Genomic DNA, 69,078 nt, shown 5'->3' on the forward strand with positions numbered 1-69,078 from the left:
CTTTCCCTCTTCAGGTCTACTAATATTTATGGATCCATGATCAATTTCTACATTCTCTTTCTCTAACCAAATTTGTTCTTTTCACTCAAGATGGCCTCTGATTGGGGCATACTCTTTCATTTCATGTTAGTCACTTAAAATAAATGGTCAGAACTACCTGGAGGTACCAAGTGATAGTCTGCAACCAAGCCTGGACTAGGTCAACCATAGATACTTGTCATTTACGACATTTCTCCCTATTGTCACACACACGACTGAATTTCCAGGGTGATAATCCAGCACCCTGTTTTGTTCAATGTGAAAGGGCAGTGAAAAGGTCAACCCTATACTTAACAAATTCAATTGCAAGTTACTTATCCAACTTCAGAAAATACATGCAAAAGCTAAGATTCACTAATCACAAATAATGTTTTGTATCTTGAACCCTTAACAGCCAACCAAGAGTTCACAGATTTCACAGGTTCACAATGCTTTCGGTAGTCATTAGTTCAAGCTAAATGAGTTCTCATAAACTCAAATATATCCAGTCTTTTAGGGATGATATAACTAAGTGCTATGACTTGAGTCACATTGTCATATAGACTTTCCTCACAATGTAGATGTCATGAGTTCCACACAAAGCCCTTGGTTGATTGCTAGACTTCAGCATGTTTTCATACAATCCTGGTGCCATCCATAAGAAACTCTCCTCCTGCGACACAATTGTGCATGAACACTAGATCATCAAAGATCTCTGTAGCCCATAGGGCACTGTCTCCTACCTGGCTGCTCACAAGAGATTACTACTCTCTTAAACTTCACAGTTTTCTTCCACTTACGGACTTTGCATTAAATTTGTACAATTTGGGGCTTTCTTTGTGATTACACAAAATCTTCCAAAACTTATAATCTAACACAATCTAAGTTGCTTACAACATATACTAACACTTACAATCTAATAAACGACAAATTGCTTACAACCCACATTATCAGTTGCCATTTTAAGGCTATCCAGCACATAAGCAATATCACAAGACTACAGGCTAAGGTTTCAACTAATGTTCATCCACATTTTTGTGCAGCCTGCATGCTAAACATATTTACAAGAAGATACATGGGGTCTTAAAACCATCCTTATGCCAGGAGCCTGGGAAGACTTACTGCCTGAGCTTCTGATGCGAATCTGTCTCTGTTCAGCTCTACTCTCTACCATATTACCTTGCTTTTGCTCTTCCACTAATCATGTCCTTTTATGATTTACATCTTCCAATCATCTCTCTATTCCTGACAATCATCATAACAGTTGTGGTGTTGGGATGGTAAAACTGCTAACTTGGTAGTTTGACCACCATGTCATTTGTTAATTTGTTATTATTCATTACTGTAAACACTGACATATGTGTGACATAGTGTGTCCCAATCCTACTGCATCATAATCCTATTGTGTCTTAGTGTTATTAACACAGCACTCTTACAGTGGCACGTGGATGTATAACATGCATTGTGGCATTGTGTCAGTTTTATCAACCCATCATATTGTATTATTGGAAACAACATCCAATCGACCTGTCAATAAATCATCAATATCAATTCATGAATGTAAGACTTAATACATTTATTGGAAGGAAAATAAATGTGATACCCACAAGAAGCCAACTTCATTTGAAATCGTCCAAAAAAGCCAACAAGTTATCAATGCATTTTCTAATCTTGGTGGCTTGAATTTCCATCCAGCCTATTAGATCACGATAAACTCACAAATTCTCAAGGGTCTGATGTACCCTAGTATTTATCCCCATGCACTGACATTTCTCCAGAGTATATGTAGCAGATAATGATTACAAATGTCAACACATGCTACTGATTATGATTATACAGAAAAAATATCCCATTTCAGAACATTGTCATATCTACCCCATGCTGAGCAAATGGAATGAGGTTGATATATCTCTACTTTTCTCCTGTTTTCAGTTGATACTTGAAATCCCATGCTTTTTCTTAGAGAAAAGTATTCTAAAAACAAAAGCATTTTTAAGCTAACATAATACTGTTGTAGCATTACAAGAAACAAGTGGCTTTGTGAATCTGTAAAAGTACTGTACAGTGTACTTGCAATTATTTCATCAAAACAGAAAATCTCCTAAAAACAAGTTCTCCAACTGGGAATAAGTTCCAGTATCTCTGAAGCTAAGTCTAATTCTAATCTGTAATTTTCCTTTTTGCATTCATCTAAATCTTGCATGACTTTCACCATATTCCTTGAAAACATTAGCAGTTTTTCTGATATTACTAACAAGTCTTAATTCATTTTGTTGTATTTTTGACTTCATCAAAAATACATACATCTTTACTGTAATGACAGCAACATTCAAGTTTCAGCTGCTCACTCTGATGAACATATTCTTGATCATGGATTACATCAGAATTTACATTTTACCTTACACTCTTCTGGATAGTACTGACATTATGCAATAATAAGAAATATCATGCTCAAAATGGGAGGTATGTTTTCACTTAGATGTATATATGTTTGTATATTAGATATGGTTTCATACTTAAGGGGCAAACAAGAATAATCTGGCCTTGAGGCACCAGAACAACATACCAGCGTCTGATGCCTTCAATGTATTCTTTGGCCTTGAAATTCTTGATACGCCACTGTCTATCTCCCTAACTATTTTCAAAGTCTCCCTAGTAGAATTGTCAAGTGAGTTGTTGCCTATCCAGGCAATCCCTTTATTTCTAATGCCATATTTCTGTGTACCCTCTACTACAGGAGGGCATTGAAATATAAACTCTCTAAATGGTAGTGATGTAAAGAAATCCCTCAAGATAATATTTGCTGATGATACCTAGGCCTGAATCTGTAAACTCTTCACCCTTGAAACTCCTCTTCATAATCATCAATGCCACAAATGCATCAGCATTAAATGGTGAATACAATAAAACATGTAAATTACTTTACTTTCACTGTTTATTTTAGTATAAAAATACAGTATCTACAAGTACTTTACATTGATATTTTCGTTCTTTAGTGTCTGTCTAGTTCATATATATGTACAGAAAACGTTCTGAATTTTCAATTATGAAAAACATCTAAAAATATTTTTCTATGTATTTTGTTCTATGGCCGCATTCCCCTGTTTCCGCTCAGATCACAAGGTAATAAATCTGCGCAACAAGGTACTGCCCAACACACTGTTTCCAGGAAATTATCCCAAGCATTGGACAAGGATTAAATGTTTTGTGTTTAAGTGTAAAAATTTAAGAAATAATGCATGGAAGAAAACAGTCACTGTATACTAGCTGCCTCCCTATCTCAATGTAGTCCAACCAAAACTCTACTGCTATTTTTGTATTTACTTATGGATGTTATATGTATTTTCCACATTTCTTTTTCACTAAGGAAGGTCACCTCTGGTGAATTGCACAGTTTAAGAGTTAAGATTGAGGTGGGAGGGTGGTTTTTAGTACTTACCAAGTCTTTACAGTGCATATGCATTTTGTCAATGGTGTGTTTGTGTGAGATTGTTGCAGAAGTGTAATGCAATGGTGATTTGAGTAGATATCTAATACTGCTGCAAAGAAATGGCTGCCAGACATGTTGAGGTAAGACTGTATCATGTGTTTTTGTTTTCCTGTCAGTGGGTTAAATGTTTATGGTTGCTTGGCAGGCAGTGATTTTTCTAAGAGCTTTTTTTTGTGTGGTTTGCAGATTTGTTATATTTGCTTTATGTGAAAGGGTGGATAACCAGACAGATGAACTTCAGTTAAGGGCGGAGTTGATGAATTTTTGGATAAGTAGTATCTCTTTTCTTGTCTGAAGTTGTGGTGTCAGTGGACTCTACCTGCATGAGGTTGGACCATGAGAGAGAAGTTAAACACAGTTGGGAGGCTGTATCACCATCAGCAGATGGGAAACAATACAATGCCATTAAAAACATTCTTGCACCAAAGGAGCCCACCTTACCCTGCCCCCATTTGAAGTGAGGTCAAAGCTAAAGGAGACCCATAGAAGGGATCCTAGAGTTACATAATAATAATACATACATATTACTACTACTACTACTGCAACTACTACTACTACTAATAGTAATAATAATAATAATAATAATAATAATAATAATAATAATAATAATAGTAATAATAATAATAATAATAATAATAATAATAATAATAATACTATTTAGTCAAATACATATTTTTTGTTTGTGCAACAATTAAATTTACAATAATTCGTCCCTGAATGCATGGTTAATTATCTTATAATTCAATATCCAAGTCACAATAAAAGTACATCCACTGGAATTGAAGGTGAAGAGGTACAGCCACAGTACACCAGATGTTTTAAGTACAGCGGATGTAACCCAATATTCACAGCCACTGTTGATTTGCATCTCCTCTGTTGTCAATGTCCCTGGGCTGACATTAATTAGCCTGGAGAGCATTAAGCAAACAGGTCAAATACTCCTATCAGCTTACCCAATACACAGACAGTAAAAGCTTGAAGTGTTTTACTTTCAAATGATTCAACTATGATAAAAAATACTTTCTGCTCAGTCCTTGGAAAATACTTATCATACATACATAAGAGAAGCACAAATAGATAAATCTACGAATATGAAGTAAAATATAACCAAGATATTTGTAAGAAGTTCTACTAATACAGCAGAATATGCTAACTGATAAATGTTTTTTCACTAAATAGAGAAATCTATGCTCTGTCTATCATGCAGTACAGAGTAAAGAGGTTAATCCTGACAGAGTACAGGGGTAAAGAAAAGAATGTTGCCGTGAAATTAAAAATATGTGGATAGGCTACTTGAAAGGAGTTCACTCAAAGACTGAATGAATTCTTGGTACGACAAAGTACATGAGACATGGGATAAGTTAAAAATTCTTGCTGGCAGGGCAGCTAGTGAAGTAAATGAAATGAAAGAAAAAAACAGAAAAATGGTTGTGATTGGAAAATGTTCTTATCAAGGACTGAGCAAGCCTAGGATACTGCATCACAGCCTGCAATCCATACCATATTACCTAACAGCAGTAGTTAGCCATTAAAATATCAAGTCCACAGAAACTAATCTTGTTGCCTGACCTTACTATCACGTGGCAGAACTTGAAGTTCATGCTGCTCAGTTGAAGAGAGTAGAACTTACTTTCAACAAGCAAATCAATCGTGCAAATGGAACAGAAAAACCCTCAGTTTATCTTCCCTAATTTCTGAAAAAACAGGAATCTTCGGAACCTAAGAACAAGATAAAAGGTAATATGACTGACAGTCTAATAACAAGGTACAGAGGCATGAGGGCTTCTCACTTGTCATTCTAGAGAGAGGAGCAAGTATGCAGTCTGTTGAGGATGAGAGGGCTTGGGAAGTGAGTCAGTAGTTGTTTGCTAATGATACAGTGCTGGTGGCTGATTCGGGTGAGAAACTGCAGAGGTTGGTGGCTGAGTTTGGTAAAATGTGTAAAAGGAGAAAGTTAAGAGTAAATGTGAATAAGAGAAAGGTTATTAGGTTCAGCAGGGTTGAGGGGCAAGTTAAATGGGAGTAAAGTTTGAATGGAAAAATAACTGGAGGAAGTGAAGTGTTTTAGAGATCTTGGAGCGGACTTAGCAGCGGATGAAACCATGGAAGCAGAAGTGAGTCACAAGGTGGAGGAGGGGGCAAAGGTTCTGGGAGAGTTGAAAAATGTGTGGAAGGTGACAACATTATCTCGGAGAGCAAAAATGGGTATATTTGAAGGAATAGTGGTTCCAACAATGCTAAGGTTGCAAGGCATGGGCTATAGATAGGGTTGTGTGGAGGAGGGTGGATGTATTCGAAATGAAATGTTTGAGGACAATATATGGTGTGGTGGTGGTTTGAGCAAGTAAGTAATGAAAGGGTAATAGGGATATGTGGTAATAAAAAGGGGGTGTTTTGAAATGGTCTGGACACATTGAGAGAATGGGTGAGGAAAGATTGAAAAATAGGATAAATATGTCAGAGGTGGAGGGAAGAGGGAGAAGCGGGAGACCAAATTGGAGGTGGAAGGATGGAGTAAAAAACATTTTGAGCGATCAGGGCCTGAACATACAGGAGGGTGAAAGGAGTGCAAGGATCAGAGTGAATTGGAACGATGTGATATATTGGGATCGACGTGCTGTCAATGGATTGAACCAGGGCATGTGAAGCGTCTTGGGTAAACCATGAAAAGGTCTGTGGGGCCTGGATATGGAAAGGGAGCTGTGGTTTCGATGCATTACACGACAGCTAGAGACTGAGAGTGACCGAATGTGGCCTTTTTGTCTTTTCCTAACATATACATACACACACATCTACATATTCATACTTGCTGCCTTCATCCATTCCTATCGCAACCCCGCCACACGTGAAATAGTATCCCATCCCTCCAGGAAAAGGCAAAAAGGCCACATTCATTCACACTCAGTCTCTAGCTGTCATGTGTAATGCATCGAAACAACAACCCACTTCCCACATCCAGGCCCAACAGACTTTTTCATGGTTTACTGAAGACGCTTCACATGCCCACGTTCAATCCAGTGACAGCATGTTGACCCACTATACCAGGTTGTTCCAATTCACTCTATTCTTTTACTGCCTTTCACCCTCCTGAATGTTCAGGTGCCTATCACTCAAAATCTTTTTCACTACATCCTTCCATCTCTAATTTGATCTCCCACTTCTTCTCCCCTCCACATTTAACACATATATACTCTTTGTCAATCTTTCCTCACTCATTCTCTGCGTGTGTCCAAACCATTTCAAAACACCCTCTTCCGCTCTCTCATCCACACTCTTTTTATTACCATACATCTCTCTTACCATTTCATTACTAACTTGATCAAACCACCTTACACCACATATTGTCCTCAAACATCTCACTTCTAACACATCCACCCTCCTCCGCACAACCCTAACTATAGCCTATGCCTTGCAACCATACAACATTGTTAGAACGACTATTCCTTCAAAAATACTCATTTTTGCTCTCTGAGATAACGTTCTCGCCTTCCACACATTCTTCAATGCTCCCAGAACCTTTGCCCCCTTCCCTACCCTGTGACTCACTTCCGCTTCCATGGCTCCATCCTCTGCAAAGTCCACTCCCAAATATCTAAAACACTTCACTTCCTCCAGTTTTTCTCCATTCAAATTCAAACTTACCTCCCAATTGACTTGTCCCCTAACCCTACTGTACCTAATAACCTTGCTCTTATTTACATTTACTATCAACTTTCTTCTTTCACATACTCTACCAAACTCAGTCACCAACTTCTGCAGTTTCTCACCTGAATCTGGCACCAGTGCTGTATCATCAGCGAACAACAACTGACTCACTTCCCAAGCTCTCTCATCCACAACAGACTACATACTTGCTCCTCTCTCTAAACCTCTTGCATTCACCTCCCTAATCACCCCATCCATATACAAATTAAACAACCATGGAGACATCACGCACCCTTGCCACAAACCAACATTCACTGGGAACCAATCACTTTCCTCTCTTCCTATTTGTACACATTCCTTACATCCTTGGTAAAAACTTTTCACAGCTTCTAGCAACTTACCTCCCAAACCATATACTCTTAAAACCTTCCACAGAGCATCTCAATCAACCCTATCATACGCCTTCTCCATATCCATAAATGCTACATACAAATAAATCTGTTTTTGTAAGTATTTCACAAATACATTCTTCAAAGCAAACACCTGATCCACACATCCTCTACCACTTCTGAAACCACACTGCTCTTCCCCAATCTGATGCTCTGTACATGCCTTTACCTTCTCAATCAATACCCTTACATCTAATTTCCCAGGAATACTCAACAAACTTATGCCTCTGTAATTTGAACACTCACCTTTATCCCCTTTGCCTTTGTACAATGGCACTATGCATGCATTCTGCCAATCCTCTGGCACTTCACCATGATCCATGAATACACTGAATATCCTTACCAACCAATCAACAACACAATCACCCCATTTTTTTAATAAATTCCACAGCAATACCATCCAATCCCGCTGCCCTGCCAGCTTCCATCTTCCGCAAAGCTTTCACTACCTTTCTCTATTTACCAAACCATTCTCCCTTACCCTCTTATTTTGCACACCACCACGACCAAAACACCCTATATCTGCCACTCTATCATCAAACATATTCAACAAACCTTCAAAATGCTCACTCCATCTCCTTCTCACTTCATTACTACTTGTTATTACCTCCCCATTTGCCCCCTTCACCAATGTTCCCATTTGTTCTCTTGTCTTACCCACTTTATTTAACTCCTTTGAAAACATCTTTTTATTTTCCCTAAAATCTAATGATACTATCTCACCCCAACTCTCATTTGCTCTCTTTTTCAACTCTTGCACCTTTCTCTTGACTTCCTGCCACATCCTTATATACATTTCCCAGTCATTTGCACTACTTCCCTGCATGTATCGTCCAAACGCCTCTCTTTTCTCTTTCACTAACAATCTTACTTCTTCATCCCACCACTCACCACCCTTTCTAATCTGCCCACCTCCCACCTTTCTCATGCCACATGCATCTTTTGCGTAAGCCATCACTGCTTCCCAAATATATTCCATTCCTCCCACACTCCCCTTACGTCATTTGCTCCCGACTTGTGCCATTCTGCACTCAATCTCTCCTGGTACTTCCTGACACAAGTCTCCTTTCCAACCTCACTTACTCTAGCCACTCTCTTCTCCCCAACATCTCTCTTCTGAAAACCTCTACAAATCTTCACCTTTACCTCCAGAAGGTAGTGAACAGATATCCCTCGAGCTGCCCCTCCCAGCACATTAACATCCAAAAGTCTTTCTTTTACACACCTAGCAATTAACACGTAATCCAATAATGCCCTCTGGCCATCTCTCCTACTTACATAAGTATACTTATGTACATTTCTCTTTTCAAACCAGGTATTCCAAATCACCAGTCCTTTTTCAGCACAAATCCACAAGCTCTTCACCATTTCCATTTACAAAACTGAACACCCTATGTACACCAATTATACCCTATTTGGCTGCTCATCAAAGATAAGGATTACTATCTGAAAACGATGCTAATAGCAGACTAATGAAAACTTTAGCTGCTTTGATAAAACATTGGCTTTTGTTTTTTTCACAAGAGACAACCATTAGCCACACATCTTCCACAATTTTTTCTGCTAATAAGGATAACTGAAGTAATGACTTGTCTGAAAAAAAGAATGCATCAAAGATGTCTGTGTAACTACACAAACAGACCAAAAGTATTGTCAGTCTCTGGTGATAATTGGCAGACCTAAATTACAGCATAATTTAAAAAATTGTACCTAAGAGAAATGTAAAACTTTACCATCCACCCATGGTAGATCTACAGTATTATCAATTGTTTAATATTCTATTCTTTTCTGGTGTTTCTTCATCTGGGGCACTGTACATATTTCTACAAACACTTAATTCTGCCAAAATGTCCAAGATTTTAGTCTATTTTGGTTTCTTGCAAGTCTTTTTTTTACTTTCCACTGCCATTTTTGATCAAGCACAGGTGAAAGTGGAGCAATGAAAAGGAATGCATCCTGTGTGAGAGTGGTAGTTTAACTAAAGCCAATTCCATCATTTTCAATAATCAATTTTTGTTCTAATATGTTATACAATGTTGCCTGTAACAAAAATTATGATTAATGAGCTTGAGAAAGTGTATGTTAGAAATCAATTCTTTGGAGTCTTTGGTCAAGTCAGTGACTGCACTTTTCTTAAGCTTACCTTATGATCTCTTGCTCTCTAATTTGTAATTATTTTTTTGTGGGTAGAAAACATATCCCTAAAAAACACACAATAAAGTGTTCCTCAAAAATCTTATGTAACATAATGGGTCCTTGTGACTAGCTTTCATTTCCTGAGATGCCTGGGATTAAGATAAGGCTTCTAAATCATGCTTCATGCCAATGCACACTTTAAAAAATCTCTCTCAAATTTCAAACCTCATTCTATTGATACATTTCAATATCTATATTATTGAACCACAATATCAATTCAGAAGACTACAAAAGATTTCATCAAACAGCAACAGACCACTGAGTCCTTTTGACGCTGTTGGAAACTCACAGATTAGTGTGATAGAAGTTAAAAGGCATACAGATAATTCAAAAGAAATAAACTGCAAATTGTTATTGTGACTATGGAGGCACAAATAATGTAAGTTGTAGACTTGAAGTCAAGTCTATTCTTAAACATATCTATAGTACTCTAACTGGCAATTCATTCCATATGTTAACATTCCCGTTGACAAAAAGTACTTCACCATATAAGCATATTCTCTTCACAGTTATAAAAGAGGCTTGGCTGTCATAGAATTGGGGCTGGGTACCAAAGCAAAGTCTAGAGGTGTGTCAAGTTTCTGTTAAGGACTTATTGAAGATTCTTTGCCATTGCAGCAATTCTGTAAGTGCATATTCCTGTTAAAAGGAAATATCTTCACCAATGGTGGCAAGGCTCATACCAGCAAAGTAACACTTTACTAACTAGTACATGAAACTTTCTATTCTGACACAAAAATCATAGTTGGGCATGAAACCCATGTTACAGATTAAGGTAAAGATTTGTGCTTTGTTGACAAATTATGATATTACCTTGACTGTGAGACCGCTCAGATATTTCTTTATCAGAATAAATTAAAAAAAAACAATCTTTTGTACCATATTCTCTCTATACATACATCACATGTAAATACACCCTTGTAATGGGAGCAGGCATCAGCAAAAAACAGACCTACAAATAAAAACATTCTAAGTATCCTTCAACAATGCCATATTCTCTTGGAACCTCATCCTTAGCCATCATATCCTCCTTCAATGTTTCATGAAAATTACATCACAATTCCTTTAAAATAATCTCCACTGGGCTTAACTCAGAAACTTTTCTTTCAAATTTTCTCCAAAATGTTTCTTCAGCCTTTCTTTCTTCATAACAGAAAAGTGCATTAACAATGACTATGCTTACTTGTATTTCCAAGCAAAATTTTTGTAACTATAAATCCACAGCTTCAATGCCGGTAATCAAACATCCTTTCATACCATCCATATTTAATCAAAAGCCTAGATTCTTCTCTTCTGACTTACCTTCAAGATGCATCTCACACTTCCCTTCATTCCACAAGTAATCTGGTTACCTTGCAGCTTTTTTCCATGAACTTGCACTTGACATTTCATAGTTACCCTGCCTAAAATTAGGTACCATTTACATAAACTGGTTTGTACCTTTCATATCATGAAAGGTACAAAATACATGCTGACAACTGCTTTACAGTGGCATCTGTCAAACTCAAATAATCTGAACATTAAGGATTACTCTAAGTGTTTACTGCTGTTGGTTATTGAAATGAACAAGAAATAAGAATGACTTTTCTTAGGAGAACATTGCCAAAGCTGAGCTTATACTGTATATGTAAGAAACTGCTTAAATGAAGACAGATTGCCACATTTACCCTAAAGAGGCATTCACAAAAACTGGGAAGGTTTACATCTTATTTTATTTTACATTAAAAAAATCAGTACTAATCTTATACCTAGTTTGTCATCAAACAGCATTTCAGCTCTCGAAGAGGAGGTAATCCTTAAGTGTTCGTGGAAGGGGTAGAGCACTCACTCCATGCTGAGCGATATGCTTGAGAATGATGTCCCGACAAGCACCCTTCAGGGATTTAACTGAAAGTTAATCCTTTATTAAAGTGTGATACCCTAAAATGAGGAATAAACATATCTGCATATCTCACAAAATGCAAAATTAGACATGTTTCACCATATTTCAATCTCTTGTTTGCATACCTCCTCCATACAGCTGGACTATTCTCACTTGTTTTGTTGTACCGTAAACGTCAACAACAGCATACAGTTCTGCCTCTTTATAGGGCAGCTTTTTGGTAAATGCCCCCTGGTCTTCACCATTTATAATGTAATGCATTTCAGCTACATCTCCCTGAGAAAAGTGAGCTATCTTCAGAAACATCATTTCTTCAAATGAATAATAAATGGAAGACTCTTAAAGAATGAGAAAGCAGGGGCTAGACATGAAGTGGCGAGTAAGATGGCAAAGAGTGGAGGTGCAGCTGTTGTTGCATTTATGTGTAAAAACTGTGTATGTAAGCATGGAAAAGTGATCAAGTGCGTCATTACTGGATGAAAACAGAAACTGTTCCAAAGTATAAAGAGAAATGGAGTAAAATTAACAATAAATTTATGGAGGAATAAACCCTCTAAGCAAAGTTGCAAAGTGTTTGGTGAATCAAGAAGTGGATAATGCTTTAGAAAAAACTGTAACTAATGAGTCTCACAAGAACATGTACTGCTTACCTGGCTTTCTATAACATTCATTTGAAAATATAAGCATAATTTGTATAATTAGCAAAAGAAAAAATAATCTACCATACTTGCTAAAGAGCACAAAATTTCTTTTACAACACTTAAATTTTGAAAGAATTCTGCCTTAAAACTAAATTCTAGCTATTCAATAACTTTTCACTAGGCACCCAAAGTGATTCTTACAATGTTTCCTTACACACCTCCATCCTCATGCATTAAACATCTCCAATGAATTTTTTTTTTTTTTCTTTTTTTTTATACTTTGTCGCTGTCTCCCGCGTTTGCGAGGTAGCGCAAGGAAACAGACGAAAGAAATGGCCCAACCCCCCCCCCCATACACATGTATATACAAACGTCCACACACGCAAATATATATACCTACACAGCTTTCCATGTTTTACCCCAGACGCTTCACATGCCTTGATTCAATCCACTGACAGCACATCAACCCCGGTATACCACATCACTCCAATTCACTCTATTCCTTGCCCTCCTTTCACCCTCCTGCATGTTCAGGCCCCGATCACACAAAATCTTTTTCACTCCATCTTTCCACCTCCAATTTGGTCTCCCTCTTCTCCTCGTTCCCTCCACCTCCGACACATATATCCTCTTGGTCAATCTTTCCTCACTCATTCTCTCCATGTGCCCAAACCACTTCAAAACACCCTCTTCTGCTCTCTCAACCACGCTCTTTTTATTTCCACACATCTCTCTTACCCTTACGTTACTCACTCGATCAAACCACCTCACACCACACATTGTCCTCAAACATCTCATTTCCAGCACATCCATCCTCCTGCGCACAACTCTATCCATAGCCCATGCCTCGCAACCATACAACATTGTTGGAACCACTATTCCTTCAAGCATACCCATTTTTGCTTTCCGAGATAATGTTCTCGACTTCCACACATATATATACATATATATATATATATATATATATATATATATATATATATATATATATATATATATATATATATATATATACATATATATATATATATATATGGTAAATTATATGGAAGGGTATTGATTGAGAGGGTGAAGGCATGTACAGAGCATCAGACTGGGGAAGAGCAGTGTGGATCAGGTGTTTGCTTTGAAGAATGTATATGAGAAATACTTAGAAAAGCAAATGGATTTGTATGTAGCATTTATGGATCAGGAGAAGGCATATGATAGAGATGATAGAGATGCTCTGTGGAAGGTATTAAGAATATATGGTGTGGGGGGGAAGTTGTTAGAAGCAGTGAAAAGTTTTTATCGAGGATGTAAGGCATGTGTACCTGTAGGAAGAGAGGAAAGTGATTGGTTCTCAGTGAATGTAGGTTTGCGGCAGGGGTGTGTGATGCCTCCATGGTTGTCTAATTTGTTTATGGATGGGGTTGTTAGGGAGGTGAATGCAAGAGTCCTGGAAAGAGGGGCAAGTATGAAGTCTGTTGGGGATGAGAGAGCTTGGGAAGTGAGTCAGTTGTTGTTCGCTGATGATACAGCGCTGGTGGATGATTCATGTGAGAAACTGCAGAAGCTGGTGACTGAGTTTGGTAAAGTGTGTGAAAGAAGAAAGTTAAGAGTAAATGTGAATAAGAGCAGTACAGTAGGTACAGTAGGTACAGTAGGTACAGTAGGTACAGTAGGGTTCAGGGTCAAGTCAACTGGGAGGTAAGTTTGAATGGAGAAAAACTGGAGGAAGTAAAGTGTTTTAGATATCTGGGAGTGGATCTGGCAGCGGATGGAACCATGGAAGCGGAAGTGGATCATAGGGTGGGGGAGGGGGCGAAAATTCTGGGAGCCTTGAAGAATGTGTGGAAGTTGAGAACATTATCTCGGAAAGCAAAAATGGGTATGTTTGAAGGAATAGTGGTTCCAACAATGTTGTATGGTTGCGAGGCGTGGGCTATGGATAGAGTTGTGCGCAGGAGGATGGATGTGCTGGAAATGAGATGTTTGAGGACAATGTGTGGTGTGAGGTGGTTTGATTGAGTGAGTAACGTAAGGGTAAGAGAGATGTGTGGAAATAAAAAGAGCGTGGTTGAGAGAGCAGAAGAGGGTGTTTTGAAGTGGTTTGGGCACATGGAGAGAATGAGTGAGGAAAGATTGACCAAGAGGATATATGTGTCGGAGGTGGAGGGAACGAGGAGAAGAGGGAGACCAAATTGGAGGTGGAAAGATGGAGTGAAAAAGATTTTGTGTGATCGGGGCCTGAACATGCAGGAGGGTGAAAGGAGGGCAAGGAATAGAGTGAATTGGAGCGATGTGGTATACCGGGGTTGACGTGCTGTCAGTGGATTGAATCAAGGCATGTGAAGCGTCTGGGGTAAACCATGGAAAGCTGTGTAGGTATGTATATTTGCGTGTGTGGACGTATGTATATACATGTGTATGGGGGGGGTTGGGCCATTTCTTTCGTCTGTTTCCTTGCGCTACCTCGCAAACGCGGGAGACGGCAACAAAGTATAATAAAAAAATATATATATATATTATCCCTGGGGATAGGGGAGAAAGAATACTTCCCACGTATTCCCTGCGTGTTGTAGAAGGCGACTAAAAGGGGAGGGAGCGGGTGGCTGGAAATCCTCCCCTCTCGTTTTTTTTTTTTAATTTTCCAAAAGAGGGAACAGAGAAGGGGGCCAGGTGGGGATTTTCCCTCTAAGTCCCTGTCCTGTGTTCTTAACGCTACCTCGCAAACGCGGGAAATGGCGAATAGTGTGAAAAAAAAAAAATATATACATATATATATATATATATATATATATATATATATATATATATATATATATATATATATTTTAATAAATTCCACTGCAATACCATCCAAACCTGCTGCCTTGCCGGCTTTCATCTTCCACAAAGCTTTCACTACCTCTTCTCTGTTTACCAAATCATTTTCCCTAACCCTCTCACTTTGCACACCACCTCGACCAAAACACCCTATATCTGCCACTCTATCATCAAACATATTCAACAAACCTTCAAAATACTCACTCCATCTCCTTCTCACATCACCACTACTTATCACCTCCCCATTTGCGCCCTTCACTGAAGTTCCCATTTGCTCCCTTGTCTTACGCACTTTATTTACCTACTTCCAGAACATCTTTTTATTCTCCCTAAAATTTCTTAATACTCTCTCACCCCAACTCTCATTTGCCCTTTTTTTCACCTCTTGCATTGTTGACTGGTTGGTAAGGTTATTTAATGTATGTATGACTCATGGTGAGGTGCCTGAGGATTGGCGGAATGCGTGCATAGTGCCATTGTACAAAGGCAAAGGGGATAAGAGTGAGTGCTCAAATTACAGAGGTATAAGTTTGTTGAGTATTCCTGGTAAATTATATGGGAGGGTATTGATTGAGAGGGTAAAAGCATGTACAGAGCATCAGATTGGGGAAGAGCAGTGTGGTTTCAGAAGTGGTAGAGGATGTGTGGATCAGGTGTTTGCTTTGAAGAATGTATGTGAGAAATACTTAGAAAAGCAAATGGATTTGTATGTAGCATTTATGGATCTGGAGAAGGCATATGATAGAGTTGATAGAGATGCTCTGTGGAAGGTATTAAGAATATATGGTGTGGGAGGAAAGTTGTTAATAGCAGTGAAAAGTTTTTATCGAGGATGTAAGGCATGTGTACGTGTAGGAAGAGAGGAAAGTGATTGGTTCTCAGTGAATGTAGGTTTGCGGCAGGGGTGTGTGATGTCTCCATGGTTGTTTAATTTGTTTATGAATGGGGTTGTTAGGGAGGTAAATGCAAGAGTTTTGGAAAGAGGGGCAAGTATGAAGTCTGTTGGGGAAGAGAGAGCTTGGGAAGTGAGTCAGTTGTTGTTCGCTGATGATACAGCGCTGGTGGATGATTCATGTGAGAAACTGCAGAAGCTGGTGACTGAGTTTGGTAAAGTGTGTGGAAGAAGAAAGTTAAGAGTAAATGTGAATAAGAGCAAGGTTATTAGGTACAGTAGGGTTGAGGGTCAAGTCAATTGGGAGGTGAGTTTGAATGGAGAAAAACTGGAGGAAGTGAAGTGTTTTAGATATCTGGGAGTGGATCTGGCAGCGGATGGAACCATGGAAGCGGAAGTGGATCATAGGGTGGGGGAGGGGGCGAAAATTCTGGGGGCCTTGAAGAATGTGTGGAAGTCGAGAACATTATCTCGGAAAGCAAAAATGGGTATGTTTGAAGGAATAGTGGTTCCAACAATGTTGTATGGTTGCGAGGCGTGGGCTATGGATAGAGTTGTGCGCAGGAGGATGGATGTGCTGGAAATGAGATGTTTGAGGACAATGTGTGGTGTGAGGTGGTTTGATCGAGTGAGTAACGTAAGGGTAAGAGAGATGTGTGGAAATAAAAAGAGTGTGGTTGAGAGAGCAGAAGAGGGTGTTTTGAAGTGGTTTGGGCACATGGAGAGGATGAGTGAGGAAAGATTGACCAAGAGGATATATGTGTCGGAGGTGGAGGGAACAAGGAGAAGAGGGAGACCAAATTGGAGGTGGAAAGATGGAGTGAAAAAGATTTTGTGTGATCGGGGCCTGAACATGCAGGAGGGTGAAAGGAGGGCAAGGAATAGAGAGAATTGGAGCGATGTGGTATACCGGGGTTGACGTGCTGTCAGTGGACTGAATCAAGGCATGTGAAGCGTCTGGGGTAAGCCATGGAAAGCTGTGTAGGTATGTATATTTGCGTGTGTGGACGTATGTATATACATGTGTATGGGGGGGGTTGGGCCATTTCTTTCGTCTGTTTCCTTGCGCTACCTCGCAAACGCGGGAGACAGCGACAAAGTATAATAGAAAAAAAAATAAATATATATATATATATATATATTTCCTCTTTTCCTACACGTACACATGCCTTACATCCTCGATAAAAACTTTTCACTGCTTCTAACAACTTTCCTCCCACACCATATATTCTTAATACCTTCCACAGAGCATCTCTATCAACTCTATCATATGCCTTCTCCAGATCCATAAATGCTACATACAAATCCATTTGCTTTTCTAAGTATTTCTCACATACATTCTTCAAAGCAAACACCTGATCCACACATCCTCTACCACTTCTGAAACCACACTGCTCTTCCCCAATCTGATGCTTTGTACATGCCTTCACCCTCTCAATCAATACCCTCCCATATAATTTGCCAGGAATACTCAACAAACTTATACCTCTGTAATTTGAGCACTCACTCTTATCCCCTTTGCCTTTGTACAATGGCACTATGCACGCATTCCGCCAATTCTCAGGCACCTCACCATGAGTCATACATACATTAAATAACCTTACCAACCAGTCAACAATACAGTCACCCCCTTTTTTAATAAATTCCACTGCAATACCATCCAAACCTGCTGCCTTGCCGGCTTTCATCTTCCGCAAAGCTTTCACTACCTCTTCTCTGTTTACCAAATCATTTTCCCTAACCCTCTCACTTTGCACACCACCTCGACCAAAACCCCCTATATCTGCCACTCTATCATCAAACACATTCAACAAACCTTCAAAATACTCACTCCATCTCCTTCTCACATCACCACTACTTGTTATCACCTCCCCATTTGCGCCCTTCACTGAAGTTCCCATTTGCTCCCTTGTCTTACGCACTTTATTTACCTCCTTCCAGAACATCTTTTTATTCTCCCTAAAATTTAATGATACTCTCTCACCCCAACTCTCATTTGCCCTTTTTTTCACCTCTTGCACCTTTCTCTTGACCTCCTGTCTCTTTCTTTTATACATCTCCCACTCAATTGCATTTTTTCCCTGCAAAAATCGTCCAAATGCCTCTCTCTTCTTTTTCACTAATACTCTTACTTCTTTATCCCACCACTCACTACCCTTTCTAATCAACCCACCTCCCACTCTTCTCATGCCACAAGCATCTTTTGCGCAATCCATCATTGATTCCCTAAATACATCCCATTCCTCCCCCACTCCCCTTACTTCCATTGTTCTCACCTTTTTCCATTCTGTACTCAGTCTCTCCTGGTACTTCCTCACACAGGTCTCCTTCCCAAGCTCACTTACTCTCACCACCCTCTTCACCCCAACATTCACTCTTCTTTTCTGAAAACCGATACAAATCTTCACCTTAGCCTCCACAAGATAGGAAGAGAGGAAAGTGATTGGTTCTCAGTGAATGTAGGTTTGCGGCAGGGGTGTGTGATGTCTCCATGGTTGTTTAATTTGTTTATGGATGGGGTTGTTAGGGAGGTGAATGCAAGAGTTTTGGAATGAGGGGCAAGTATGAAGTCTGTTGGGGATGAGAGAGCTTGGGAAGTGAGTCAGTTGTTGTTCGCTGATGATACAGCGCTGGTGGCTGATTCATGTGAGAAACTGCAGAAGCTGGTGACTGAGTTTGGTAAAGTGTGTGAAAGAAGAAAGTTAAGAGTAAATGTGAATAAGAGCAAGGTTATTAGGTACAGTAGGGTTGAGGGTCAAGTCAATTGGGAGGTGAGTTTGAATGGAGAAAAACTGGAGGAAGTGAAGTGTTTTAGATATCTGGGAGTGGATCTAGCAGTGGATGGAACCATGGAAGCAGAAGTGGAGCATAGGGTGGGGGCGGGGGCGAAAATTCTGGGAGCCTTGAAGAATGTGTGGAAGTCGAGAACATTATCTCGCAAAGCAAAAATGGGTATGTTTGAAGGAATAGTGGTTCCAACAATGTTGTATGGTTGCGAGGCGTGGGCTATGGATAGAGTTGTGCGCAGGAGGATGGATGTGCTGGAAATGAGATGTTTGAGGACAATATGTGGTGTGAGGTGGTTTGATCGAGTAAGTAACGCAAGGGTAAGAGAGAGGTGTGGAAATAAAAAGAGCGTGGTTGAGAGAGCAGAAGAGGGTGTTTTGAAGTGGTTTGGGTACATGGAGAGAATGAGAGAGGAAAGATTGACCAAGAGGATATATGTGTCGGAGGTGGAGGGAACGAGGAGAAGAGGGAGACCAAATTGGAGGTGGAAAGATGGAGTGAAAAAGATTTTGTGTGATCGGGGCCTGAACATGCAGGAGGGTGAAAGGAGGGCAAGGAATAGAGTGAATTGGAGCGATGTGGTATACCGGGGTTGACGTGCTGTCAGTGGATTGAATCAAGGCATGTGAAGCGTCTGGGGTAAACCATGGAAAGCTGTGTAGGTATGTATATTTGCGTGTGTGGACGTATGTATATACATGTGTATGGGGGGGGTTGGGCCATTTCTTTCGTCTGTTTCCTTGCGCTACCTCGCAAACGCGGGAGACAGCGACAAAGTATAATAATAAATAATAATATACATATTTTTTTTTTTTTTTTTTTTTTATACTTTGTCGCTGTCTCCCGCGTTTGCGAGGTAGCGCAAGGAAACAGACGAAAGAAATGGCCCAACCCCCCCCCCCATACACATGTACATACACACGTCCACACACGCAAATATTCATACCTACACAGCTTTCCATGGTTTACCCCAGACGCTTCACATGCCTTGATTCAATCCACTGACAGCACGTCAACCCCTGTATACCACATCGCTCCAATTCACTCTATTCCTTGCCCTCCTTTCACCCTCCTGCATGTTCAGGCCCCGATCACACAAAATCCTTTTCACTCCATCTTTCCACCTCCAATTTGGTCTCCCTCTTCTCCTCGTTCCCTCCACCTCCGACACATATATCCTCTTGGTCAATCTTTCCTCACTCATTCTCTCCATGTGCCCAAACCACTTCAAAACACCCTCTTCTGCTCTCTCAACCACGCTCTTTTTATTTCCACACATCTCTCTTACCCTTACGTTACTTACTCGATCAAACCACCTCACACCACACATTGTCCTCAAACATCTCATTTCCAGCACATCCATCCTCCTACGCACAACTCTATCCATAGCCCACGCCTCGCAACCATACAACATTGTTGGAACTACTATTCCTTCAAACATACCCATTTTTGCTTTCCGGGATAATGTTCTCGACTTCCACACATTTTTCAAGGCTCCCAAAATTTTCGCCCCCTCCCCCACCCTATGATCCACTTCCGCTTCCATGGTTCCATCCGCTGACAGATCCACTCCCAGATATCTAAAACACTTCACTTCCTCCAGCCTCTCACCATTCAAACTCACCTCCCAATTGACTTGACCCTCAACCCTACTGTACCTAATAACCTTGCTCTTATTGACATTTACTCTTAACTTTCTTCTTCCACACACTTTACCAAACTCCGTCACCAGCTTCTGCAGTTTCTCACATGAATCCGCCACCAGCGCTGTATCATCAGCGAACAACAACTGACTCACTTCCCAAGCTCTCTCATCCCCAACAGACTTCATACTTGCCCCTCTTTCCAAAACTCTTGCATTTACCTCCCTAACAACCCCATCCATAAACAAATTAAACAACCATGGAGACATCACACACCCCTGCCGCAAACCTACATTCACTGAGAACCAATCACTTTCCTCTCTTCCTACACGTACACATGCCTTACATCCTCGATAAAAACTTTTCACTGCTTCTAACAACTTTCCTCCCACACCATATATTCTTAATACCTTCCACAGAGCATCTCTATCAACTCTATCATATGCCTTCTCCAGATCCATAAATGCTACATACAAATCCATTTCCATTTCCATAAATATATATATATACATATATATATATTATATATATATATTATATATATATATATATATATATATATATATATATATATATATATATATATATATATATGTGTCTGATGACATATATATATATATATATATGTGTCTGATGACAGAGTGGCAGATATAGGGTGTTTTGGTCGAGGTGGTGTGCAAAGTGAGAGGGTTAGGGAAAATGATTTGGTAAACAGAGAAGAGGTAGTAAAAGCTTTGCGGAAGATGAAAGCCGGCAAGGCAGCAGGATTGGATGGTATTGCAGTGGAATTTATTAAAAAAGGGGGTGACTGTATTGTTGACTGGTTGGTAAGGTTATTTAATGTATGTATGACTCATGGTGAGGTGCCTGAGGATTGGCGGAATGCGTGCATAGTGCCATTGTACAAAGGCAAAGGGGATAAGAGTGAGTGCTCAAATTACAGAGGTATAAGTTTGTTGAGTATTCCTGGTAAATTATATGGGAGGGTATTGATTGAGAGGGTGAAGGCATGTACAGAGCATCAGATTGGGGAAGAGCAGTGCGGTTTCAGAAGTGGTAGAGGATGTGTGGATCAGGTGTTTGCTTTGAAGAATGTATGTGAGAAATACTTAGAAAAGCAAATGGATTTGTATGTAGCATTTATGGATCTGGAGAAGGCATATGATAGAGTTGATAGAGATGCTCTGTGGAAGGTATTAAGAATATATGGTGTGGGAGGCAAGTTGTTAGAAGCAGTGAAAAGTTTTTATCGAGGATGTAAGGCATGTGTACGTGTAGGAAGAGAGGAAAGTGATTGGTTCTCAGTGAATGTAGGTTTGCGGCAGGGGTGTGTGATGTCTCCATGGTTGTTTAATTTGTTTATGGATGGGGTTGTTAGGGAGGTAAATGCAAGAGTCCTGGAAAGAGGGGCAAGTATGAAGTCTGTGGGGGATGAGAGAGCTTGGGAAGTGAGTCAGTTGTTGTTCGCTGATGATACAGCGCTGGTGGCTGATTCATGTGAGAAACTGCAGAAGCTGGTGACTGAGTTTGGTAAAGTGTGTGGAAGAAGAAAGTTAAGAGTAAATGTGAATAAGAGCAAGGTTATTAGGTACAGTAGGGTTGAGGGTCAAGTCAATTGGGAGGTGAGTTTGAATGGAGAAAAACTGGAGGAAGTGAAGTGTTTTAGATATCTGGGAGTGGATCTGTCAGCGGATGGAACCATGGAAGCGGAAGTGGATCATAGGGTGGGGGAGGGGGCGAAAATTTTGGGAGCCTTGAAAAATGTGTGGAAGTCGAGAACATTATCTCGGAAAGCAAAAATGGGTATGTTTGAAGGAATAGTGGTTCCAACAATGCTGTATGGTTGCGAGGCGTGGGCTATGGATAGAGTTGTGCGCAGGAGGATGGATGTGCTGGAAATGAGATGTTTGAGGACAATGTGTGGTGTGAGGTGGTTTGATCGAGTAAGTAACGTAAGGGTAAGAGAGATGTGTGGAAATAAAAAGAGCGTGGTTGAGAGAGCAGAAGAGGGTGTTTTGAAATGGTTTGGGCACATGGAGAGAATGAGTGAGGAAAGATTGACCAAGAGGATATATGTGTCGGAGGTGGAGGGAACGAGGAGAAGAGGGAGACCAAATTGGAGGTGGAAAGATGGAGTGAAAAAGATTTTGTGTGATCGGGGCCTGAACATGCAGGAGGGTGAAAGGAGGGCAAGGAATAGAGTGAATTGGAGCGATGTGGTATACAGGGGTTGACGTGCTGTCAGTGGATTGAACCAAGGCATGTGAAGCGTCTGGGGTAAACCATGGAAAGCGGTGTAGGTATGTATATTTGCGTGTGTGGACGTGTGTATGTACATGTGTATGGGGGGGGGTTGGGCCATTTCTTTCGTCTGTTTCCTTGCGCTACCTCGCAAACGCGGGAGACAGCGACAAAGTATAAAAAAAAAAAAAAAAAAAAAAAAAAAAAAATATATATATATATATATATATATATATATATATGGATTTGTATGTAGCATTTATGGATCTGGAGAAGGCATATGATAGAGTTGATAGAGATGCTCTGTGGAAGGTATTAAGAATATATGGTGTGGGAGGAAAGTTGTTAGAAGCAGTGAAAAGTTTTTATCGAGGATGTAAGGCATGTGTACGTGTAGGAAGAGAGGAAAGTGATTGGTTCTCAGTGAATGTAGGTTTGCGGCAGGGGTGTGTGATGTCTCCATGGTTGTTTAATTTGTTTATGGATGGCGTTGTTAGGGAGGTGAATGCAAGAGTTTTGGAAAGAGGGGCAAGTATGAAGTCTGTTGGGGATGAGAGAGCTTGGGAAGTGAGTCAGTTGTTGTTCGCTGATGATACAGCGCTGGTGGCTGATTCATGTGAGAAACTGCAGAAGCTGGTGACTGAGTTTGGTAAAGTGTGTGAAAGAAGAAAGTTAAGAGTAAATGTGAATAAGAGCAAGGTTATTAGGTACAGTAGGGTTGAGGGTCAAGTCAATTGGGAGGTGAGTTTGAATGGAGAAAAACTGGAGAAAGTGAAGTGTTTTAGATATCTGGGAGTGGATCTGGCAGCGGATGGAACCATGGAAGCAGAAGTGGATCATAGGGTGGGGGAGGGGGCGAAAATTCTGGGAGCCTTGAAGAATGTGTGGAAGTCGAGAACATTATCTCGCAAAGCAAAAATGGGTATGTTTGAAGGAATAGTGGTTCCAACAATGTTGTATGGTTGCGAGGCGTGGGCTATGGATAGAGTTGTGCGCAGGAGGATGGATGTGCTGGAAATGAGATGTTTGAGGACAATATGTGGTGTGAGGTGGTTTGATCGAGTGAGTAACGTAAGGGTAAGAGAGATGTGTGGAAATAAAGAGAGCGTGGTTGAGAGAGCAGAAGAGGGTGTTTTGAAATGTTTCAGGCACATGGAGAGAATGAGTGAGGAAAGATTGACCAAGAGAATATATGTGTCGGAGGTGGAGGGAACGAGGAGAAGAGGGAGACCAAATTGGAGGTGGAAAGATGGAGTGAAAAAGATTTTGTGTGATCGGGGCCTGAACATGCAGGAGGGTGAAAGGAGGGCAAGGAATAGAGTGATTTGGAGCGATGTGGTATACCGGGGTTGACGTGCTGGCAGTGGATTGAATCAAGGCATGTGAAGCGTCTGGGGTAAACCATGGATACCTGTGTAGGTATGTATATTTGCATGTGTGGACGTATGTATATACATGTGTATGGGGGTGGGTTGGGCCATTTCTTTCGTCTGTTTCCTTGCGCTACCTCGCAAACGCTGGAGACAGCGACAAAGCAAAAAAAAAAAAAGAAAATATATATATATATATATATATATATATATATATATATATATATATATATATATATATATATATATATATATATGCTCTGTGGAAGGTATTAAGAATATATGGTGTGGGAGGAAAGTTGTTAGAAGCAGTGAAAAGTTTTTATCGAGGATGTAAGGCATGTGTACATGTAGGAAGAGAGGAAAGTGATTGGTTCTCACTGAATGTAGGTTTGCGGCAGGGGTGTGTGATGTCTCCATGGCTGTTTAATTTGTTTATGGATGGGGTTGTTAGGGAGGTAAATGCAAGAGTTTTGGAAAGAGGGGCAAGTATGAAGTCTGTTGGGGATGAGAGAGCTTGGGAAGTGAGTCAGTTGTTGTTCGCTGATGATACAGCGCTGGTGGCTGATTCATGTGAGAAACTGCAGAAGCTGGTGACTGAGTTTGGTAAAGTGTGTGGAAGAAGAAAGTTAAGAGTAAATGTGAATAAGAGCAAGGTTATTAGGTACAGTAGGGTTGAGGGTCAAGTCAATTGGGAGGTGAGTTTGAATGGAGAAAAACTGGAGGAAGTGAAGTGTTTTAGATATCTGGGAGTGGATCTGGCAGCGGATGGAACCATGGAAGCGGAAGTGGATCATAGGGTGGGGGAGGGGGCGAAAATTCTGGGGGCCTTGAAGAATGTGTGAAAGTCGAGGACATTATCTCGGAAAGCAAAAATGGGTATGTTTGAGGGAATAGTGGTTCCGACAATGTTGTATGGTTGCGAGGCGTGGGCTATGGATAGAGTTGTGCGCAGGAGGATGGATGTGCTGGAAATGAGATGTTTGAGGACAATGTGTGGTGTGAGGTGGTTTGATCGAGTGAGTAACGTAAGGGTAAGAGAGATGTGTGGAAATAAAAAGAGCATGGTTGAGAGAGCAGAAGAGGGTGTTTTGAAGTGGTTTGGGCACATGGAGAGAATGAGTGAGGAAAGATTGACCAAGAGGATATATGTGTCGGAGGTGGAGGGAACGAGGAGAAGAGGGAGACCAAATTGGAGGTGGAAAGATGGAGTGAAAAAGATTTTGTGTGATCGGGGCCTGAACATGCAGGAGGGTGAAAGGAGGGCAAGGAATAGAGTGAATTGGAGCGATGTGGTATACCGGGGTTGACGTGCTGTCAGTGGATTGAATCGGGGCATGTGAAGTGTCTGGGGTAAACCATGGAAAGCTGTGTAGGTATGTATATTTGCGTGTGTGGACGTATGTATATACATGTGTATGGGGGGGTTGGGCCATTTCTTTCGTCTGTTTCCTTGCGCTACCTCGCAAACGCGGGAGACAGCGACAAAGAATAATAAAAAATAAAATAAAAAATAAATATATATATATATATATATTTATTTTACTTTGTCGGTCTACCACATTAGCGAGGTAGCGCAAGGAAACAGACAAAACAATGGCCCAACCCACCCACATACACATCCACACACACAAATATATATACCTGTACATCTCAACGTATATATATATATATATATATATATATATATACATACATATACATATATACACATGCACATACTTCATACTGTCTGCCTTTATTCATTCCCATCGCCACCTAGCCACACATGAAAATAACCACCCCCTCACCCCCAAATGTGCACAAGGTAGAGCTAGGAAAAGACAACAAAGGCCACTTTTGTTCACATTCAGTCTCTAGCTGTCATGTAATAATGCACCGAAACCACAGCTCCCTTTCCACATCCAGGCCCCACAGAACTTTCCATGGTTTACCCCAGACACTTCACATGCCCTGGTTCAATCCCATGATAGCACTTCGACCCCAGTATACCACATCATTTCAATTCACTCTATTCCTTGCAAGCCTTTCACCCTCCTGCATGTTCAGGCCCCGATCACTCAAAATCTTTTTCACTCCATCGTTCCACCTCCAATTTGGTCTCCCACTTCTCATTCCCCCCACCTCCGACACATATATCCTCTTGGTCAATCTTTCCTCACTCATTCTCTCCATGTAACCAAACCATTTCAAAACACCCTCTTCTGCTCTCTCAACCACACTCTTTTTATTACCACACATCTCTCTTACCCTATTATTACTGACTCAATCAAACCACCTCACACCATATATTGTCCTCAAACATCTCATTTCCAGCACATCCACCCTCTTCCGCACAACTCTATCCATAGCCCACGCCTTGCAACCATATAACGTTATTGTAACCACCATTCCTTCAAACATATCTATTTTTGCTTTCCGAGATAATGTTGTCGACTTCCACACATTCTTCAACGCTCCCAGAACTTTCGCCCCCTCCCCCACCCTATGATTCACTTCCGCTTCCATGGTTCCATCCGCTGCCAGATCCACTCCCAGATATCTAAAACACTTCACTTCCTCCAGTTTTTCTCCATTCAAACTTACCTCCCAAATGACTTGTCCCTCAACCCTACTGTACCTAATAACCTTACTCTTATTCACATTCACTCTCAGCTTTCTTCTTTCACACACTTTACCAAACTCAATCACCAGCTTCTGCAGTTTCTCACATGAATCAGCCACCATGCTGTATCATCAGCGAACAACAACTGACTCACTTCCCAAGCTCTCTCATCCACAACAGACTGCATACTTGCCCCTCTTTCCAAAACTCTTGCATTCACATCCCTAACAACCCCATCCATAAACAAATTAAACAACCATGGAGACATCACACACCCCTGCCACAAACCTACATTCACTGAGAATGAATCACTTTCCTCTCTTCCTACTCGTACACATGCCTTACATCCTTGATAAAAACTTTTCACTGCTTCTAACAACTTGCCTCCCACACCATATATTCTTAATACCTTCCACAGAGCATCTCAATCAACTCTATCATATGCCTTCTCCAGATCCATAAATACTACATACAAATCCATTTGCCTTTCTAAGTATTTCTCACATACATTCTTCAAAGCAAACACCTGATCCACACATCCTCGACCACTTCTGTAACCACACTGCTCTTCCCCAATCTGATGCTCTGTACATGCCTTCACCCTCTCAATCAATACCCTCTCATATAATTTCCCAGGAATACTCAACAAACTTATACCTCTGTAATTTGAGCACTCACCTTTATCCCCTTTGCCTTTGTACAATGGTACTATGCATGCATTCCGCCAATCCTCAGGCACCTCACCATGAGTCGTACATACATTAAATATCCTTACCAACCAGTCAACAGCACAGTCACCCCCTTTTTTAATAAATTTCACTGCAATATCATCCAAACCTGCTGCCTTACTAGCTTTCATTTTCCACAAAGCTTTTACTACCTTTTCTCTGTTTACCAAATCATTCTCCCTAACCATCTCACTTCGCACACTACCTTGTCCAAAACCCCCTATATCTGCCACTCTATCATCTAACACATTCAACAAACCTTCAAAATACTCACTCCCTCTCCTTTTCACATCACCACTACTAGTTATCACCTCCCCATTAGCCCCCTTCACCAATAGATAGTATGTTTGAGGAAAGGAACCTGAATGTTTAGGCTGTGAGTGAAACGAAGCTCAAGGGTAAAGGGGAAGAGTGGTTTGGGAATGTTTTGGGAGTAAAGTCAGGGGTTGGTTAGAGGACAAGAGCAAAGGAAAGAGTAGCACTACTCCTGAAACAGGAGTGGTGGGAGTATGTGATAGAGTGCACGAAAGTAAACTCTTGATTGATATGGGTAAAACTGAAAGTGGTTGGAGAGAGATGGGTGATTATTGGTGCCTATGCACCTGGGCATGCAAAGAAAGATCATGAGGGCAAGTGTTTTGGGAGCCAATGAATGAGTGTGTTAGCAGTTTTGATGCACGAGACTGAGTTATAGTGATGGGTGATTTGAATGCAAAGTTGACTAATGTGGCAGTTGAGGGAATAATTGGTGTCCAAGGGGTGTTCAGTGTTGTAAATGGAAATGGTGAAGAGCTTGTAGATTTGTGTGCTGAAAGAGGACTGGTGACTGGAAATACCTGGTTTAAAAAGAGATATACATAAGTATACTTATGTAAGTAGGAGAGATGGCCAGAGAGAGTTATTGGATTACATGTTAATTGATAGGCACATGAAAGAGAGACTTTTGGATATCAATGTGCTGAGAGGTGCAACTGGAGGGACGTCTGATCATTATCTTGTGGAGGTGAAGGTGAAGATTTGTAGAGGTTTTCAGAAGAGAAGAGAGAATGTTAGAGAGAAGAGAGTGGTGAGAGTAAGTGAGCTTGGAAAGTGTACTTAACTGGATTATATATTCCGTATTCCCACCTTAAACATCCACATCACATGAAAAAATCAGCCATACCCTAACCTCTTACTAGCTTCTTATAAGAATCACAATCCAAGTCAACTATCAACTTGCATCACAAATAAAAAAGACATGGTTCATAACTACACTAAACACTAGCAAGTTTTCAAACAAATCATCACAACAAAAGTACAATTCCTCTCTCTAATCTCTTACCAATTCAGCACTCATGCACTGCCACTACTTCAATGTATACCCAGCAACCACAGCTGGTGATCATCCCTCTAACTTACCTCCCTGTAGTTCAGGATACTGTCTTTCTCTAAAGCAGTAATCAAAATCACTATTTTTAATATCCTGACAAATGGTAATACAACAGTTAGCTGATGTTATCATATGAAACAGTAAAGTAGCAGCCCAAGTGGGATACGGGCATGCTGTCTTCCCAACATGCATATCTCTGGGTTACTGAGCCTTGTTAACATCAATGCATGCTAATTATAAGTGGAAGTGACAGTCATCAATAAATGCCTCTCATTAGTAATGGAACCAGTGGTTCCTCCAAATGTGGGAGGAAAAATTATACTGCAAGGGTTGTGGGATTAGACCATAATGGAAACATGCATATGGTTTGGGAACAGTACTTTTAGGGTGAAAACTGATGCTTACAGTATTCCTTCATGCAAATCTTATTATGTCCTCTCTTTGTTATCAAATACCACAATGTACTCAATAAATTTCCTTACTCTATCCTTTTCTAGACTTAATATTTGGTTAATTCTTTTCCCTCTACAATGATCTGAATAAAATATACTATACAAAATGGGTAATGCCTTTTAAACTGTAATACTCACTCTGGGTAAAAAGATAACACCAATCCTACTACCCTCATCTGTGGGCAAAATGTTATCTCTTGTAAGAGTCATCTCCCGACCAGATGGTGTGGTGCAGACATATGGTGTAGGCTGCAAGGCTGAACGTGGCACATATCCACGAGAAGTCCGCAAGTGGTCACCAACAACAATAGAATCAAGCCCACGAGGTGCTCCACTGCTTACAGGTCCCCTCCGACTGTTGTTTCTTATCCTGAACACCCCCAAAACTTCACCATTAGCTCCAGTGCCACCACCCACTCGGGAAGTGACATTCCCATCTGAAGTTCTTCTCTCCTGTGCATTTGTGTTTTCTGTCACTGTTCTCATGACTTCCTCTGTAACCTCTGGCCTCTGCACTTCCTCTCCTGACTCTCCAACATTATCTCCTTGATTATCTGCAAAGGCTTCTTCTCCTTCAGCTTCTCCTTCCGCATCTAGTTGAATACGATTGTGACTCTTTGTGATCGCACAAATCCATGAGTTACCTGGATAAAAATGTCATTGATCAGTATTCCAAAATCACAATAACAAAAATAAATATGTGACTATGAGAAGCAATATGTAAATTGTATTCATCAACCTCATATCAATCAACCTCAGTGTCATGAGTTATCACAATTTGCCTCCAAATATTGCTATATGTCAGTGTCTAAATTATCATAATTTGCCTCCAAAAACTGCTATATGTCAGTGTCTGAGTTATCACAATTTGTGTCCAAACACTGCTATTCCACAAATGAAGTTCCTTTAAACAACAATAACAATTTGCATATTACCCATGTTTGTCATGTCAGGTAAGGAGTAAGTAGGTAACCCTGGAATTCCTGGACTGGCAGGGTTCAGCTGGGTAAGCCCTAGCCTCATATGCCCAGTCCAGCCTGGCTCTGTCTTCTCTATTTCCACTAGGAAGATTTCTTTGGGCATCAAAGGACGCTTACTGATGGTTACTGCATTTGCAAAACTTGCCTTTCTGTTTAAACAAAATATAACCTTAAAATCCACGTAAGACAGTACATTTACATAGTCTATAGAAACATTAATCAAATAACCACAAGATCCCCCTTCACAAAGAAGGGGGTCAAGTGGTGATACTCTCTCTAAGGCTCAGTCCTCTGTTCTTAATGCTACCTTGCTAACGCAGGAAATAGCAAATATGTTTGCGGCAGGAGTGCATGATGTCTCCATGGTTGTTTAATTTGTTTATGGATGGGGTTGTTAAGGAGGTGAACGCAAGAGTTTTGGAGAGAGGAGCAAGTATGCAGTCTGTTGTGGATGAGAGGGCTTGGGAAGTGAGTCAGTTGTTGTTCGCTGATGATACAGCGCTGGTGGCTGATTCGGGTGAGAAACTGCAGAAGCTGGTGACTGAGTTTGGTAAAGTGTGTGAAAGAAGAAAGCTGAGAGCAAATGTGAATAAGAGCAAGGTTATTAGGTACAGCAGGGTTGAGGGACAAGTCAATTGGGAGGTAAGTTTGAATGGAGAAAAACTGGAGGAAGTGAAGTGTTTTAGATATCTGGGAGTGGATTTGGCAGCGGATGGAACCATGGAAGCGGAAATGAATAACAGGGTGGGGGAGGGGGGAAAGTTCTGGGAGCATTGAAAAATGTGTGGAAGGCAAGAACATTATCTCTGAAAGCAAAAATGGCTATGTTTGAAGGAATAGTTGCTCCAACAATGTTATATGGTTGCGAGGCATGGGCTATAGGTAGGGTTGTGTGGAGGAGGGTGGATGTGTTGGAAATGAGATGTTTGAGGACAATATGTGGTGTGAGGTGGTTTGATCGAGTAAGTAATGACAGGGTAAGAGAGATGTGTGGAAATAAAAAGAGAGTGGTTGAGAGAGCAGAAGAGGGTGTTTTCAAATGGTTTGGTCTCATTTAGAGAATGAGTGAGGAAAGATTGACAAAGAAGATATATGTGTCAGAGGTAGAGGGAACGAGAGAAGTGGAAGACCAAATTGGAGGTGGAAGGATGGAGTGAAAAAGATTTTGAGCAATCGGGGCCTGAACATGCAGGAGGGTCAAAGGCGTGCAAAGAATAGAGTGAATTGGAACGATGTGGTATACCAGGGTTGACGTGCTGTCTATGGATTGAACCAGGGCATGTGAAGTGTCTGGGGTAAACCATGGAAAGTTTTGTGGGGCCTGGATGTGGAAAAGGAGCTGTGGTTTAGGTGCATTATACATGACAGCTAGAGACTGAGAGTGAACAAGTGTGGTCTTTCTTGTCTTTTCATAGCACTACCACCCACGCATGCGGGGGGGAGGGAGTTGTCATTTCATGTGTGGCGGGGTAGCACGGGAATGAATAGAGGCAGCAAGTATGAATTACGTATGTGTATATGCGTATATGTGTGTGCAAGTAAATATACATGTATACGTTGAAATGTATTTATTTATTTATTTACTATTTATTATATTTTGTCGCTGTCTCCTGCGTTAGCAAGGTAGCGAAAGGAAACAGATGAAAGAGTGGCCCAACCCACCCACATACACATGTATATGCATACACGTCCACACACACACACATATACATACCTATACATCTCAATGTATACATATATATATATATATATATATATATATATATATATATATATATATACTATATATATATACACACACAGACAATATACACATGTACGTAATTCATATTGTCTGCCCTTATTCATTCCCATCACCACCCCGCCAAACATGAAATAAAAACCCCTCCCCCAGCATATGCATGAGGTAGCGCTAGGAAAAGACAACAAAGGCCACATTCGTTCACACTCAGTCTCTAGCTGTCATGTATAATGCACCGAAACCACAGCTCCCTTTCCACACCCAGGCCCCACAGAAATTTCTATGGTTTACCCTAGACACTTAATATGCCCTGGTTAAATCCACTGACAGCACGTCGACCCCAGTACACCACATCGTTCCAATTCACTCTATTCCTTGCTCGCCTTTCACCCTCCTGCATGTTCAGGCCCCAATCACTCAAAATCTTTTTTACTCCATCTTTTCACCTCCAATTTGGTCTCCCACTTCTCATTCCATCCACCTCTGACACATATATCCTCTTTGTCAATCTCTCCTCACTCATTCTCTCCATGTGACCAAACCATTTCAAAACACCCTCTTCTGCTCTCTCAACCACACTCTTTTTATTACCACACATCTCTCTTACCCTTTCATTACTTACTCGATCAAACCACCTCACACCATATAATGTCCTCAAACATCTCATTTCCAGCACATCCACCCTCCTCTGCACAACTCTATCTATAGCCCACGCCTCACGACCATATATCATTGTTGGAACCATTATTCCTTCAAACATACCCATTTTTGCTTTCCAAGATAACGTTCTCGACTTCCAAACATTCTTCAACGCTCCCAGAACTTTTGCCCCCTCTCCCACCCTATGATTCACTTCTGCTTCCATGGTTCCATCCGCTGCCAAATCCACTCCCAGATATAGGTATGTATACGTATGTATATGTGCATGTGAGGACGTGTATGTATATGCATACATGTGTATGTGGGTGGGTTGGGCCATTATTTTGTCTGTTTCCTTGCGCTACCTTGCTAACATGGGAGACAGCGACAAAGTATAATAAATATAAAAAAATAAACATTCATTCATTTATATATATCTTTTCTTTCTTTTCTTTCAAACTATTCACCATTTCCCGCGTTAGCGAGGTAGCGTTAAGAACAGAGGACAGGGCCTTGGAGGGAATATCCTCACCTGGCCCCTTCTCCATTCCTTGTTTTGGAAAATTAAAAAAAACGAGAGGGGAAGATTTCCAGCCCCCCGCTCCCTCCCCTTTTAGTCGCCTTCTACGACACGCAGGGAATACGTGGGAAGTATTCTTTCTCCCCTATCGACAGGAGGTCAAGAGAAAGGTGCAAGAGGTGAAAAAAAGGGCAAATGAGAGTTGGGGTGAGAGAGTATCATTAAATTTTAGAGAGAATAAAAAGATGTTCTGGAAGGAGGTAAATAAAGTGCGTAAGACAAGGGAGCAAATGGGAACTTCAGTGAAGGGCGCAAATGGGGAGGTGATAACAAGTAGTGGTGATGTGAGAAGGAGATGGAGTGAGTATTTTGAAGGTTTGTTGAATGTGTTTGATGATAGAGTGGCAGATATAGGGTGTTTTGGTAGAGGTGGTGTGCAAAGTGAGAGGGTTAGGGAAAATTATTTGGTAAACAGAGAAGAGGTAGTGAAAGCTTTGCGGAAGATGAAAGCCGGCAAGGCAGCAGGTTTGGATGGTATTGCAGTGGAATTTATTAAAAAAGGGGATGACTGTATTGTGGACTGGTTGGTAAGGTTATTTAATGTATGTATGACTCATGGTGAGGTGCCTGAGGATTGGCGGAATGCGTGCATAGTGCCATTGTACAAAGGCAAAGGGGATAAGAGTGAGTGCTCAAATTACAGAGGTATAAGTTTGTTGAGTATTCCTGGTAAATTATATGGGAGGGTATTGATTGAGAGGGTGAAGGCATGTACAGAGCATCAGATCGGGGAAGAGCAGTGTGGTTTCAGAAGTGGTAGAGGATGTGTGGATCAGGTGTTTGCTTTGAAGAATGTATGTGAGAAATACTTAGAAAAGCAAATGGATTTGTATGTAGCATTTATGGATCTGGAGAAGGCATATGATAGAGTTGATAGAGATGCTCTGTGGAAGGTATTAAGAATATATGGTGTGGGAGGAAAGTTGTTAGAAGCAGTGAAAAGTTTTTATCGAGGATGTAAGGCATGTGTACGTGTAGGAAAAGAGGAGAGTGATTGGTTCTCAGTGAATGTAGGTTTGTGGCAGGGGTGTGTGATGTCTCCATGGTTGTTTAATTTGTTTATGGATGGGGTTGTTAGGGAGGTAAATGCAAGAGTTTTGGAAAGAGGGGCAAGTATGAAGTCTGTTGGGGATGAGAGAGCTTGGGAAGTGAGTCAGTTGTTGTTTGCTGATGATACAGCGCTGGTGGCTGATTCATGTGAGAAACTGCAGAAGCTGGTGACTGAGTTTGGTAAAGTGTGTGGAAGAAGAAAGTTAAGAGTAAATGTGAATAAGAGCAAGGTTATTAGGTACAGTAGGGGTGAGGGTCAAGTCAATTGGGAGGTGAGTTTGAATGGAGAAAAACTGGAGGAAGTGAAGTGTTTTAGATATCTGGGAGTGGATCTGTCAGCGGATGGAACCATGGAAGCGGAAGTGGATCATAGGGTGGGGGAGGGGGCGAAAATTTTGGGAGCCTTGAAAAATGTGTGGAAGTCGAGAACATTATCTCGGAAAGCAAAAATGGGTATGTTTGAGGGAATAGTGGTTCCAACAATGTTGTATGGTTGCGAGGCGTGGGCTATGGATAGAGATGTGCGCAGGAGGATGGATGTGCTGGAAATGAGATGTTTGAGGACAATGTGTGGTGTGAGGTGGTTTGATCGAGTAAGTAACGTAAGGGTAAGAGAGATGTGTGGAAATAAAAAGAGCGTGGTTGAGAGAGCAGAAGAGGGTGTTTTGAAATGGTTTGGGCACATGGAGAGAATGAGTGAGGAGAGATTGACCAACAGGATATATGTGTCGGAGGTGGAGGGAACGAGGAGAAGAGGGAGACCAAATTGGAGGTGGAAAGATGGAGTGAAAAAGATTTTGTGTGATCGGGGCCTGAACATGCAGGAGGGTGAAAGGAGGGCAAGGAATAGAGTGAACTGGAGTCATGTGGTATACAGGGGTTGACGTGCTGTCAGTGGATTGAATCAAGGCATGTGAAGCGTCTGGGGTAAACCATGGAAAGCTGTGTAGGTATGTATATTTGCGTGTGTGGACGTGTGTATGTACATGTGTATGGGGGGGGTTGGGCCATTTCTTTCGTCTGTTTCCTTGCGCTACCTCGCAAACGCGGGAGACAGCGACAAAGTATAAAAAAAAAAAAAAAAAAAAAAAAAATATCTTTCTTTTCTTTCATACTATTCGCCATTTCCCGCATTAGCGAGGTAGCGTTAAGAACAGAGGACTGGGCCTTTGAGGGAATATCCTCACCTGGCCCCCCTTCTCTGTTCCTTCTTTCGGAAAATTGAAAAAAAAACAAGAGGGGAGGATTTCCAGCCACCCGCTCCTATATATATATATATATAGATATTTTATTTATCCCTGGGGATAGGGGAGAAAGAATACTTCCCACATATTCCCTGCGTGTCGTAGAAGGCGACTAAAAGGGGAGGGAGCGGGGGGCTGGAAATCCTCCCCTCTCGTTTTTTTTTTAATTTTCCAAAAGAAGGAACAGAGAATTGGGCCAGGTGGGTATTCCCTCAAGGCCCAGTCCTCTGTTCTTAACGCTACCTCGCTAATGCGGGAAATGGCGAATAGTTTGAAAGAAAGAAAAAGAAATTTTATTATTCATTATACCTTGTCGCTGTCTCCCGTGCTAGCTAGGCAGCCCAAGGAAACAGACAAAAGAATGGTCCAACCCACCCACATACACATGCACACACACACACGTCCACACACGCACATATACACACCTATACATCCCAACGTATACACACATATATGCACACAGACATATACATATATACACATGTACATAATTCACACTGTCTGCCCTTATTCATTATATATATATATATATATATTATATATATATATATATATATATATAGGGGAGAAAGAATACTTCCCACGTATTCCCTGCGTGTCGTAGAAGGCGACTAAAAGGGGAGGGAGCGGGGGGGCTGGAAATCTTCCCCTCTCGTTTCTTTTTTTAATTTTCCAAAACAAGGAACAGAGAAAGGGGGCCAGGTGAGGATATTCCCTCCAAGGCCCAGTCCTCTGTTCTTAACGCTACCTCGCTAACGCGGGAAATGGCGAATAGTTTGAAAGAAAGAAAGATATATATATATTATTTTTTTTTTTTTATTATACTTTGTCGCTGTCTCCCGCATTTGCGAGGTAGCGCAAGGAAACAGACGAAAGAAATGGCCCAACCCCCCCCATACACATGTATATACATACGTCCACACACGCAAAATATACATACCTACACAGCTTTCCATGGTTTACCCCAGACGCTTCACATGCCCTGCTTCAATCCACTGACAGCACGTCAACCCCGGTATACCACATCGCTCCAATTCACTCTATTCCTTGCCCTCCTTTCACCCTCCTGCATGTTCAGGCCCCAATCACACAAAATCTTTTTCACTCCATCTTTCCACCTCCAATTTGGTCTCCCTCTTCTCCTTGTTCCCTCCACCTCCGACACATATATCCTCTTGGTCAATCTTTCCTCACTCGTCCTCTCCATGTGCCCAAACCACTTCAAAACACCCTCTTCTGCTCTCTCAACCACGCTCTTTTTATTTCCACACATCTCTCTTACCCTTACGTTACTTACTCGATCAAACCACCTCACACCACACATTGTCCTCAAACATCTCATTTCCAGCACATCCATCCTCCTGCACACAACTCTATCCATAGCCCACGCCTCGCAACCATACAACATTGTTGGAACCACTATTCCTTCAAACATACCCATTTTTGCTTTCCGAGATAATGTTCTCGACTTCCACACATTCTTCAAGGCCCCCAGGATTTTCGCCCCCTCCCCCACCCTATGATCCACTTCCGCTTCCATGGTTCCATCCGCTGCCAGATCCACTCCCAGATATCTAAAACACTTCACTTCCTCCAGTTTTTCTTCATTCAAACTCACCTCCCAATTGACTTGACCCTCAACCCTACTGTACCTAATAACCTTGCTCTTATTCACATTTACTCTTAACTTTCTTCTTCCACACACTTTTCCAAACTCAGTCACCAGCTTCTGCAGTTTCTCACATGAATCAGCCACCAGCGCTGTATCATCAGCGAACAACAACTGACTCACTTCCCAAGCTCTCTCATCCCCAACAGACTTCATACTTGCCCCTCTTTCCAAAACTCTTGCATTTACCTCCCTAACAACCCCATCCATAAACAAATTAAACAACCATGGAGACATCACACACCCCTGCCGCAAACCTACATTCACTGAGAACCAATCACTTTCCTCTCTTCCTACACGTACACATGCCTTACATCCTCGATAAAAACTTTTCACTGCTTCTAACAACTTTCCTCCCACACCATATATTCTTAATACCTTCCACAGAGCATCTCTATCAACTCTATCATATATATATATATATATATACATACAGGAGGGTGAAAGGATGGCAAGGAATAGAGTGAATTGGAGCGATGTGGTATACCGGGGTTGACATGCTGTCAGTGGATTGAAGCAGGGCATGTGGAGCGTCTGGGGTAAACCATGGAAAGCTGTGTAGGTATGTATGTTTGCGTGTGTGGACGTATGTATGTGCATGTGTATGGGGGGGGGGTTGGGCCATTTCTTTCGTCTGTTTCCTTGCGCTACCTCGCAAACGCGGGAGACAGTGACAAAGTATAATAAAAATATAAAAATATATATATATATATATATATATATATATTTTTTTTTTTTTTTTTTTATACTTTGTCGCTGTCTCCCGCGTCTGCGAGGTAGCGCAAGGAAACAGACGAAAGAAATGGCCCAACCCCCCCCCCCATACACATGTACATACACATGTCCACACACGTGTATACATACCTACACAGCTTTCCATGGTCCACCCCAGACGCCTCACATGCCTTGATTCACTCCACTGACAGCACGTCAACCCCTGTATACCACATCGCTCCAATTCACTCTATTCCTTGCCCTCCTTACACCCTCCTGCATGTTCAGGCCCCGATCACACAAAATCTATTTCACTCCATCTTTCCACCTCCAATTTGGTCTCCCTCTTCTCCTCGTTCCCTCCACCTCCGACACATATATCCTCTTGGTCAATCTTTCCTCACTCATTCTCTCCATGTGCCCAAACCATTTCAAAACACCCTCTTCTGCTCTCTCAACCACGCTCTTTTTATTTCCACACATCTCTCTTACCCTTACGTTACTTACTCGATCAAACCACCTCACACCACACATTGTCCTCAAACATCTCATTTCCAGCACATCCATCCTCCTGCGCACAACTCTATCCATAGCCCACGCCTCGCAACCATACAACATTGTTGGAACCACTATTCCTTCAAACATACCCATTTTTGCTTTCCGAGATAATGTTCTCGACTTCCACACATTTTTCAAGGCTCCCAAAATTTTCGCCCCCTCCCCCACCCTATGATCCACTTCCACTTCCACTTCCACTACATATATATATATATATGTAGGTTTGCGGCAGGGGTGTGTGATGTCTCCATGGTTGTTTAATTTGTTTATGGATGGGGTTGTTAGGGAGGTGAATGCAAGAGTTTTGGAAAGAGGGGCAAGTATGAAGTCTGTTGGGGATGAGAGAGCTTGGGAAGTGAGTCAGTTGTTGTTCGCTGATGATACAGCGCTGGTGGCTGATTCATGTGAGAAACTGCAGAAGCTGGTGACTGAGTTTGGTAAAGTGTGTGAAAGAAGAAAGTTAAGAGTAAATGTGAATAAGAGCAAGGTTATTAGGTACAGTAGGGTTGAGGGTCAATTCAATTGGGAGGTGAGTTTGAATGGAGAAAAACTGGAGGAAGTGAAGTGTTTTAGATATCTGGGAGTGGATCTGGCAGAGGATGGAACCATGGAAGCGGAAGTGGATCATAGGGTGGGGGAAGGGGCGAAAATTCTGGGGGCCTTGAAGAATGTGTGGAAGTCGAGAACATTATCTCGGAAAGCAAAAATGGGTATGTTTGAAGGAATAGTGGTTCCAACAATGTTGTATGGTTGCGAGGCGTGGACTATGGATAGAGTTGTGCGCAGGAGGATGGATGTGCTGGAAATGAGATGTTTGAGGACAATATGTGGTGTGAGGTGGTTTGATCGAGTAAGTAACGTAAGGGTAAGAGAGATGAGTGGAAATAAAAAGAGCGTGGTTGAGAGAGCAGAAGAGGGTGTTTTGAAATGGTTTGGTCACATGGAGAGAATGAGTGAGGAAAGATTGACCAAGAGGATATATGTGTCGGAGGTGGAGGGAACGAGGAGAAGAGGGAGACCAAATTGGAGGTGGAAAGATGGAGTGAAAAAGATTTTGTGTGATCGGGGCCTGAACATGCAGGAGGGTGAAAGGAGGGCAAAGAATAGAGTGAATTGGAGCGATGTGGTATACCGGGGTTGACGTGCTGTCAGTGGATTGAATCAAGGCATGTGTATGGGGGTGGGTTGGGCCATTTCTTTCGTCTGTTTCCTTGCGCTACCTCGCAAACGCGGGAGACAGCGACAAAGCAAAAAAAAAAAAATATATATATATATATTTTCTTTCTTTCAAACTATTCGCCATTTCCCGCATTAGCGAGGTAGCGTTAAGAACAGAGGAGTGGGCCTTTGAGGGAATACCCTCACCTGGCCCAATTCTCTGTTCCTTCTTTTGGAAAATTAAAAAAAAACGAGAGGGGAGGATTTCCAGCCCCCCGCTCCCTATATATATATATATATATATATATATATATATATCTTCCACAAAGCTTTTACTACCTCTTCTCTGTTTACCAAATCATTTTCCCTAACACTCTCACTTTGCACACCACCTCGACCAAAACACCCTATCATCAAACACATTCAACAAACCTTCAAAATACTCACTCCATCTCCTTCTCACATCACCACTACTTGTTATCACCTCCCCATTAGCCCCTTCACTGAAGTTCCCATGTCTCCCTTGTCTTATGCACTTTATTTACCTCCTTCCAGAACATCTTTTTATTCTCCCTAAAATTTAATGATACTCTCTCACCCCAACTCTCATTTGCCCTCTTTTTCACCTCTAGCTCCTTTCTCTTGACCTCCTGCCTCTTTCTTTTATACATCTCCCACTCATTTGCATTTTTTCCCTGCAAAAATCGTCCAAATGCCTCTCTCTTCTCTTTCACTAATAATCTTACTTTTTCATCCCACCACTCACTACCCTTTCTAATCAACCCACCTCCCACGCTTCTCATGCCCAACCCACCTAAATACACATGTATATACATAAACACCCACACATGCACATATACATACCTATACATTTCAATGTATACATACACAGACATATACATATATATACATGTACATATTCATACTTGCTGCCTTTATCCATTCCCATCACCACCCTGTCACACATGAAAAACAGCACCTCCCTCCCCTAGTACCAAGAACAGATGAACGTTGGATCATTTACATGCATCCCTTCTCATCCAGACCTCAAGGCTCCTCCTTGTAGTGATCAGACATTCCACCAGCTCATTTATATCCAAGAGTCTCCTTAACACTAGTATATAACCTACAATTCCTGTTGAGCCCCAGCCTCACTCAGCCATGTATAAAGTACTTTATATACATCTCAAGTATTCTATATTCTGGCTTTTTTCAGCAAATAGCATGTCGAACTGATTGTTTCATTGACAGTGGATATCCCTTGTCTCCCAATTTATATATATATGTTATGGAAATGAGATGTTTGAGGACAATGTGTGGTGTGAGGTGGTTTGATCGAGTAAGTAACGTAAGGGTAAGAGAGATGTGTGGAAATAAAGAGAGCGTGGTTGAGAGAGCAGAAGAGGGTGTTTTGAAATGGTTTGGGCACATGGAGAGAATGAGTGAGGAAAGATTGACCAAGAGGATATATGTGTCGGAGGTGGAGGGAACAAGGAGAGGTGGGAGACCAAATTGGAGGTGGAAAGATGGAGTGAAAAAGATTTTGTGTGATCGAGGCCTGAACATGCAGGAGGGTGAAAGGAGGGCAAGGAATAGAGTGAATTGGATCGATATGGTATACCGGGTTGACGTGCTGTCAGTGGATTGAATCAGGGCATGTGAAGCGTCTGGGGTAAACTATGGAAAGCTGTATAGGTATGTATATTTGCGTGTGTGGACGTATGTATATACATGTGTATGGGGGTGGGTTGGGCCATTTCTTTCGTCTGTTTCCTTGCGCTACCTCGCAAACGCGGGAGACAGCGAGAAAGCAAAAATAAAAAAATTAAAAATTTTTTTTATACATAATCGGTTTCCCACATCAGCGAGGTAGCGCCAGGAAACATACGAAGAGTGACCCATCCACTCACATACACATATATATACTTAAAATAAAAATAAAATGTGACAGCACACCTCAGGTGTTTGTCTAAACTTAAAAGTATTCCCCAAATGTAGTTGGGCAATGCCTCCACCTTTCATTCCAACCCTAAGGGGTGTAAAAACGAGAAGGTTAGGTGAGACTTGGATACTTTAATAAAACTAAAGTACCCCCTCAAGGTACAGAAAAGTAATAACTTTTCCCATTTTTAAGCTTCTTTTACTTTTCACAGAAGCAGCACCTCCTACCTCACTGGTTACAGTACTGCCACTCACAGGAAAATCTAGTTACTTAGAATGAGCTGCATGAGTTAAGTGTTATCAGGTGTTATGTATGACAAGGAGGAATAGTTTGTTCATGGACAGAATGCAAGTAGTCTGTGTGTGGGATAGGCATAAGGAAAAGACAGCTACCTAAGTTAGAGGAGTGCAACCTGCCAACCACTGAAGTGCTGGCTCACTATGCAGCTGTCACTAATCCTCCTGATACCCATGTGGGTAGTACAGGTAATATACCTCCTAGGTCACTGGCTACTTAACTTTTAACTACTGTAAAGGAATAAAGGAACAATAATAGCTTTCACCCAATCCTTAAGCACAACCGTCTATTTCCATGCTAAATTACATATCAAATGCTTCCACTCTATCACACTTTCCCCTACATACTTCAGCATTTCAATCATAATCCCATCTTCTCCTAGTGCCATTCTTTCAACCTCATTATTGCCCTTTTTACCTTCCTTCTTGCTAAAGACCCATGCACTTGTATCCTATTCCTTCCATCATCCATACCCATGCATGTAACAATTGCTACCTCAGCTTCTCCCACATTCATCAGTTCTTCAAAATACTCTTTCCATCTTCCTTTCACTTCCTTCTTTTGATTCAGGAACTCCCCCTCCTTACTTCTCACACTAACATTTCCACTCTTACATCCACCTCTTTCCTCTTAAACTTTCTTCCAGTACAATTTCTTATTTTCCCTGAACTTTTCACTCAACTTTCTTACAAAATCTTGATCTACTCTTCCTTTGCTTTCCTCTATCAGCTTCCTACCATTCTGTTTACACATCTTACATTCTTCCCTCCAACTTTGCCAAACCTCTAATATTACATTCCTTTCAAACACTCTACCATATGCCTTTCTCTTCTCTTCCACATCATTTTTAATCTCAACTGTCCACCATGCATTTCTCCTTCTAATTCTTATACCTCTTGACCTTGGAGCCAACTAGTAATTTTATAACCTTTAACAGTTCTTCTCTAAACATTTTGAACACCTCATTCACATATAATTGCATCCCTACATTAACTGCACTTCCATTAGGCTTTCGATCACTCTCCTTTCATATCTCCCTTGCTTTTGTTCTGATTCTGATTCTCGCTTACCTACACTTTTACCTCTCCATTCTTTCTTACACCATATCTCCACGATCTATCCCTTAAAAGAACTGCAAAATGGTCAATCTCCAAAGAATCTCAACTCTAGCATCCAGCAAAGCCTTTCTCAACCTTTCATCCACTGCCACATAGTCATTCAAGCCTTTGTGTTCTTTTCTTCCACCATTTCTCATCTACACATATCTAAGGACCATCTTATGCTGAAAAAAAAAGTTTTTCAAGGAAACCTCAGCAAAGACATCCACAAGATAACTTCCATTTTCATTCAATACAGGCACTCCCAATTTACCAACCATCTCCTCACATACTAAGCAAGGAAAGGAAAATGTGAGGAAAAATAATTAATCCTAAAAAGGAAATAATAGACTCTTTAAAAGAGGACTGAAGAGAAATTAAGAAATATACAGGAGTAAATAACTCCTAAAAGTATTACTCTCACATCATATAGAAAGCATTTTCTCTAAAAAGTAAAAAATGATAACAGCAAACAACTAGATACATTAATAAAGGGTCCCATCAATGAGAACCTGTACTAAAGACTCCTCAGGTGTTTGTATATCTGACTTTTAAAGGTGGATAGGTTAAGTGAAGAGGAAATGTCAAAAGAAAGGGAGTAACTCCACAGCTTTTCCACCTAGAAAGAGAAAGCAGAGGCTTCTGCAGTTAGGACAAACATAGAATGCTAAAGGGAAAATGACTGAAATAATACCTATGGGAGAAAGAAAGCAGCACTATCACAGTGGACAGAAAGGAATGGCTAATGAGAGGTGAGAGCACCCGTTTATAAAGGTGGAAGGCCTCATTACCACTCTATTTAAAAGAGAGGTGGAAAAAGAGCCACACAAGATATCTGAGCAGTGCTCCATGCTGTGGTGAATGAAATCCCTGTAGATATGGAAAAGCTGCTTGGAAGAAAACTAGTTGCAGCAACTATAGAACATTCCCAGCCTTTGGGAGAGCAATTTTACCATGTTCATTGTGCAGGGTTTCCAAAGCAGAGTAGTAAATAAAGTTATGCCCAATTTGATTATGTTATCGCAGTTTTGAAATTTTACTGCTAGAAACAAGCGAGATCTGGAAAGAGATAAAGTATACGTAGAAATTGCACATTCTGCACTAATAAACTTAACCAGGTTACTCTGTCCCTTATTCTCTGATTTCTGCAGAGTCTTTTATAAATATTTACATCTGATATACGCTATACTTTAGATTATGGATTGACTGACTACTTTAATTATCTGCTACATCAACAACTACAGTCATCAGCAGCTCCAAACTATGGGAAAAATTTTGCAGATTGTGCACAATGTAACATTATCTTCATGGCTTGCTACAATGTTTATGCAGCTCCGACCAAGGCAAAGCAAATATCTTGCTCTTGTAATATGCAAGGTCAGTGCAGAGAACTCTCCAAAAAGGACTGCAATTCATTACTGAATGTGTGTGTGACAAATGGCAGGTGTGTGTGTGTGTGTGTGTGTGTGTGTGTGTGTGTTTACCTTGTGTGTTATGGGGAAAGAATTTTACACTCATGTTGCTGTCTTAACCTTGTATATATGTACCATGTTTTACTCCTATAAATATGTATGCTCACACACACACACATTTTAGTCTATGAAAGAACCCCTTGTATTGTCCAACTCTATGGGAGGATGAACAGTTGCGTGAACTGTGGACAAGCTGCTGCTACCAGGATCCAGACCTATGCAGGTTTGATCCCATATGGCCCATTCATGCATACCATAGAAGTGTGTGTGTGTATGTTCTAGCCTTGATTTGTACCAATGAAACCATGTGCAACATAAATTTTCAACATTCTGTTTTTGTGCAAGTCTCAGTGAACTAAATACAAATGCAATTTAAGGTCTCTATCTTTCCAGATTTTACAAGGACACAAACAAAAACAAAAAATAAATCTTGAAACTAAACACACCAGAATTTTCAGGAGGAAAGTTCTTCTGTCACATTTGTCACAAAATTATCCTAATACTTTAAAAAGACAAAATAGATCCCACTCAGTAACATAAAGGATCCTATTCTATATATTCTTGATAGAAAGGCATTTATTTACTGGTGCACATGGTGGTAATCAAAATCAACAAGCCAGATATGTAAGATAGTTAATGGGTTACCTTCATGACACACCTACTAAACCAAAAGTTGCTTGTGATTCACAGTTAGTGGGTTAACTTCACAACATACCTGTTAACCCAAAAGTTGTTTATAATTCACAGTTAGTTGGTTACCTTCAAAACACATCTGTTAAGCAAAAAGTTGTTTGTAATTCTCAGTTAGTGGGTTACCTTCACGACACACTAACCTAAAAGGCACTTGTAATTCACAATTAGTAGGTTACTTTCATGACACACGTTTACCCAAAACCTTTTTTGTAATTCACGGTTAGTGAGTTACCTTCAAGATACACCTGTTAACCAAAATGTTGTCTGTAATTCACAGTTAGTGGGTTACCTTCACAACACACTTGTTAACCCAAAAGATGTTTGTAATTCACAGTTACTTTCATGACACACCTGTTGACCAAAATGTTGTTTGTAACTCTTAGTTAGTGGTTTACCCTCATGACATGCCTGCTAACTTAAAAGCTGTTTGTAATTCACAGTTAATGGGGCTACCTTCATGACACACCTGTTAACCCAAAAGCTGTTTGTAATTCACAGTTGGTGGGCTACCTTCATGACAAACCTGTTAACCTAAAAGCCATTTGCAATTTACAGTTAGTGAGTTACCTTCATGACACAACTGTTAACCCAAAAGTTGTTCATAATTCATTAGAGTAACATCTAACCTAAACTGGTGCCACAAGAGCCTCAGATATCCAAACTCTAAGGCAGGAGTGAACATGCACACTCATAAGAAAAGGGTACTGTGCACAGCAACCAAAACCATGAAATTTCCAGAAAATACCTGTATGCGACAGTGTTGTTGTCATACAAGACAACATTCACCCCATGGTTGGGGTGGAATTGTGTTAATTCCTGAATACTTTCAGCCATCATTGCAGTTGCTGTCACAAGGCCATCTGCAGAGAGATGATAATAAAAATCATGAAAATATCAAAATATAAAGGACATAGACTATATCAATTATACAAACAATTAGCTGTAAAACAAATTGGTATGTATCCCAGTCTAAAAATTCTGCCATGACAGGTTCCTGAGCAGCAAATCTTCAATGGAAAATTTAAGCACCCATATTGAGTAAAGTCAGGAGCATATTGTCACTTCATAACAATCCAAGAACAAGTGCACAGCAATGGAAGTTAAGAACTCAGTTATGTGTTAGTAAGGCTACATGGTATATTAACTAATGTATTGCTGTAACTATTCATTAATTACTGTTCAACCAAGTTAATACATATAAACCATACCATTTACTCTGGAAGTTAAGAACTCAGTTATGTGTTAGTAAGGCTACATGGTATATTAACTAATGTATTGCTGTAACTATTCATTAATTACTGTTCAACCAAGTTAATACATATAAACCATACCATTTACTCTGTAAACATCTAGCATATCTGCCACCCTGGCTACCTAAATGTACCTCACCCACATGCTTATCCAAAGTGTGGAAATATCCAGTTCATCCTAACCTTAGGCTCATGTTTGATTAGTTAACTAGTCACTATCATTGCCTCTGAGTTCTGTTATATCTGTAACATTGCAACTACGTATTTGCAGCTGAATGATGCCTGAATTCAATAAACTGATATTTATCTACATTCATTTAAGCTGCCTGCAAGCTTCCACTTGTCAAATTTCTGAAGAAAAAACAAGCAAAACATACCCAAGGCACAAACTTTGTCTGTGAGCAATTACCTATCTGGAACTCTCCCTAAAACATATGTATACAGGGACCTCCTGATTTATGTGATAGTTACATTCTTGAAAATGGATGCATAAATAAAAAAAAATACATATAACTAATTATTTGCTTTTCTAAGTATTTCTCGCATACATTCTTCAAAGCAAACACCTGATCCACACATCCTCTACCACTTCTGAAACCGCACTGCTCTTCCCCAATCTGATGCTCTGTACATGCCTTCACCCTCTCAATCAATACCCTCCCATATAATTTACCAGGAATACTCAACAAACTTATACCTCTGTAATTTGAGCACTCACTCTTATCCCCTTTGCCTTTGTACAATGGCACTATGCACACATTCCGCCAATCCTCAGGCACCTCACCATGAGTCATACATACATTAAATAACCTTACCAACCAGTCAACAATACAGTCACCCCCTTTTTTAATAAATTCCACTGCAATACCATCCAAACCTGCTGCCTTGCCGGCTTTCATCTTCCGCAAAGCTTTTACTACCTCTTCTCTGTTTACCAAATCATTTTCCCTAACCCTCTCACTTTGCACACCACCTCGACCAAAACACCCTATATCTGCCACTCTGTCTTCAGACACATTCAACAAACCTTCAAAATACTCATTCCATCTCCTTCTCACATCACCGCTACTTGTTATCACCTCCCCATTTACGCCCTTCACTGAAGCAAATGGATTTGTATGTAGCATTTATGGATCTGGAGAAGGCATATGATAGAGTTGATAGAGATGCTCTGTGGAAGGTATTAAGAATATATGGTGTGGGAGGCAAGTTGTTAGAAGCAGTGAAAAGTTTTTATCGAGGATGTAAGGCATGTGTACGTGTAGGAAGAGAGGAAAGTGATTGGTTCTCAGTGAATGTAGGTTTGCGGCAGGGGTGTGTGATGTCTCCATGGTTGTTTAATTTGTTTATGGATGGGGTTGTTAGGGAGGTAAATGCAAGAGTCCTGGAAAGAGGGGCAAGTATGAAGTCTGTTGGGGATGAGAGAGCTTGGGAAGTGAGTCAGTTGTTGTTCGCTGATGATACAGCGCTGGTGGCTGATTCATGTGAGAAACTGCAGAAGCTGGTGACTGAGTTTGGTAAAGTGTGTGGAAGAAGAAAGTTAAGAGTAAATGTGAATAAGAGCAAGGTTATTAGGTACAGTAGGGGTGAGGGTCAAGTCAATTGGGAGGTGAGTTTGAATGGAGAAAAACTGGAGGAAGTGAAGTGTTTTAGATATCTGTGAGTGGATCTGTCAGCGGATGGAACCATGGAAGTGGAAGTGGATCATAGGGTGGGGGAGGGGGCGAAAATTTTGGGAGCCTTGAAAAATGTGTGGAAGTCGAGAACATTAGCTCGGAAAGCAAAAATGGGTATGTTTGAAGGAATAGTGGTTCCAACAATGTTGTATGGTTGCGAGGCGTGGGCTATGGATAGAGATGTGCGCAGGAGGATGGATGTGCTGGAAATGAGATGTTTGAGGAAAATGTGTGGTGTGAGGTGGTTTGATCGAGTAAGTAACGTAAGGGTAAGAGAGATGTGTGGAAATAAAAAGAGCGTGGTTGAGAGAGCAGAAGAGGGTGTTTTGAAATGGTTTGGGCACATGGAGAGAATGAGTGAGGAGAGATTGACCAACAGGATATATGTGTCGGAGGTGGAGGGAACGAGGAGAAGAGGGAGACCAAATTGGAGGTGGAAAGATGGAGTGAAAAAGATTTTGTGTGATCGGGGCCTGAACATGCAGGAGGGTGAAAGGAGGGCAAGGAATAGAGTGAATTGGAGCGATGTGGTATACAGGGGTTGACGTGCTGTCAGTGGATTGAATCAAGGCATGTGAAGCGTCTGGGGTAAACCATGGAAAGCTGTGTAGGTATGTATATTTGCGTGTGTGGACGTGTGTATGTACATGTGTATGGGGGGGGGGTTGGGCCATTTCTTTCGTCTGTTTCCTTGCGCTACCTCGCAAACGCGGGAGACAGCGACAAAGTATAAAAAAAAAAAAAAAAAAAAATCTAATTATGTAACTAAAGGAGATTGGGGAGTTTTGTTACTGATGAAGACAGCACTGAATATTATAACATTGCAAAACTATACTACACACACACACTTGGATAAATATATTACAATAATACATATACAGTACAATGAATTTCATTAACAAAAACTGAAAATAATAAACTGAATGTTGGTGCAGTCTTCTCTTCATAGACAATGTATGATCTCCAAGGTATTCTCTTCCAAAATGACCATCTTGTCCACATAAATCTGCTTAGGAGAATAACTGTCTTCCTCGATAAAGACCTTCAGGGTTCTAGGAGAATCTTTTGGCTCCATTATCAGTCATCGTGATGTTGCAGTAACTGTAGCCTTACCCAAAATTCAAGAACCAACCAAGATTTTCTTGAAATGTCTTTGCTGTTCCTTCTTCTGCTGCCAAGTCATCATATATACACTGTGCCTTTGCTTGCATCACAACCATGCAGAGAGAAACATTTCAATGAATTTAAACATTTTCATGAATTTGGTGTTCAATCCAAGAGCTCAAAAGTCATTCCACTCTCTCCATAACAGAACATCAGGAAAATGAGGTCTTAGATGCAATGATTTATGTGCCACTCTTGGCACTCTCCTGTTATCTTCTCTGCACTATCAAGAACAGTCCATAAAGCAGATTCAAGCAGTACAAAAGGCATGCTTAATAGCAATTCATTCATTTCTCTCATAACATTTGAGCACATCCATATGAACCTCCAAGGCCTTATGCTTCTTAGCACCACTAGCACCAGAACTTAACAGACACTTTGGTGGCATCATGCAAAGGTTAAAACACATGCAACATACAGTATACTATAGCACAACATACCTACAGACTGTATCTATGCCAAGCATATACATGCTTCTTGCATGGTGCTAGCAACACCACAACCCATGCTGCCAGACTGATGATGATAGCATTATTCCAAACTTGAGCCGGTGTTAATAAAAAAAAGTGCAAAATGACTTGGCACATTCTTCTAAAAATACATAAATATAATATGCATAAATCAAGATGTGCCTTTACAGTAATACAACAATCGGCTGTTGGTAAATCTGAATCACTTTAAGAGCTCACCCATGAGCTGAATTAGGTTTTATAAGAAACAGAGTGAATCAACTTTAAACACAACACTCTAATAAAAAGTGCTGCCATGATACAGTATTTGGCTGCAAACTAAGAGACTACACTGACCTGAGAACTACAAGAGGTATGGGATACAGCTCTAGTTTATCAATCACTACTTTGTCATCTTTCATGAACTGCTCAACCATGATTACTGCATATTTTGGCAAGGTCAATGAAATCTGTATTAAAAGATTACTCCATTCTTAGCTCTGAAATCCCCCACTTTGGCTACAAATTTTTCATATCTGCCAATATCCAACATCACTCATTTACGCTAGATTCGTTAAATTAGTTTAGGTCAGGCTGCACTTAGGGTTGCAGGCCCAGATATTTTGCAACTCTCCAACGACGACCTACAAAAAAATACATATAGCAGGGAATGAAATCATGTCATTACCACAAACATGACACCATCTGTATGTACTGCCTTGCCAGTAATTAGCTGTGTTCTTGGTAGGCAGCATTTCAGTCGTATAAAATAATACAACTCTGCAAATGAGTGCATTCAAATTAACTTTAATGTAACAATATCTGTCACAATGGCAACCATGCACAAGTTAATTTGTTTATGCCTTAAAAACACAGCTCTTGTGAAACCTGACATGTTTATATACTCTTGGTAACACTGATGGCCAAGTTAGATTTTATGATCAGCCAGATCCAGCCCAGTGGCTGTAGTTTCCCCACCCCTGCTTTAGGGTCACTAGAGACATAATACATAGATTTGGAAGATATACATACCAATAGACTCCTTAGACATAGAAGTGATTTAAACAAACAATACTTGATATGGCACATTCCCTTTTATTCTACTATAGTATATAGGTAATAGTAGGGAAGGGTATGAGGATCTGCGAAAATGTGGTTAAAATTTATCTTGAGTATTAAAGTTTAAGTTGAAATGTATGAAACACCAACTGCTAAAAACTTAAAAAAAAAAAAAAAAACACAGCAAAAGGGAGCACTGCCATCCAGCCTCCTTGGCAATCAGTCATTCACACAGACCCAAGCAACACACCACAATGATACTGGAACCACAACTTTCTAGTATAAGTGTCCACTCCTCAGGGAGGTTAGGTCTGTTGATTCCTATAAATGCTTCATCTGCTCTGATACTGATTAACACGTTTTCCCTCATCTTCATGATGCTGATTAACCCCATAATTTCCTCCACTTTCAAAACTTCCTAACTACCATTCATTTGTTATTGTAGGATAAATAAGGTGAACCAAATTAAACAGTGCTGGTCCATATCACTTCTATTAAGTGAAAGTCTAATGAAAAATATGTCTTTTATTATTTTTTTTCATTTTGCTTTGTCGCTGTCTTTTGCATTTGCAAGGTAGCGCAAGGAAACAGACGAAAGAAATGGCCCAACCCACCCCCATACACATGTTTATACATACACGTCCACACACGCAAATATACATACCTATACATCTCAATGTACACATATATATACACACACAGACATATACATATATACACATGTAAATAATTCATACTGTCTGCCTTTATTTATTCCCACTGCCACCTCGCCACACATGGAATAACATCACCCTCCCCCCTCGTGTGCAAGGTAGCGCTAGGAAAAGACAACAAAGGCCCCATTCGTTCACACCCAGTCTCTAGCTGTCACGTAACAACGCCCGAAACCACAGCTCCCTTTCCACATCCACGCCCCACAGAACTTTCCATGGTTTACCCCAGATGCTTCACATGCCCTGATTCAATCCATTGACAGCACGTCGACCCTGGTACACCACATCGATCCAATTCACTCTATTCCGTGCACGCCTTTCATCCTCCTGCATGTTCAGGCCCCGAGCACACAAAATCTTTTTCACTCCATCTTTCCACCTCCAATTTGGTCTCCCACTTCTCCTCGTTCCCTCCACCTCCGACACATATATCCTCTTGGTCAATCTTTCCTCACTCATTCTCTCCATGTGCCCAAACCATTTCAAAACACCCTCTTCTGCTCTCTCAACCACGCTCTTTTTATTTCCACACATCTCTCTTACCCTTACGTTACTTACTCGATCAAACCACCTCACACCACATATTGTCCTCAAACATCTCATTTCCAGCACATCCACCCTCCTCCGCACAACTCTATCCATAGCCCATGCCTCGCAACCATACAACATTGTTGGAACCACTATTCCTTCAAACATACCCATTTTTGCTTTCCGAGATAATGTTCTCGACTTCCAAACATTCTTCAAGGCTCCCAGGATTTTTGACCCCTCCCCCACCCTATGATTCACTTGCTTCCATGGTTCCATCCGCTGCCAGATCCACTCCCAGATATCTAAAACTCTTTACTTCCTCCAGTTTTTCTCCATTCAAACTTACCTCCCAATTGACTTGAACCTCAACCCTACTGTACCTAATAACCTTGCTCTTACTCACATTTACTCTCAGCTTTCTTCTTTCACACACTTTACCAAACTCAGTCACTAGCTTCTGCAGTTTCTCATATGAATCAGCCACCAGCGCTGTATCATCAGCAAACAACAACTGACTCACTTCCCAAACTCTCTCATCCACAACAGACTGTGTACTTGCCCCTCTTTCCAAAACTCTTGCATTCACCTCCCTAACAACCCCATCCATAAACAAATTAAACAACCATGGAGACATCACACACCCCTGCCGCAAACCTACATTCACTGAGAACCAATCACTTTCCTCTCTTCCTACACGTAAACATGCCTTACATCCTCGATAAAAACTTTTCAATGCTTCTAACAACTTGCCTCCCACACTATATATTCTTAGTACCTTCCACAGAGCATCTCTATCAACTCTATCATATGCCTTCTCCAGATCCATAAATGCTACATACAAATCCAATTGCTTTTCTAAGTATTTTTCACATACATTCTTCAAAGCAAACACCTGATCCACACATCCTTTACCACTTTTGAAACCACACTGCTCTTCCCCAATCTGATGCTCTGTACATGCCTTCACCCTCTCAATCAATACCCTTAAATAATTCGTGTGGTGCCCCTAAAGTAAAATTTAGTAAAGTAGTTCTTTATCCACGTGATGCTCAAAGATTTACATACTGAACGATTTTGTTTCATAATGGCAGTGTTTCCTGAACAAGAAATTAAGAATATAAAAATAAACTTAGCCTTGTGAGGTTCAAGAGATAACATTTAACAGTGCTGCCGTCAAACTTGCTTTATCAATATTTTCCATCTTAAAGATTTCTTCTTAATGTTAGCTCCCACCCCTTTAGTCGCCTTCTACGACACATGGGGAATATGTGGGAAGTGTTCTTTCTCCCCTGTCCCCAGAGATATATGTATACCCTAGCCTATATTAGGTGCCCATTTACATGACCTATGTGAGAAATACTTAGAAAAGCAAATGGATTTGTATGTAGCATTTATGGATCTGGAGAAGGCATATGATAGAGTTGATAGAGATGCTCTGTGGAAGGTACTAAGAATATATAGTGTGGGAGGCAAGTTGTTAGAAGCATTGAAAAGTTTTTATCGAGGATGTAAGGCATGTTTACGTGTAGGAAGAGAGGAAAGTGATTGGTTCTCAGTGAATGTAGGTTTGCGGCAGGGGTGTGTGATGTCTCCATGGTTGTTTAATTTGTTTATGGATGGGGTTGTAAAGGAGGTAAATGCAAGAGTCCTGGAAAGAGGGGCAAGTATGAAGTCTGTTGGGGATGAGAGAGCTTGGGAAGTGAGTCAATTGTTGTTCGCTGATGATACAGCGCTGGTGGCTGATTCATGTGAGAAACTGCAGAAGCTGGTGACTGAGTTTGGTAAAGTGTGTGGAAGAAGAAAGTTGAGAGTAAATGTGAATAAGAGCAAGGTTATTAGGTGCAGTAGGGGTGAGGGTCAAGTCAATTGGGAGGTGAGTTTGAATGGAGAAAGGCTGGAGGAAGTGAAGTGTTTTAGATATCTGGGAGTGGATCTGTCAGCGGATGGAACCATGGAAGCGGAAGTGGATCATAGGGTGGGGGAGGGGACGAAAATTTTGGGAGCCTTGAAAAATGTGTGGAAGTCGAGAACATTATCTCGGAAAGCAAAAATGGGTATGTTTGAGGGAATAGTGGTTCCAACAATGCTGTATGGTTGCGAGGCGTGGGCTATGGATAGAGATGTGCGCAGGAGGATGGATGTGCTGGAAATGAGATGTTTGAGGACAATGTGTGGTGTGAGGTGGTTTGATCGAGTAAGTAACGTAAGGGTGAGAGAGATGTGTGGAAATAAAAAGAGCGTGGTTGAGAGAGCAGAAGAGGGTGTTTTGAAATGGTTTGGGCACATGGAGAGAATGAGTGAGGAGAGATTGACCAAGAGGATATATGTGTCGGAGGTGGAGGGAACGAGGAGAAGAGGGAGACCAAATTGGAGGTGGAAAGATGGAGTGAAAAAGATTTTGTGTGATCGGGGCCTGAACATGCAGGAGGGTGAAAGGAGGGCAAGAAATAGAGTGAATTGGAGTCATGTGGTATACAGGGGTTGACGTGCTGTCAGTGGATTGAAGCAAGGCATGTGAAGCGTCTGGGGTAAACCATGGAAAGCTGTGTAGGTATGTATATTTGCGTGTGTGGACGTGTGTATGTACATGTGTATGGGGGGGGGGGTTGGGCCATTTCTTTCGTCTGTTTCCTTGCGCTACCTCGCAAACGCGGGAGACAGCGACAAAGTATAAAAAAAAAAAAAAAAAAAAAAAAAAAAAAAAAAAAAATGGGTGAAACAACAGCTGGCTTGGCTGTGGACCTACTGCCTCAACCAAGATTCCAACACAAGCATTTGATGCCAAGCGGCCCATGAATGCATCACGGAGAACAACCGTTACACCATGGAGGTCTATTCTATATCTGTCTATATCTCGCTTGCCCATTCCCTCTGGGAACTTACTGAAGGGGTTGGCCAAGGTAAAAGAGTCTCTCTAACAGGTGAGCTGCAATGCTACTTTTTTGCCTTTGGTGCCTCAACTTTAAGTGGCCACAGGGAGAGGGCAAATCTAGTGTAATGTTTTCAGAGGGTACTACCGAATGATCCTGCTGACTACTTCTACCTAATACATCAAGCTAACATTCATGTCTAATGTTCCAACCTACTTTTTCTTTTTTATGTTGAAAGCTCCAGTCACAGAAAATAAGTCCATGTCAAGACCGGGCCTTAATTGAAATATAATCATGAAAAGGAAAAAGAAAAGACAAGGGAAAGTATTTATGAACTTTGAGAAAGTGAAAGACCTATCTTTTGAAATGTGTCAAGTCATAGTTATTGGGAAAGACATTAGAGAGTTCCAAAGCTTCAACATCAGGGAAAGAAGCAGGTATCAAAACAGCCCATCTAATGCTAACACCTAATGTTACAATCTACTACTTTCTACATCATATTTCTACATTATGCTCCTGTTTAATGTTCATACCTAATACTTTTATCTATTGCTCTCAACATTTTGCCAAAAAGCATGGCCGGTGCACATCATTCACTACAGGAAAATCTAGTTACAAAAAATTAGCTGAGTGAGTTGAGAGTTGTCTAGTGTTATGCGTGTCAAGGAGCAACTGTAAATTTGTCTATAATGCCAGCAGTTCACATGAGGGGGATATAGAAAGAAAACACAGCTACCAGGGTCAGAGAAGTGCAACGTGACAACCACTGAAGTGGATGTCTAACTATCCCACATTCATGCCAAGACATTCCTAACTAGAACATACACCAGGTAAGGAATGTCCAACTAGGACATATACACACAGCTTTTGAGATACCGGGCCCAACTGGTCGACAAATGGTTGACTGGCTTGGGCTGGTGTGTGTGTGTGTGTGTGTGTGTGTGTGTGCATTGGAGTGTAGACAATACATTATTACACATGAGGTTAAGAGACAAGGTAACACAAGTGTAAAACTCTCCATGTAACATGTGAGCAGTAATCACACACATACCAGCTAAAGGATATCAAACTAGCACACTAACATGCTATGGGACTCTAACAAGCATAACCACCAGCTGAGGGACATTCAAGTAGTACAAACAAACACACAGGCATTCAGATTATGAGAGATGTCTAACTAGCACACACACCAGATAAGGGATATTCAAATGGCTTGCACAACAGCTAAAGGAATGTCTACCTAGTTAAAACACTAGTTGAGTGGAGTCTATCTAGCACACACATCAGCTGAGAGATGTCAAACTTGCTAAAACACCAGCTTGGTGGAGTTTTTCTAGCACACATATCAGCTGAGAATGTCTAACTGGCACAAAAGTCAGCTAAGGGACTTCTAACTAGCATGCACACCAGTGCAACACCAGCCGACACACATCAAAATAGCATGCACACTAAATGAAGAATGTCTCATGAGCACACCCACATGCCAAGAGCTATTTAACTAGCATACACACCAGCTGAGGGATGTCTAACACACACACACAACAGCTGAGGGATGTTTAACTAACCCACATACCAGCTATCCAACTAACATATTCACAAACTAATGGATGGCTCACTACCACATACACCAGATGAGGGATGTCTAACTTGCATCCATACTAGCTGAACGATGTCTAAATGGCACACAAACCAACTGTGAGATGTCCATGTAGCACACACACCACCTGGGGAATATTTTAGCATACACCAGCTAGGGAATGTATAACAAGCACACAACAGATAAGGGATGTCAAATAGACACACACCAGCTGAAGAATGTCTAATTAGCATGCACGCTAGCCAAGATATATCTAACAAGCACACATAAGAGCTAAAGGATGTTTAACCAGCACACACACCAGCTGAAGAATGTCAACTTGGCGCTCAGACTACCTGAAAAGTCTAACGAGCACAAACCAGCTTAAGGCTATCTAACTAGCATACACAAACAGCTGAGATATCTAACTAGCATGCATACAAGCTGAGGGATGTCTAACAAACACACATCAGCTGAGGGATTTTAACTAGCACACACTAGCTGTAGGATGTCTAACTAGCATACACTAGCTGAAGGATGTCTAACTAGCACACCACCTGAGATATCTAACTAGCATGCACACTAGGTAAAGAATGTCTAACTAGCAAACAACAGCTGAGGATGTCTAACTAGCACATACCAGCTGCAAGATGCCTAATTAGCACGCACACCAGCTGTGGGACGTCTAACTAGCACACACCTGCTGAAGGATGCCTAACAGGCACACAACAACTGAAGGATGTCTCACTAGCACATATCAGCAGGAAAATGTTTATCTGGCACACACAACAGCTCAGAGATATGTAACTAGCATGCACACCAGCTGAACGATGTCTAACTAGCACACACACCAGCAATGAGATATCTAGCATGCACTCCAGCTGAGACTACTAGGGCACACACCAGCTAAGATATATCTAACCAGAACACACATCAGCTGAGAAATTTCTAACCAGGAAGCACATAAGCTGAGATTTCTAACTAGCACGCACATCAACCGAGAGATTTCTAACAAGCGCACACACCAGCTAAGATGTCTGATAACGACATACAGAAGCTGAAAGATGTCTTACCAGCACTCACCAGCTGAAAGCCACACTACCTCCATAAACTCACCATTAACAAAATGTGTAACATCACAGAGCACTAATAATACAATTTTACGTCAATCGCACAAAAACTACCCGCTTTTATTCCACCTGGTAAGGGACGAGAGTACCGCCTGCCATATATACATTAGCTGAGGACCAAAGAAACACCACATGATACTGCCGCTATTCTACTCTGCGGAATCCATCATGTACCGACAAAAAAGACAGCTCTACATGCCATGATAACGAGAAAAAAATGCAAAATACCTGAAGATTATTCGCCTTCTAAGCACTAAAACGCTGAGCGATACCAGACGGTCAGGGTAATGTTATGTTCTTTCGTCTATAGATGTGGAGAATATGAGAGATGTAAGAAAGATTTAGATCTTCTTCTTTTCCTCTGATCCTACTCAGGTCAGTAAGATACGGACGACGATTAATGATATCGAATTCTGTTAGCCATAGCATACTCCGAGGGATTTGTAGGTATAAAATCCAAGTGGGTTTTCAGATATCTTGAGGAGCCAAACTTACCATATTTGCACATTTCCTCTGGCTTGTGATATCGGTAGTCATTCATGATTACTGGTTACACTCTTCTACAGTTTACTCTCTCGATTTTATCTTCCATTAGACCTGTCGATTCACATGTTAACAGGTAGATTAAGTTTAAACTTATAATCTCATACTCCAGAATTACGCTTGGATAGCAATTGATTTTTTTTCTTTAGTTTTCTCCGTCTCTTCCAACTTTGTTTTATTCTTAATATTGTGATCTCGTACTTGATATTGAAATCTCTAACAAACGACAGTTTAAAATTGTTGCGGTCAGGGGAAATATCGGGAGGAAGGATGGGGTCAAAGAATTCAGATTCCTATTTATGATGTAACAAAAAAAAAAAGATTTTGTGAAGGGAACATTAATATGGCCAAATGACAGAGTGAATGTCCTTGCTGTTGATTGGCATCGTCTTAGTATTACTTATAAGATTATATAGATATCTGCAAGTAGATGCTGATTGAACAAATCCCACTTAACAGTGCAATAGAGAACTATGTGTAAACCGAAAATTCACTTAACTGGGTATGGGGTACGGGACGATTTTACGAATAAACTGTTTCGTAAGATATGGCCAATTCTATTACCAAATTGCGTAAGCAGTGAATACTGTAGAATTTATCCTCCTTTAGCTGTATGATAAGTTATCTCTCAGTGTATGAAAAATGGATGTATCTTTGTGACCTTTAAGTTTATCTTCCACAATAGTATATGACATTCAATAGTCACTCAGTCGGCAGAAAAGTTACAGAATACCCAGTATTAGAACTCTTTATTATTTCAGCATCAGAGTTTATTCTCTAATAGGCGGCAAGGGAATACGTCAGGGACCCACAGAGATGGAGGGGATGGACGGCACATACCAGAGGGACACCATGAGATACATACAGTAACCTGCTCTTGGCACAGCGTTGATCAAAGTTGAATATGATGATACGTATCGGAAAGCAGACTCGCGTACCGTTAATATCTTATTACTGAGGTCTTACTCAATCAGGCAGCGGAGTAATAGTAATACCCTAGAAGTAGTGGTCACGACAGCTGATATATGAATTTTGGAGAGGAAGAGAACCATACTCCAGCCAAGGGGAAGAAGGTGGAGGAGGAAATACTAATGAAATGATTCCTGGAGACTAAAGAAATGTTAGATGCAATTTTTGAGTTAAAAGATGCGTATAAAACAGATAGATATAATCAATATATGAGGGGACGAACAGTTAAAAGATGCTTATAGAACAGATAATCAATATATGAGGGGACGAACAATAATGATTACGTTCAAATCAGAATTGTGTAGCCACGGAGAGCTACAGCAGGCTAAGTAGCCTACAAACAATGGGGAATTCAGTGGAACCTTAAACGGCTGAAGCCTCCACTTTGAAAATCAGGGGGGCTCAGCCCCCTTTTTTTTTAGACTTGTATAGAACTGCAGTATGTGTGAAAGCTTTTGCTTCAGTGAGAGAGATTACCTATAAGACATGGCCAGAATGATGCATCTTGCATGATGTCGAACCCTTCATATGTCCGTAGACCTTGTTCATTAAGGTAGAAAGGTTATGGGAAAAGGAGAAGGTGAAAGAAACAATGAATTTGACAGCCTCGCTGTTTTAGTAAAGGAGCTAGCATAACGGTCAACACAGAAACTAGGGAAGCGGCAGCCAAACGAGTGGCACGGGTCAGCAGGTCCATAGTGGAATAGGAGGAAAGTAGCAAGCTCACGGCGGGCAGAGGAGGGTAGTTAAACACCTGTGATGCCCGGAGAAGTGATAACACGGAGGAATCTTGCCTGATTCCAGTCTGGCTGATAAAGTTGGGTCGAGGAAAAGCCACGTCATATGTGTGAACAGTACTACGCCACACTGGGCGAATAAGACCTTATAGATATGAAAGAGCAGCTTACGAGAAAAACGATTACAACACCTATATAAGACACCAGCTTTAAAGCTTATTGCTATGTTATTTTGGGTATCTTAGACAGAGTGGTGGATGTGTTTATGGGAGATGCATAATGGTGTTTTGAAACTAAACAGGGGAAACGAGTTACAATTAAGAGATATATAGACAGAAATTACGTTGTAGTACAACTGGTTTCATCTAGGTTATTATTACCCCATTCCGAGATGGGTCTATAGTACGAGGGAAGTGTTCATTATGAGAGAGAAAACCAGTAATAACAGGTGGGGTAGAGAAATGAAGCATGTCGAGTGGCATCATCTGCTTCAGAGTGAATAAGGTTAGATGTACTTCCTTACCTTTATCTGCATCGAGAACATCTGGCCAGGAAAATATATTACATGCTGTCATTGTCAATATGAATAATATAGCTTCGCCCACATTTATATCAGCATTTAGTTTATGAGCTTTGACATGAGGTACCCGGCTAGTCTACACAACCAGCAGCCTATCTAAAGTTAAACTTACTTTTCAACCACCACCATGCTTTTTGTATTTTTTTTGTAGACATTGTAAGAAATCATTTATGAAACTTAATGTTGATAATCTTCTTTCATGTGATGTAAGTTTCTGCAAAGCTGTAATTGTTCTTTTAGCATGATTAGTAGAGTCCACACGACGTTACACATTTCGACAAAAGCCATAGACCGAAAACGCTCAACCTTTTTATTAAGCTTTGTATATTCCAGTTTAGGCCCGGTCTTGATTTCGACTTTTGTACCTGACGTGACCAACATAAAAAAAAGCTGTTAGGCTTGTTTGCTGCTTTCCTTGTTGTCTTATATGTACATGATTATCATAGGTGTTTAATAACTAGAATACGTCATTTGATTATATGGGGAAAATGAAACCCCCTGTTTGCTAGCTGTAGGAACACCAGACAATCTTTTCCTGGCTTTCCTTTCTTCACCGCACCCCCAGAAGCCCTCTAACAAACCCCTTCGATATCTTTTCAACCCGCAAAACCTTTCTCTTCAGTGAATAATGACATTTTCGTGGCTTTATCTCCAGCCGTGAATGGGCAAGATAGATAGCGAGAGTATATGTGGTCTTAGAATTATCTTTAACAACACCTGGAGAAGGTGATAATGCTTCTTCAGTTCAACAACACCTGACGAAGGCGGTAAAGCTTCTTCGGGTGGTGGTTATAACTTGGTCATTGACGGCCTGGAAGATCCTGGTAAATCATAGCCCAGGAACCTCAGTGTCAAATGTAAATTACCTAACTTTTGCGAAATAAGTGACCTGTCGAAGGTTCAGAAAAGATTATAACCATCCACCCCACTGTAAGACTACAGATATTCCTCGGAAAAGGCAGGTCATTTCCATTAAGATTAAGTAGAAGAGTATTAAGGGCATGAGGGTATTTGAATGCAGTATATGAATGAAGATCTTTTGCAAGTAGAAGACATATAACACAGTAATTGAATTCCAGTGTTTATTCTGCAATTTACACATTTCACTCACAGTAAAATATGATTCAACAAACCACTGACAATATTTAAAATAACACGCTTTAGTGATGAGCAACAATGTTACATACACTTCATAAACCAATGATCGCTGAAAGTATAAATGAAAAAGGTCAAATCATATAGATGGATGATGATGTGCTCGACTGATAAGCACCAACAAATACTAGCAGAAAATCTAAATCATATTCGAAAAAAACTATCACATTATCACACGTTATTTAAGCGGTAAAGATGTGCAAACTGTAAAGACTTTCACAGAAGGGTGTGAACAAAATTACATTGAAATATAATAAATGTATAAACATTCACAGTAGCCAATCAGCATGTCTCACAGCCGTGGTATCACAAGACAGATTTCAGATTTCAGTAAGGTATTGCCAAGAAAAAAGTGATGCCAACCTCAGTACTTTGAAGCGTTTGCATTTATAATATTACCAGCTATAACTGATTAAAAAAGGGGGGTGACTGTATTGTTGACTGGTTGGTAAGGTTATTTAATGTATGTATGACTCATGGTGAGGTGCCTGAGGATTGGCGGAATGCGTGCATAGTGCCATTGTACAAAGGCAAAGGGGATAAGAGTGAGTGCTCAAATTACAGAGGTATAAGTTTGTTGAGTATTCCTGGTAAATTATATGGGAGGGTATTGATCGAGAGGGTGAAGGCATGTACAGAGCATCAGATTGGGGAAGAGCAGTGCGGTTTCAGAAGTGGTAGAGGATGTGTGGATCAGGTGTTTGCTTTGAAGAATGTATGTGAGAAATACTTAGAAAAGCAAATGGATTTGTATGTAGCATTTATGGATCTGGAGAAGGCATATGATAGAGTTGATAGAGATGCTCTGTGGAAGGTATTAAGAATATATGGTGTGGGAGGCAAGTTGTTAGAAGCAGTGAAAAGTTTTTATCGAGGATGTAAGGCATGTGTACGTGTAGGAAGAGAGGAAAGTGATTGGTTCTCAGTGAATGTAGGTTTGCGGCAGGGGTGTGTGATGTCTCCATGGTTGTTTAATTTGTTTATGGATGGGGTTGTAAGGGAGGTAAATGCAAGAGTCCTGGAAAGAGGGGCAAGTATGAAGTCTGTTGGGGATGAGAGAGCTTGGGAAGTGAGTCAGTTGTTGTTCGCTGATGATACAGCGCTGGTGGCTGATTCATGTGAGAAACTGCAGAAGCTGGTGACTGAGTTTGGTAAAGTGTGTGGAAGAAGAAAGTTGAGAGTAAATGTGAATAAGAGCAAGGTTATTAGGTACAGTAGGGGTGAGGGTCAAGTCAATTGGGAGGTGAGTTTGAATGGAGAAAAACTGGAGGAAGTGAAGTGTTTTAGATATCTGGGAGTGGATCTGTCAGCGGATGGAACCATGGAAGCGGAAGTGGATCATAGGGTGGGGGAGGGGGCGAAAATTTTGGGAGCCTTGAAAAATGTGTGGAAGTCGAGAACATTATCTCGGAAAGCGAAAATGGGTATGTTTGAGGGAATAGTGGTTCCAACAATGTTGTATGGTTGCGAGGCGTGGGCTATGGATAGAGATGTGCGCAGGAGGATGGATGTGCTGGAAATGAGATGTTTGAGGACAATGTGTGGTGTGAGGTGGTTTGATCGAGTAAGTAACGTAAGGGTAAGAGAGATGTGTGGAAATAAAAAGAGCGTGGTTGAGAGAGCAGAAGAGGGTGTTTTGAAATGGTTTGGGCACATGGAGAGAATGAGTGAGGAGAGATTGACCAAGAGGATATATGTGTCGGAGGTGGAGGGAACGAGGAGAAGAGGGAGACCAAATTGGAGGTGGAAAGATGGAGTGAAAAAGATTTTGTGTGATCGGGGCCTGAACATGCAGGAGGGTGAAAGGAGGGCAAGGAATAGAGTGAATTGGAGTCATGTGGTATACAGGGGTTGACGTGCTGTCAGTGGATTGAATCAAGGCATGTGAAGCGTCTGGGGTAAACCATGGAAAGCTGTGTAGGTATGTATATTTGCGTGTGTGGACGTGTGTATGTACGACACACTTGTATATATCAATCAACAATGTTCCATACACATTATCTTAGACTTTAACAGCCTCATCTTGGCATTTGAAAAATCTAACAACATTATTGATCATGTTTCTTTCCCGCGATATAAACCTAGACTGTATGTGACATTCTTGAATATAGTGCTCAAGATTATCCCTTTCCACAACAAAAGATCTTACAAATCTCATCTTCCTCAAAACTTACCCCACATTCCTATCCAAATAGTATCTTAGCTTATAAGCAGGCAAAATGACGTCCACATGCCTAGTCTTGCCGTATATATGGGATCCAACGCCTCTACATATTTCATCCTGTGACTTAATACTTCCACTGCTATCTTTTATATTCTTTTTGTCCACTGTTATTTTTTTCCTTCTGATATTTCCTTTTCATGGCGTTCATTGATTGTCCCATATCGTTAAGAACATGAAAAGCTTGCCTCGACTCTCGTACAACCATCCACCTTAGCACAGTATCGACCGATTCATTTTTACCGAGTCCAACAAGTGCTGGTTCACAGATGAGTGGCACACACGTCTTCCCCTGTTATCAGATAACCGAAAAATTAGTCTAATTTCCCGAGTATATACATCGTTGTCCATGTAAGAGGAGTGTCAGTCAACTTCTACCAAGATATTTTAAAAATGTCTTAAATTTGAGGCACAACTAAGTCTGCCTTTGACTGTGTCCAGTTTCTTGCAACATTTCACACTTTGTCCATGTTCTCCATTGTGTTTAAAGAGACTAGTAAAGTATTTCTCTCATGCTTCTGTATCTCTCAGTCTGCCATTGAGTAACGAAATAGATAAGACCGTCTCTAGGTCACATTCTGAATGAGAAAGACACCAGAGATACACAAGGGACGAGTGTTGTGTAGTCTAGTACTTATGACCAAATAGCTGTTTTTGTGCCAAGAAACTGGGTCCTTTAAGGCTCTTTTTGATATAAAACTGTGAATCGCAACAGTCCTTCTGAGCTTTCATCATAATGATAGTTATTATCTATCTCCGCTAACATTGATGGGTTCTTCTGAAAATCTACCCCACTAGTGAAAATTCCATGTAAGATATCTTAGAATAACCCGTGGTGTATCGCTTAGCGTCCCTGACCGTGACGCATTCACAAACCGTCCAGGTTTAAGCGCATTGGTTCGCGAATTCAGGTTGCGGCAGTTGGTCCAAGGGCAAACCCAGTTGTTCATCCACTCTCTAGGGGTTGGTCGAGGCGGACCCTCACCCTCGAAAATTGCTGTTTCTCCCCACAGGTTCCCGCACACGACACCTGTCACTACTGACCTGCTCACACTGCAGGTGGCCCTTCTTTAGTCATGGCAAATCACATCCATCAGACCCAACATTCACCATGCGTGGCCAGCCTCTCAACAACACGCATCCATGTGCTGCAGTATTTATGTTGTTGGATTGGCTTGTTTGAATGTGATGTTTACTGCTGCCTTTTGCAGCGACTTTTATACTTTGCTGATTCTATGGCCAATATCTCTGGTGGCTTCCCTGCAAGTCTGGTGTTTTATTTGAAAATTTATTCTCGTGGATGGTGTTTTGCCGGCACAGCAAGATGTTGATTTAACGTCTTGTATCGACGTCCCAGTGATGTAAGTTGGTTGTCAGTTTTTGTCTAATAAAATCCTACATTGCCTCTTTGTGGTTCACATATGAGGATAGTTTTGCCATCATTATCCATACTTTTCCCTGGGTTGTGAGTTTTTAATTTCCAGGATCCAAAGTACTCAGCTTATGCCGGGCTGAAATCAAGATAATAATTTTTCCTATGTCTGTCTTCCACATTTCTGCCTTAATTACATAGACTTATTTTGGCCAAATTTGGAAAGTTTTGTCCGGTTTTACACTCTTGGGGCTCCCGTAGTATGCATACAAAATTTCAGATTTCTAGCTATAATCATGGAACTATGACACACACACACACACGAGAGAGAGAGAGAGAGAGAGAGAGAGAGAGAGAGAGAGAGAGAGAGAGAGAGAGAGAGAGAGAGGGTGATCTGATTACAGATATTATTATCGTTGACGCAGACAATAAACAGGTTTTCAAGACATATAGCGATGGAGCAACCAAAGGACATCACATAAAGTTATGCAGAAACTTGTTGAAAAGGATATTAATAGGATGATGAAAGGGAATGACTGAGGAGATGGTTAACGCAGTATGAAAGGGAGAGCATGACTGAAGAGATGTTTAACGCAGTCAGGATACAGAAAACTTAGAAACTGTAAGACAATAGAGAATATTTAAGAGATAGGGCCCCACGGGTGTAGAACCCAGCCCCGTTCATGATAGTTTGGTAATTACAGGTAAGTAAAATACACAAATACACCAATGTCAAATAAAACAAAAAATCATATCCAGGTGCACACTTTTAGGGGGGTTTCCTTAAGCAGGCGAAAAGTTTCAAGTTTCTAGTTGTGTCATCGTCCTGAGACACACAGGTTATATTGTTGTTACAGGTAATGCATTTTGAAAACTATAAACCTGCTTGTACTACAAGTGTCTTTGATCGTTGTGACTGTTCCATTACGGAAATACTTTTTGCGATTATTTTTTGTGTTACGGGAAGCGAATTTTCGCACTCGTGTTTCCCTAGTTTCTTAATCTCGTGTATATATGTACCATGTCTTAACTCCCATGTGTTCAATATGTACACACGCACACACTAGCCGAAGCTAGTTACCCAGTTATAGACCAATGTCAAGGGGAGGATGAACACCTTGGGTTGGGTGTAAGCCTAATGGCACGTCTAGGATTCGAACCCATGCGAGTCCGATCTCAGGCTGTCCCATGGTATCTCAGGGTCAGTAATGCTTATCACTACACCACGGAAGCCAGTCTCTCTGATGTTGTTGTTCTGGTAGAGGACATTGGTGGATATCTTTTCACCTTTTTAAATGTTATATGTCCACGTCCGTTCACGATGATGACGTAAAGGATCCGTGATTCGATAATCATTAACAGGATTTTTTTTTCTGTATTAACCAGTCTAAGAGATGCTTTATTTATCCAGTCTTTTGAAATAGTTTTCTCATTCATTTTTTCAGAGGTGATCAACGGATCAACAGAGATGTCCCTTGGGGTTTCTGTCCTATAGCCTAGTCCTTTGCTTCGTTCCAGGAATGATCTTTCAACCTCCAAGCATGTCCACCCTCATGCCCAAGACTCAGCTTCACTTTCCCTTTCCTTCTCACTCCGGTACCCACACTTTTTCTCGCACTGAACATATTTCCTTCATAGCTCCAGACCTGAGCAACCTCGCAGAATGGGGAAGCTGTCACATGTTCATATGCCCAAATTATCTCCCCTTCTAAATCTCAATCGTTTTTAGATAATCAGATTCAAAACATCTCACTTCAGCTCCTCAATCATATAAACCTGCTGGGTATAAACGCATCCACCTTTCTCTTCAGAAAACTCTGCACAATGAACACCAAAGAATCTGCTTCTCAAAAGCTAGAGACGTTGCGTAGGTGTCCTAGTCATCATTATTCTTGCAGGTGGCATTTCCATATCTGTAGGGACGTCTCATTCGCCCTAGTTCTGCTCACATGATTTGGAGGAGTATGCTACGATATCTCTCTTAGGAATGAAAAGAAGTCATTCCTCGTATCAGCTCCCTTGCAATTCATCCAACCCTTCGCGTCTACTACGATGTTGCTTTCCTCTCTCTTGTTTTCACAGGCATCATTTCGGGTATTGCTGTAGGTGTACTGTCTGTGCGAGTCTCAGCCCCCGCGACACGGCTCTAGCTGCTGCTTTCGTGAGGAGACCAGCCACACGAGGATGGACCGTTACGACACTTTTTCCTCCTGTGACGACGATGTAAAATGCTCTCTCATCGTCTGTGCTTTCGCCCTAACTTTTCCTCTACTCCAAGTTGTTCTACAAACACTCGAGAGGTTCAAATGAATCCCTCCTGCTCTCTTTATTCTCATGTCTGTTGTCCTACTTGTCATCTGACATACTCAAGAATGGTGCATGCCCATGCTATGGCACAGCACATGGATGGTATGTATAATCTTGTCTCTATATGGATTCATTAATGTCATCAACAGTACGTTGTATTTTGTTGTTGTATTTTTATGTAGGCGATGGTTAAGGAGAGTATTTGCATGTTCTGCTATTCCTCCTTGTGTCTCGTGTGTCAGTTTGAGATTTCATTATTCATATTTTTTTTCTTGCGTCCACTGCTTCAATAACGGAGAAAAAATATATATCCTCACTAAATCCAGCCAACTTAAGTTGAAACACAGAGAATGAACACAAAGAAATAAGAAATTCAAGTATTCATCGTTTTTGAAATATTTATTCTCGGCATATTTTGATCTTGTCTTTCGTTTTGATGTTCATTGTTCAAGGTTCGTTTGTTTATCTTGTCTGAATGCGAGTCTCATATTCCTTCCTGTGTCCCATTTCTTATTGTTTTTGTCTCTGAGTTCCACTTTGGTGTCAGTTTTCCTGTTTCAAGTCGTGTGGAGGTTGAATCGATTCAAATGATGGTACCGAGGCTTTCAGGTCCCCAGGGAAGGTTTTTCAAGAGACGCCAGGTCTTACCTTTGGCACAATCACATTGTTTAAACTTTCTTTTTTTGTTACTTTCATTATTTGGGCTTAAAGTTTCTCGACTGCTAGGATTATTCTAGATAAGTTTGACGACATAGGCTCAAACAATCCCGAGTACGTGATTTTTGTCGTTCAGGTGGGGACGAACGAAGCAGTTAATGGGAGATCGGAGGAAATTATTAGCAAAGTATAAGGAACGTATTAGCAAGTTTAAAGGAAGTCGTCGGAAGATTATAATATCAGCATTGCTGCCAGGGTATGACGTCGAATCCTGTACCCTCAGTAGAATGCTGGGGATAAACAAGAAGAATCGAAACTCTCTGTAGGGAGGAGGATAGTGTGTTTAGTGTAGACCTGTGGGAATATCTTAGTCATGATAGATCCCTGTACGCTTGGGATAGTCTTCTCTTAAATGGAATAGGGAAAGCCCAGCTAGGCAGAGTATTAGATGAGAATATTAGGCTTTTTTTCGATAAACTACTCAGGAGAGCAAATCACGGTCGAGCTCACGAAAGAACAAGGAGCATTGGGGAGGGTGACAGGGTGGCTGTGGGAGGTAGGTCGGTGCGGGGAGAATCTTGGAGAGCAGCAGTAACCTCACAGGCAGAGTAATTAGCGAAGAAAGGTCAAGTAGGGTCAGTCTGGAACAACTCAGACAGTATAAGGTAGCGAGTTATAGCTACATCAACTCTCGGATAACTTTTAGGACCAAGGCTGGTAGGGTCCAGTGCGTGGAGGGTCAGAGAAAGGTGGCGAACCCAAAACAGATGGAGAACCGTCTCTCTTTCCCGCTGCTGCACACGACACACACATTAACACTGATAATACAAACACGCATACCGACAGTAAGGAAAAAAAAGGCAAATTCAGTCCAAATAGCAACTCCAAGGAAAATAAGTTTGATACACACAAATACCTGAAGCATCATCACCAAACGGGATGAACTTATATCCTATGACGTTACTGAAAAACTGAACATTATTGCAATCTCAGACACACAAGGAAAACTCTGATAATAAACACTTAATTGCCGGGTTAGCCATACCCGGATACAAACTATTTACGCAAG

At 41.0% G+C, this 69,078-nt stretch overlaps 1 protein-coding gene across 3 annotated transcripts; it reads right to left on the reverse strand.

The window, feature by feature from the left end:
- Positions 1 to 2,935: 2,935 nt before the first annotated feature.
- Positions 2,936 to 57,770, reverse strand: LOC139758989 (neuralized-like protein 2). 3 transcript variants are annotated; one of them, XM_071680885.1, is made up of 7 exons: positions 57,697 to 57,770; positions 45,796 to 45,910; positions 30,152 to 30,345; positions 29,355 to 29,860; positions 11,806 to 11,956; positions 11,547 to 11,685; positions 2,936 to 3,827 (listed from the first exon to the last, which is right to left on the reverse strand). In XM_071680885.1, exons 2-6 carry the CDS (start codon positions 45,885 to 45,887, stop codon positions 11,570 to 11,572), a joined length of 1,059 nt encoding a protein of 352 aa, XP_071536986.1. In that variant the 5' UTR covers positions 45,888 to 45,910; positions 57,697 to 57,770; the 3' UTR covers positions 2,936 to 3,827; positions 11,547 to 11,569. The 3 variants fall into 3 exon arrangements, with proteins under 3 accessions (XP_071536986.1, XP_071536980.1, XP_071536972.1); XM_071680879.1 differs by having other exon boundaries at positions 2,936 to 4,416; XM_071680871.1 differs by having other exon boundaries at positions 2,936 to 11,685.
- Between the last annotated feature and the right edge of the window lie 11,308 nt (positions 57,771 to 69,078).

This window comes from Panulirus ornatus, chromosome 2 (assembly GCF_036320965.1).
Source record: "Panulirus ornatus isolate Po-2019 chromosome 2, ASM3632096v1, whole genome shotgun sequence".
In the NCBI taxonomy this organism is placed as follows: Eukaryota; Metazoa; Arthropoda; class Malacostraca; order Decapoda; family Palinuridae; genus Panulirus; species Panulirus ornatus.

Excerpts from the sequence above, each read along its gene's own strand:
- LOC139758989 (XM_071680885.1), bottom strand. The coding sequence starts at position 45,887 with ATGATGGCTGAAAGTATTCAGGAATTAACACAATTCCACCCCAACCAT. Across the intron at positions 30,346-45,795 it reads AACAACACTGTCGCATACAG|AAAGGCAAGTTTTGCAAATG; the intron begins GTATTTTCTGGA and ends TTGTTTAAACAG. Across the intron at positions 11,957-29,354 it reads GTGTTATCTTTTTACCCAGA|GGAGATGTAGCTGAAATGCA; the intron begins GTGAGTATTACA and ends CACTTTTCTCAG.